The sequence below is a fragment of the Scylla paramamosain genome, chromosome 30 (genome assembly GCF_035594125.1).
Source record: "Scylla paramamosain isolate STU-SP2022 chromosome 30, ASM3559412v1, whole genome shotgun sequence".
NCBI classification, from domain to species: domain Eukaryota; kingdom Metazoa; phylum Arthropoda; class Malacostraca; order Decapoda; family Portunidae; genus Scylla; species Scylla paramamosain.
Window position 1 is genome coordinate 2,517,327 of NC_087180.1, and position 72,089 is coordinate 2,589,415.

The window sequence follows — 72,089 nt, forward strand, 5'->3', positions numbered from 1 at the left end:
TGAAATGATACTACCTTGTGGCACTCCGCTCATTAAATTAATTTCACTGCTGAACTTGTTACCTATTGAGATTTTGGCTTTTCTGTTATCAAGGAATGTACATAAGGTTTTTTCAATCAATGGTGGCAGTCCTAGTCTAAGTAACTTGTATTTTAACCCATTGTGCCATACTTTGTCGAACGCTTTCGCTACATCCCGGAGTACTACTATTGCTTGGTGTTTGTCAGATAGAGCATTTGCAATTATCTCATAGGATGTAGTGATGGCGGTGGAGGTGCCTTTTTTGGGTCTAAATCCATGTTGTCTTTCCTTGATGACATTGTTGTCTATTAGAAATGCATTCAGTCGTCCTAGGATTATTTTTTCATAAATTTTGCCTGGTACCTCTAGAAGCGAAATTGGCCGGTAATTTATTGGATTTTTTTGGTGCTTTATTTTCTTTTGGGATGAGCTTAATTATTGCTGTTTTAAAGGCATTAGGAAAAAACCTGATGAAAATGCTGCGTTGAATATATTGCAAAGTTGTTCTATGCTCTTTTCTGGGCATTTCTCTAGGACTTTTTTATTGATTTTGGTGGTACTGGGGGCTTTGTGTTTCATTCTTTTTGTGTTTTTGTATTTCTTCACTTTGTATTGGTCTGGTGTAGAAGGAATCTGTGGTCAGTCTTGCTGCGTCTGAGGTGTTGTGTGGTGTTGTCCTGTGTATCTGTGTGCCAATGTATGTGTCTATGTGTTGTGAGTGTATGGCGTCAAAGTTTGCTTCTTCTTCATCTGTAATTCTAAATATGTCAGTCCAGGTGTTTTTCATGATTGTACATTTATCCTCGTCAGTGTAATATTTGTGTCCGTTAGTGTCTTCTAGATAATTAGTGTGTTTAGTATTGCTACCCTGTAGTTGCTTTATTCTACTCCAAAATGCTTTTGTGTCCTTGCTTAACTGTATTGTATTACCTATGCTGTCCTCCCATCTTTTGTTGTACTCCCTCTTACATTCGTCCCTAAGTTCTTGTCTGATTCTTACATATTCTCTGTAATTATTGATGTTCCAGCCATTTGTATGTGCATTACTGTTTAGTTGGTTAAAGGCTGTCTCAAGGGCTCTTATTTGAGGTGTAATTCTTGTCTGGTATATCTTTTTAAAACTGCTCTTGGGTATTGCATCCTTTACATTATCTAGCCACTTATTAATTTCTTCTTCTATTTGTTCTGGTGTGGAATTATTCAGTGTGTTTCCTTGAGTGTTTATGTCCAGCGTATCTCTGAAATATTGCCAATCTGCTTTATTGTATTGATAAGTCTCGTGCTGTCTGGTGTAAAATGGTCTGGAAGATATTTTCAGTATTATAGGGATGTGGTCAGATGAAGTTACGTTACCGGGTTCTATTAAAGTGTTATGATAGCAGTGTTTATTTGTAAAAAACTTTGTCAGGGTTAGTGGCAGATCCATGGCGAATAAAAGTTGGGAAGTGTGGGCCTAGATGTATTAGTTTGCCTTGATTCATAAGACCTGATATGCTTATGCCTACGGTGTTAGTATTTCTGTTGCCAAAATGGGTATGTGAGCAGTTAAAATCTCCGAGGATATAGACAGGAATATTATTGTTTATTAATTTAAAGATATCTGGATAAGGGAGATATGGTCTTCTAGGTGGGAGGTACGTTGTGGCGATTATTATTGGTCCTTGTGAAGTGTTGATCTCTATTGCAATAAAATCAGTAATGAAATCATCTTTAAGTTTGTGAAAAAGTCCATACTTCACAGCCACTGCTGAATCATCACTGAAGGCTTCTGTTGAGTTAATCTTACGGCATATGTAGCCGGGGATTTTTATTGATTCGTTATTTTTAAGCCCGTGGCTGTTTATGAGTATGACGTCAGGATTGATATCTAAGTAGTGAGTGATTATTGAGTGTTTGTTGGTGTTCCAATTTAGTACGTTGTGTTGTATAACTGTTATTATATTATTAAATGTTGCGTTTTTTTGTACGTGGGTCTCGGTTTGTTAAAGGCGATCTTTCTTCCAACAATCCCGATCTTATTTTACGGAAGTTATCGTTTTCAGTGATGGTCCAGCAGTGTTTCAGCATGATTCTGTCGTGCTTAATCATATTTAGTACCTCCTCTTCCGTGTACCTGGAGTCAGTGTATATGTACTTATATTTATTGCTATTAATTCCGTTTATCAGTTCTTCAAAAGTGAATCTTTCTTGAGGCCATCCTCTTTCTTTGGGTGTATATATTGTTAGTCCTATGTCACTAGCTTCTTTTGGGAGTATTTCCTCCTCCATACTCTGTATTTCTTTATCTTTAGCAGTTGCCCCTTCTGTTATTGGTTCTTCACGTGTGGCTATGGTCTGTTCTGTCTCTGATTCCTTTATTCCTCTTATTTTCCCGGGTTTTACTCCTGGTGTACGTGTCTGGGTCTTGGGTGCTTGTGTCTGTTCATGTGTGTGTATTTCTGTTTCTGTTTGTGGTGGTGGGATCTTAATATTAGGTAAGTTATTTAGTGTTAATGCTCTGTTTAATTCAAGCTCATAAATTCCAGGTCTCTGTGTGTCAGCCTGTTGGGCATGTGCAATGCAGGTATGTATTTTCAAAAGATCCTCTCTAGTGATCATGGGTGTGCTGTGAAATGTTGGCAGTGTCTGTGGGTGTTGCTGCTGTATGTGTGTGGTGTTGTTTCTTCCTGCTGCCCCTACATAAGTCATTTTGTTTCTCTCTTCTTCGAGTTTCCTTTTTTTCTTTGATTATTTGTTTTCTTTTGTTGCACTTCATAGCCATAGTGCTGTGGTTCTCTCCGCAATTAAGACAACATTGATTTTTGCTTTACAGTCAAACCATTTATGGCCCTCTTCACTGCAGTTTGAGCAGATCTTAAAATCTTTTGCTTTATTGCATTCCCTGATGGTGTGGTCCTCTAGCTTATAGCACCTCATGCAACACTTAATGGGTATGAAGGTCTCTTGTTTAATGTTGTAAGCTGGTATACTCAGGCTAAAGGCAAGTAACCCCTTTTCGGTACATTTTTCTGCAAGAATTGTCTAAGAGAAAGTGATCTTAATAGTGAATGAATTGGGGAATTTAAAGACTGAGTCAATATCCTCTCCTATCCAGGAGTTGCATTTTATGAGTTCTGTTTTGATTTCATCCTCATTCCTTTCATATATTAAGTCATTAAGTCTGGAGGCGATTACGCTCCTTTTAACTCTTAGTTCCGGTGGGAGAACAGGGGTGAATTCATTATTGGCCAAAATGTCTATGATGTTTTTTGTGAAGACTTTATTAGCCTGCTTATCATTCTCGAATAATAAGACAAATCCATCTGGTGTTTCGAATACGTCTACTATTCTGATCTCATTAGAGCAGAGAAGCTCAAGAAGTTTTACCTTTTTCTCTCTGTCCTGTTTGCCTCTGCACTTAAACTTTACCCGAGCCATGTTGATGACATGCCTCCAACCACAGTCCAAACACAACACAAAACCCCAAACAACAAAACCCAGACAACACAGAACTCAAAAATCCCACTTCCACAGTCACACACCCTGTGTAAGAGGCAGGGTCAAACAAAACAAAAACAGTTTAGTCACCGTCCCCACCCGAGGGGGAGAAGGCAGAGCGATCAGTGCGCCCCCCACACGGGTATCGCCGGCTGTCCCCGAAGGACTAAAGGAAGTATGTAGAGGTAAGCAAAGTAGGGGGCCTATTGCCGCTCGTCAGCCCGCGGATCCAACCGCACTCCGCAGGAATGGGGGGTCACTCCCCACTCCCGTTGGGCGTACGGCTGGCACTACACACTAATCAGGAGGCAAGGCAAGGTGGGATGTTTTTAGTCTAGGCGACTGTTTAGAGTCCAACGACTGTCCAAAAAATACATAAATACATAAAAAAAAAAGAAAAGAAAAAAAAAGAAAACCTACAAGGGGGCAAAAGCCCGACACACTGCCACAGCTAAAAGAAGGTAAAAAGAAGGAGCCTACCTAGGCAAGGCAGTACAGACACCCAATTGCTAACAATCGTCGCAGTGTCCCTACCCCGCGCCTAACACTAGCCAAGTTGTTGGCCGACCTACCCAGTGGGCTTTAGGCAGCCCTCTAAGGGCCCCCCTTGAGCAAGCCGCGGGATTCACCTTCACCCACTGGGGGACGCTATGGCCGAAAAGGAAATATAGTTGGAAGTGAAAAGGCACTGCACTAGGGCGGGCTCTCTACCCAGTGGGAGAGCCCCGGTACACAGGTGCAGGCAACCAACGGTGATTGAAAGCTTGGGAGCTCTGGAGGTGGAGATACAGCTGAGTGACCGGAAGGCAGTGGTCTTTTTGACACTCTCCTGACTCGACTCTGACTGTGTCCTCTGTCTCTGACACCGAAATCTCGTGCCCAGGCTTATATAGGCCGTTGTACATCCCAAAAACTAGTCCTCCGCCTAACTAGAAGACATAATTTTGTAATATCACATATTATTCTTGAACATTTCTGCCAATGAACCATTTTTACCTCGTGACACAATCTGTTGACATGGTCTGATTGACTGGCACAGTATCATTCAAGGAGAGTGCAGTGTCAAACAGATACCACTTAGTCCCGAGTTTTTGAACGTGGTGTTAGTAGTAGTTAGCTGATCCTTGTTTTTTTTTTTTTTTTTTTTAATTAATTAATTTATTTTATTTATTTATTCATTTTATTTATTTATTTTTTTGTTTTTCCTTACCGTGGTGTTGCTGTCAATTCCTTGGAGACACCACAGGTTCCTACAATAATTGTTGGTGTGTCCAACTGCTCCCCAACAAGGAATTGAAAGTTATGTTGAAAATATGATATTATATCAATATACTTCCGTGCTAAAGGACAATAGTATCCACTATCGTAAGGAAAAGATTAAGGTGTTTATGAATGTTCGCGTTCGGGCGCCTTTACCATGGGAGTTATGATTCGCTTATATTGTGCGGCTGTCGATTTTCATCACCTCCCCAAGGTTTGCAGCATCTTCACATGAAAATTGCAACTTTTTTTTTTTTTAATGCATAAAACATTACATTTTAGTTATTTTGGTCAGAAACATATTATATATACTGTAACTGGGCTTTATCAAGCTTGGGCTAGCAAACAGCATTACCTGGTACATAGAAAAATCGCATTTATTGAAATAAATATAGGACATCATATTGAAAATGTGAAATGCTGAACTGGATCGGCAAATAAAAGGAAAAAAAAAAAGCTATAATGATACAGGCGTAGGAGATTGTAGGCTGTGCGGTGGCTGGCGAGTTAGTTATTATCTGGTACGTACATACTTCTCACCAATTTCAATATGGAGCCACTGGTAATATCCTAGAGTCTAGACACCTTTCCCGCCGTTATTACTGGTTGTTTTAGTTACATTCTTTCAGAGACATATTTGAATAATGTTTGGGGGGTGACAGGGAAGGTGGCATTTCCCCGCCACTCTGTTACGTTTTACGTCTATTCAAATGTGTCAGCGAAAGAACGGAACTAAAAAAAAAAAAAATTAATAACAGTGGTTGGAAAATACTCTAGAATATTACCACCACTTTTTTCCAAACTGATTTTTATACTCTTGTAATCCCGTAATCACAAGCACAAGACTCCATGACATGACTCCCAACTAACTATAGTAGTTGGCAACTAAGGAACATGTCGGGTATCGTTTTGAAAACGCTTGAAAACAATTATTTCATTGCATACATTTGCTGCATATCTAGAACTTCTTCATCTTCTGAATAAAGCTGAGGAAGTGAGGCTTCCCTGAGTTCTTCCCAAAAACCGGTAAAATCCGTTCACATGCCTCCCTGAGGAGCTCTTACCTACCTGTATACTCCTGTACCTGTATCTGTACCTACCTGTACACTAGAGATTAGGGAATCTACAGCCCCAACTACAAAAAAAAATAAATAAATAAAAATTAAAAAATAAAAATAATTATATATATATATATATATATATATATATATATATATATATATATATATATATATATATATATATATATATATATATATATATATATATATATGCGAATGCAATGTTCAGTGTAGACTGTTTAAACAGGAGTACTGTAAAGCATTGATCGGCTGATCACTTTGATGGGCACATGAGATACTTTGGTGTTGGGTTCTCCTAACACCATGTCGTGTCTCCTTCCCCGAGTTAAAAAAAAAAAAAAAAAAAAAAAAAGTTGCAGAGTTAGTCAGAGAAAATAAGACGTGAAGCTTGATGTTAGGATTTACTAACACCAACGTCTAAGAAATCTGGCCTTATAATGTGGTGTGCCTGGTGACCCACTTGGTGCCTTCTAAATCTGCTCCAATTGTTGGAGAAAGTATGGCCCGATTTTTTAAACGTGGTGTTAGGTAGATAGCTGATTCTTATGACCTATTTCACTGTCGCTTCCTGTAGTTGTGATCGTTACCAATGAGTGGTAATGTGTGCCACCAACAACAAATCCGATTTCACAGACCTTTTTCGCGGCGTTGTTTGTTTTGATCCTTACCAAAAACAGAAACTGTTGGTAAGGCTGGCTTGGGAGCTACTGGGACTCCCAAATGGAGCTTACCAATGCATTTATTTCCTGCAATTATCATAAGTTCTTATCCTTTGGTACTTGTTTTATTTCATAAATTGTATATCAAAATTATTTAACAATACAACATTTTGTAGGCTATAATAGTAATATAATAAAATTTAAGAAGAATTTGGATAGCGGTGTGAATTCAATTTACCAGCTGATGAAAACTTCACTACCTGTCATCCTTATTTCATCTACTATGCCTCCTTGATTAAAAACTGTAATTATCTTCATATACGCATAAGAGTCCAGTATGGAATTTGTCGCCTAAGAAAAATATCAGATAATACTGAAATAGCACTACCTTTTTCATCAGAGGGCTAGGCTTGCTTGAGTTAGGCTGGGTTTAGATTAATTCAATTCATTAATTTAATTCTTAATCCTATCAATAGATAGACCATGATTAAAAAAAACACATTTTTGTTAAGAAATGAATAATCACGGTCTTAAAATTAGTAGGCTAGGGCTATTTCCATAAAGCCCGAAATATTTCAATCTAATAATATATGTGTACAGCATTGAGGAAGAGAGAAAGAGATGATTTATTATGTCATTGGCTGGCATACACAGAGTTTAGAGAATGTTAGATATTCAAAGGAAAGAATTTAAATAAAAATGTAACCATGTTTGCAGTAGATGAATAAGGCACGTTGAAGGCACCAGTTATGTATTTCAATCTCTCTCTCTCTCTCTCTCTCTCTCTCTCTCTCTCTCTCTCTCTCTTAGTGCTGGTGTGGTCAGTTCTTTTGTCATGAATTGACTCATTTTGTCTAATGTAACGGTGTCACATAATTAATAATAATGTGTATTGTATTTATAATGCCTTGCTTGATTAGCAATATAAGTGTATGTATACATATATGCATAAGTGCAAATAGTGGGTGTTGGCGCATAAGGGTGGGGCGGATATGATCACGCCACCCTACGTCACACACACACCATGGAACTTTCCATACTCCTTTTATTGCCATCGATAAGTAATCGATAGCACCTACATTACAGTATCTAAGTATTCTCCATAGTTAATCTCTCCCTAATGTATTTTGGCATGTATTACTCTTAGCTATAAGTAGCTTTTCCCTTGCCTTATTTATGTAATTAGAGAGTAATAATTATGAATATATTCATGTACTGTGAGTGCGGTCAACCCGCCCCTATTTCTAATGTCAGCACTTTTTGAAGGCGCTAAGCGTCCCTTGTGCCGGCTCCGGCAGTCTCTTGCCAGGGTGTAACGCTGTACCACGCAGAGGACATCCGTTGTCCCGTACGCGCCACACCCTTCTCCAGAACTCTGTACATATATCTAAATATACCTATTTTTATACGTTCACTTTTGACATTCACCTGAAAACCACAGAAACTCATCAAGAGTGACTTTACCTATTATATAAAGGTAAGAAACTAATGAACAGTGTCCAGTGGTAATTGATAATTCAAAACCACACCGGAACATTTGGTGGCAGCTTAATGAGATACGAATAACTAACTCCAGTGCCAAGTGCAACAACAATAAACAGTGGTTGAAAGTGAAGTGGTGAACGGACACAGTGAACGGAGAAAACGGCAACCAGTGGCAGGGTAGTGAGGAGAGCAGAGGAGCGAGCCGGCGTTGTTTACAAAACTTACGCTGACACACCAAAACACTCGCACCAAGCCAAGAGCGACGCACCTAACGGTCTCGCCTTACTCACCCAGCCTGCCACTCCCAAGACTCACTTCTCCTTGTTATTAAAGGAGGAGACTTAAAAGACTCGAGGAGAAACCTAACAATTCTTTGGTTTCCCCTCGGTCTAATTATTCGTCGTAGATTCTCGGCGAAGACATCATCGGCGCAGACATTCTCGGCGCAGACCAACACATCTTTCACCTGCAGGAATCCTGCAGGATTCTACAAGAACACTACTATCCTAAGAGGAGCTTCCCAAGACGGAAGGAGTCTTCCTAAGAATATATATATATATATATATATATATATATATATATATATATATATATATATATATATATATATATATATATTTTTTTTTTTTTTTTTTTTTTTTTTTTTTTTAAGTGTGAATTTCTCCGGCTACAGTCGTGAGTACAGACACTTAGTGGTACACCACACCAATATTAAATAAAACACTTGTGGTAACGCAAACACTGTTAGGGTTCATGTATAACTCACCTATTTCAGTGATGTTACTTATGTGGAAATTAAAATAATTTAGTTTGCCTCTTAAACACCGTTTTCTTTTTCTGCTGGACGGAGCGCTCGCTCTCGTTTTCTTTTAAGTGTTCAGGGATAACTAGGATAATTCCATTTCTGTCCCTAACCCTTCAATTCTGTTAAAATTTTCACACTTCTCAAAATACTAACCATTCATCCTTTAAGAGTGGAAACGCCTTTGGACGATGGAAACGTAATTTAAGTGTGTAATTAATACCTAATTAAGATAGTAATAATACTACATTTATGGATAAAGCTGATAAGTTAGCTGAAATCTATGAACTGGAGTGTCAGTTCCAAGCGGATAATAGTGACACTAGATCATCAGAAGCACTATCAACGGAACCAAAAGCCACTACAGTGGAAAATACCGTGCCTCATGAGGACGGAAACGTGTTGATTACAAGATCAGGGAATAAATACCCATCATTATCAGCAGCAACCATGGCTAATCCTAATGCTTCTGCTTCAGCCTCTACTGGCTCTCCTTATGCCTTGCATGCATCTACTACACTTAAGGTACTTCCTATTCCTGAAACAATATCAGCATTTCGCGGAGAAAACCCGCAAGATAGGGCTCATGATTTCATCCGTTTGTGTGAGGATGTTATGACAAGAGCAAATACTATCACCGATGAAGACAAGATCTCTTTCGTCAGATCTAAATTGGCTGGAGAAGCAGCACACATGATGAATACCAGCGCTTTTAGTCCGCTTGAAATAGGGACTAGTTATGCAAATTTCAAGAAAAATTTCTTGAACATTTTTGGGGGTAAGAGTCAAACTGACCTAATGGTACTAGCCTCCAAGGTGGGTCTTAGATTTGCAGCTGAAATTAACTCTCTTCACGAAATGAAAGCCTTAATCCCTACACACCAGTTCGTAACGGACTTCATGGATGTCTTACGACTTAACAACTGGTTCCAAGGAAACAGTATGACAGAAACAGATTTCAGAAGACTTCTGGAATTCATCTTTTACATATCATTGGTGAATGGGGAAGTGAAGAAAACCGCAAGTCATTTTCGCTTTAAACCGGGAGACACAGTAGCTGACCTTGCAGTCCTGATTCGGGAGAAAAGAGGGCTATCTGGTGCCTCTCCGGAAACTCAAACCTCATTGGTTGCTCCACTCATGGATGATGACCAATCTCAACCTTGTGCGGCAGCCATGGCGAGGCCTGGAAATGTCTGTTCGTACTGCCATAAAATAGGTCATGTTGAAAAAAGATGTTATAAGAAACAAAAGGACCAGAAATTGGCAGCAAATAAATCCGACTTGGAGAACAAAACAAAAGGGGGTAATCTCTCTGTTAGACCAAAACCAGGTGCATCGCCCCAAGTGAAAACTGGTAGGACAAGATCCTACAGGGACGTCGCTACCCAATACTGCCTCATACATGGCCAGTGTAAACACTCATCAGAGCAATGTAAAGATATAATCAATATGAGAATTGAAAAACAGGCCAGAGCTAACCTGAACAGTACAAGGCAGTCGGGGGAAGACCAGCGCACAGTAGTAAACAAACCCGACTAAAACATCTAAATGCGCAAGACGCTGAGGCAGCAGATTCTTCTGACATGTCAGTGTATTCAACCATAAATGCTGCCAACAACCAAACAGACATAATGGCATTACCAACTAGGGTAGGTAAGCATCGCTTATCTTTGGCTGTAGACACTGGAGCCACAGTAAACGTGATCTCTGAAGAATCTTACAAGATTCTGAAACGGAATTCACGCGGTGGTAAATGGATACTCCGTCCAAGTGACTTGAATCTTTCTGGTGTCACAGGGTCAACCCTGAAAATCTTAGGAAAAATTTCCTTACCAATAAGTCTATCTAAGCATACTCAGCTTATTCAAACTGATTTCTATGTAGTCAGTAACTTTAAACTTCCTTCTGACGGCTTATTAGGGCTAAGAGCCATGAAGTCTCACCAGATAGTAATCTATCCAAAGCAAAATACAGTCATGTACTGCGGACGACATCTGGAAGGGATGAAACATCCTGCACCTTTGGTTTCCAGGCAACCCAGAAACGGTTCTTTATCACGGAAGGGACAAAGATCCAATGGGGAGCCTCAATCGATTCCATCTGTCCGGTCTCCTACGAGAGATTAGGATATAACAGAAGCATGGAGGGAAGCAAAAGCAATTGTCAATGCCAGTTATGACATTCCTGCTCGTGTGGCAAAACGGATTACAATTCGTGTTCCAGAAGCTCCTGTAGGCAGTGACATCTGTCTTGAAGGTATAGGTAATGTTAGGCGATTGGCTGTTGAATCGACTCTTTCCACAATTAGAAAGGGTCATGTCACTGATGCTTTGGTGGTGAACACTACTGGAAGTTCTGTAAGGATCAAACAAGGTCTTTTCCTTGGAAAGTGCCTGGTTTATGACAAGAAAGTGGTACCAGAACCCAGTATTCTGCCTGGAGCCTGTGTCTCTTCGGTGAGTCAGTCTGCTGTTGACACCGAGCTGGGGCAGGCGCCAACCCTATGTTCGTTTGTCAATGTTGTGGACTACCCCGAAATGAGGCCCGCGCTCTTGGACTTATTGGGGAAGTATCGCAATGTCCTGGCACTACCTGGAGAATCATTAGGTGTGACCGATCGAGCGGAACACCACATTAGGTTAAAACCAAACACTAAGCCAGTATATATACCAGCTTATCGTCTTCCTCATAGTCAGAGGGCGACTGTAGATGACATGATTCATGACATGATTGACAAGGGAGTGATTCAAGAATCGTGCTCTCCTTGGAATTCACCAATCTTTTTGGTTCCCAAGAAAGATAAATCTTTCAGGCCGGTAATCGACTTCCGGCGGGTTAATGATGTCACAGTGGATGATCATTATCCTTTACCTGTCCTGAGCGACCTTCTAATGTCCTTAGGTCGTGGAAATAAAATTTTCTCTAGTTTAGACCTGTTGTCAGGATACTGGCAGGTTCCCTTAGCCCCCACTTCACGGGAAATAACGGCGTTCAGTACGCCTAGTGGCCATTACGAATGGTTACGCATGCCTTTTGGATTAAAATCCGCTCCTTTAACATTCCAGAGAATGATTAACAGTATTTTCACGGGTTTACTTGGCAAAACCGTGTTTGCATATCTGGATGATATAATCATCGCTAGTAAGGATCAAGAATCCCATCTGGAGAGTTTAAAATTAGTCCTCCAGAAGCTTGAAGAAGCTGGACTTAAAGCCAAGCTTTCTAAATGTGAATTTCTAAAAGCCAAAATAAAATTCCTTGGCCATGTAGTCGATGGTGAAGGAATCCACACGGTGGATGAAAAGGTCATAGCTGTACAGAAGTTTGCTTAACCTAAATCGGTGGAGAATGTCAGATCTTTCCTAGGTCTTGCGGGATATTACCGTCCTTTCATCAAGAATTTTGCAGCAATTGCATCCCCACTTAATAAACTCCTTAAAAAGGATGTTGCTTTCCATTGGGAGGCTGCTCATGAACAAAGTTTCAATGAATTAAAATCACTATTAACAAATGCACCTGTACTTGCTTTCCCAGAGCATTCAGAGCCGTTCATTATTTGCACGGATGCTTCTTCTCTAGGACTGGGAGCAGTACTGATGCAGACAGATGCCAGAGGCAAAAACTATGTAATAGCATATGCAAGTCGTGTGCTTAATCCAGCAGAGTCTAATTACTCTGTCACTCATCAAGAAACACTTGCTGTAGTTTGGGCTTTAAAACATTTTAAGGACATTATCCTTGGATATCCAATTACAGTCTACACGGATCATGCACCCGTAATTGAACTTTTCAAAGGAAAAAATTTAACTGGACGAGTGGCAAGATGGTACTGTACCATGCAGGAATTTGCTCCAGTAGTCAAGTACTTGCCAGGTCGTGCTAATGTAGTAGCCGACGCACTTTCACGAAATGTGCCTGTGGGAGCTGTCGGTGACTCGATCCCTGTAAATAACTTCACCTTGAAGGAATTAAGTAGAGCACAGCGAGAGCATGAAATATGGTCTAAGGTCATACATGCTCTGGAGTCAGGCGAAGAAGATAATCTTCCACGTCTACATATACCATTCTCTCAATTTTTCATGTCACCAGACAATGTTCTGTGTCGACATAATCCCCAAATGGGAGAGTCTAGTAAACAACACATCATTCCTGAGAGTTTAGTCCATGTCATACTTATCTTAGTGCACGACATGCCAAGTGCGGTACATCCGGGAAGAGAGCGAACTCTACAAGCAGCGCGTAAAAGCTATTATTGGCCTACCATGCGCACTGACATAGAAGATTATGTTGCCAGGTGTATATCATGTGCAAAGCACAAGGGTGCGGTAAAAGGACCAGCCCCAATACTGGAATATCCACTACCTGAGCGACCTTGGGACATTGTCTCCATTGATCTTCTTCAATTACCCAAGAGTCAAAATGGCTCGCAGTATCTACTTGTGTGTGTAGACCATTTTTCAAGGTTCGTGGTTCTCTCACCTTTAAAGGAAAAATCTGCTAAATATGTAGCGCATGCGCTAGTAACTAAGTTGTTTTGTCCATACTCAGCACCACGAGTGTTGTTAAGTGATAATGGATCTGAATTTCGCAATGAAATCCTACAAGGAATATGTACACAGTACAACATTAAACACACATACACTGTGGCTTACCATCCTTCTTCAAACGGACTAGTAGAAAGAGCAAACAGGAAAATCCTGGAGGTTCTTCGTCCAGTTGTAAACAGTCTCCATGATGACTGGGAGGACTGGTTACCACACGTTGGTGCCTGCATTAACAGTTCAATGTGTGAAAGTACTGGGAAATCCCCACATTATATATTGTATGGTGAAGATAAAAATCTTCCTTATGATTTGTTGGCAAGTCCACAAACTCCAGTATACAACGTAGATGACTATGTTAAACAACATATGCATCTTTTCAAGGACATTCATGCTAAAGTTCGAAGTAGGCTACAAGCTTCTAGGGCAGAAATGATGGCTAGACAACACAAGCGTGCGACCCCTGTCACGATACAGGTTGGAGACACAGTTAAAGTTCGTTATCCGGACAGGACCTCCAAACTCTCCCCTAAATTTAGTGGTCCATGCTCGGTTGTCCGCCAGTTACATGGTAACAAATTTGAGGTGCATGACCCTCTTCTTAACACTGCTGAGATAGTACATAGTGATCGGCTTGTGAAGACTAACGCTCAGCTCCAGTCATCAACAGAGAGTACTACTGATCAGGTTACAAACCTTAATTCTACTAATACTATAAAGACGCATAGGTATAACCTTCGCTCACGCAGCTAATTGCCTGCATTACTTACAGATGGCACTGGGCCTCCTGGTTACCTTCTTGAGCATGCTGCAAGTGCTACAAGCGTCCACTGCGTTGCATGTCAAACCGGGGGCTCTCACCACACATCTTGGGGAAGTAACCTTAATAGAAGATGTTCTTCTGGTTCGATATCCTTTTTCTACCTTATTTTCCGTAACTTCGGACCTCGACGCTGGCTCAGAAACTTTGGATAACTCCTTACAGGAACTGGAATCCTTACTTGCTGATGAAACGCATAGCCAGACACAAGTTTTCTCACAAACCATAATCAAAGCTTTAAAAGCAAGGGTAGAATTCTTACACGGGAAATTGAACCAATCTCAGCATGACTACAACCTTCATCCAGTGCACGCTCGTACCAAAAGAGGACTCATAAATGGGTTGGGACAACTGTCTCAATATCTTTTTGGCACCGCCTTGGACGAGGATGTACAGGATTTAAGGAAACATTATGATCAACTAATAACGGTTGCAGCTACTAATAAGAAGGTCCTGAACCTACATCACAATAAAATAGTTAAATTAGAAACTAATCTCAATGAGTTATTACAGTATTCAAATGATTTAACAACTGTGCTTGATAATGCCTTACATAGTTTAGATGTGATAAATCACGTTGTGGTTATAGACCAAGCTTTGCATGTAGTTGAAGCTTCCTTGGGTTCAGTTCTCTCCATTAATGAAGCGATAATTCGCAACATGATGGATGCTGTCAATGGCAGGGTAACAACTTCACTATTTCCTGTAGAGGATTTGCTTCACACAATAGAAATTGGTCAGTCAAATTGACACCAGTGTATGCAGCGGACATGATCCAGTATTACTACCCATTGCTGGAAGCTACCTTGACCACAGATGCGATAATTGTAAACATACCTTTTAAATCTCAGGATCATTTTGAGGCTTATGAGATTAAACCTTTTCCATTTTCCGTTAATAATTCTGTGATGACACTGGACATGAATCCTTCCTTAGTGCTAATAGCCAAGGATTTTTCATTATATACAATTGGAGATTTAACTGAATTAAAACGTTGTAAATCTTCATACTTGCATTTGTACCATTGTTCAAGTATCCAATTTGCTTTCTTAGCTGTAGTAAAAGGTATTTGTGAAGTCGTCTTGACACGTTCAGAGGCGTCTGCAGCTCTAACACTCTGTCCATACAAGCATGTGGTTTCAAAACCTATTTTCCATTGCAATTTTCATGGATATCATTACTTTTATTTCACAGAAAACTTTTACGTCTCAGTGACTTGCCCAGAAGGGACCACCTATGAGGAGGTTATAGGACATTATGCGGTACAAGATGCTTGTCATGTACGTTCTAGTAAACTAACCACTTACCCTTCTAGGATTAATTTAGCTTTTACGACAGACCTTTCATATAGAGTTTTCCCTGTTACTTCCCTGGAGAATTTGACAAAGTCAAGGATTTCTTTTATAACAAACTCCTTATCCACTCTTTCCTTCTCAAACACAGAAGAGTTTTCCCATTATCACTTAACAACACTCGTGGTGCTGAGTATGGAGAACAAAAAAATGTTCCGGTGTGGTTTTGAATTATCAATTACCACTGGACACTGTTCATTAGTTTCTTACCTTTATATAATAGGTAAAGTCACTCTTGATGAGTTTCTGTGGTTTTCAGGTGAATGTCAAAGGTGAACGTATAAAAATAGGTATATTTAGATATATGTACAGAGTTCTGGAGAAGGGTGTGGCGCGTACGGGACAACGGATGTCCTCTGCGTGGTACAGCGTTACACCCTGGCAAGAGACTGCCGGAGCCGGCACAAGGGACGCTTAGCGCCTTCAAAAAGTGCTGACATTAGAAATAGGGGCGGGTTGACCGCACTCACAGTACATGAATATATTCATAATTATTACTCTCTAATTACATAAATAAGGCAAGGGAAAAGCTACTTATAGCTAAGAGTAATACATGCCAAAATACATTAGGGAGAGATTAACTATGGAGAATACTTAGATACTGTAATGTAGGTGCTATCGATTACTTATCGATGGCAATAAAAGGAGTATGGAAAGTTCCATGGTGTGTGTGTGACGTAGGGTGGCGTGATCATATCCGCCCCACCCTTATGCGCCAACACCCACTATTTGCACTTATGCATATATGTATACATACACTTATATTGCTAATCAAGCAAGGCATTATAAATACAATACACATTATTATTAATTATGTGACACCGTTACACTAACAAGGGGCCTCCAGCATACAACATTACTAAAGCAGAGGTATTCGTTTTGTTATGATCGTTACCAGGTTGGAGATTACCGTAAAAGCGAAAACAACTACTGTGAAATCGGATCGAGGTGTTAGCAATGCCTGTTACCAAATTGGTAAGGCTCTTGCTTGGGAACGTTACTAAGCGACTGTAAAATCAGTCCTTAGTACGTCTCGTTTTTTAAACCGTGGTGTTAATGTCAAATCGTTGTAGACACCAAAGGTTCCTATAATAATTGTTAGTGTGTCCTATCCCTCCCCAAGAAGAAACACCAGTGATATTCACGATTCATATGTGACTGAAAGTTATGTTAAAAATATGATGATATATCAATATACTTGTGTGCTAAAGGAAAATAGTTTCCATCATCGTAAGGAAGAAATTGAGGTGTTTATAAATGCGCGCGTTCGGGAGTCTTTACCTATGTGAGTTATGGTTCAGTTACATTGTGCGGATAACCCGCCAGATTGAAAGAGCTGTCGATTTTCATCACCTCATCAAGGTTTACAACATCTTCATATGATAATTGCATTATTTTTAATGTATAAAACATAAATTTTTATCTATTCTTGATCAGAAACATGTTATATGCTTTAACTGGGCTTTTATCAAGCTTGGGGCAAATAGCATTACGCAGTAGATGGGAAAAAAAAAAAAATCGTATTTATTTAACCGTATATGGCACATCATATTGTGAATGTGAAATTTTTAACTGGATGGGCAAATAAAAACAAGATAAGCTATCTATGCAGGAGACTATAGGCTATGCGGGGGCTGGTTAGTTGGTTATTATTAGTTGTTACGTACGTACATCTCACTAATTTCAATATGAAACCACTATGGTAATATTTTAGAGACATTTTCCCCCGTTATTATTTATTGTTTTAGTTCCATTCTTTCGCAAATACAGTTGAATAGTGTTTTGGGGTTATATGGGAGGTGGCATTTCACCCACTCTATTACGTTTTACGTCTATTCAAATGTGCCTATGAAAGAATGGAACTAAAACAACCAATAATAATGGATGGAAAGGACTCTAGAATATTACCACCACTTTTTTCCAGATTGATTTTGATACTCTTGTCAGTCTCGTAATCACAAGTACAAGACACCATAAGCTGATTCCAAACTTACTATAGCCGTTGGCATCTAAGAAACATTTTTAGTATAGTTTTTAAAACTCTTGAAAACAATTATTTCGTTGCATACATTTGAATCTTCCCAGAGACACGCTAACTCTGTTCACATGCCTCTATGAGGAGAGGCTCTCACCTGCCTGTACATTCCAACTATTGGAGATAAAAGAATGTACAGCCCTAATTGCAAATAGAAAAATTATATATATATATATATATATATATATATATATATATATATATATATATATATATATATATATATATATATATATATATAAAAGAGAAGATACGACGTGAGGCTTGGTGTTAGGATCGACTAACACCAACGTTTAAAAAAATCAGGCCTTGGATTACATCTTCACTTGTGTGATACAAGTGAAGATTTCCACAAACATATTATACGGTAAGAACCCAATCATAGATACTAATCTTCCATTTGCATCGTCACTGCGAAACTAGCTACAGTATGTGTATATCAGTTCCTATTCCTTAGAAAGGGTGGCTCCACGCCTGGAACAGATTTTGTTACAGGTGGTCAGTGTGATTGTTTAATTTAGAAGAATTATACAAATTACGTTAGTACAGTGTTGTAGTAATAATATGTTCAGTGTAATCCATTTTTAAATCACATTTCAGAACATGTCCATCTCCGATTCAAGAGCATAAAGACATAATTTCTCCAACAGTTGGAGAAGATTTGGAAGGCACCAAGTGGGTTACCAGGCACGCTACATTCCATTGTTTTCAAGAGTTTTAAAAACTATACTAAAAATGTTTCTTAGATTAACCCGCTCAACATCAGTGCGTTATCGATTTGTGTTGTGAATTGTATATAAATTGTAAAGTTATATTGAAGGGTAATTAAGGTTAATCTAGTAAAAACTAATTATTAGTTATCAAATTAAATAATATGGGAGATAGAAGTGTGAGAAATGAGTATAGGTAGCTTTTGTTTCTGATGTGGTAAGCTGGGAAGCAAGTTCACCTCGTCGGTAGTAGTAGTCGCCACCAAGACGTCACCAGATATACGATACTATTAAGATGCATTTTTTCGCCACTCCACTGATTGCTTGTAGTTAAATTCGCATAGTTAATAAGAACTTTGAAGCTCGAAACAACTGGTTAATCTCAAGGAAGCTGTCTTAGCTACGAAACACGGCCAGCAGCTGGCTTGAAAATTCAGTTATTACAACTCACCCATGGCCGTCACCGTCTTTCCAGCCACGTGAACCACTGCTAAATTATCGGTTATTTATAATTATACTTAGCGATGCTTTCAGTGATTATGTGTTACGTGGGAAACAATTGGGTGAGTGAACGGGTCAAATAGTTCCCACATCCATAAAAGTTCGGTGCCCCAAGTAAGGAAGACAGGGTTCTCTTGAGATTACCGAAGATTCCAGAAGCTTCCTATCAGATGTTTCGTGTAACACTAGTAGGTCACAGCAATATTCCCACGGCAATCCCGCCAATTATCAGATGTGAGATTAAGACTTTTCGATGTCCTGGGGCCAGAGCTGAGACTTCTGACCATGATAGAAGGTTAAAGCAGGCCTCACGACCTAACCATCTTGTTGCTAGTGAGTAATGACATAAACCGGAAAACGGATCCTAGGGACATAACGAAACTCATTAAAAGCATAACTTGGAAAATAGGAAGTTGTTGTTCCTCTCAGGTTATTATTATACAGATAGAACCGAGAATTATAACTGAACTGTGGTCAGGAGGGAGTGAATCAAAGGGTATATGATCTCTAAATCAGCTGTTACTAAAAAAAAAAAAAAAAATGTGACATTGCTATCAAGCTGCTCAGAATGAATTAAGATGATAAGAAGCATATAACCACCAAACTGGTCTATAAACCCCTAGATTTAACCTACCCTAATCATAATTACAAGGATTTACAAATTTTCAGGATTAATGTCGATACCATATTACACTGGTATTCATTGAGCGGCTCGCGAACAGCATGCGGCTCATGATAGCTTGACTGGCGGCTCTCCATCCAGGAAATATTTAAAATCAATTACTACCAAAATCTAAATCTCGAAAATTATATATATATATATATATATATATATATATATATATATATATATATATATATATATATATATATATATAATATATAATATAATTTTTTTTATTTTTTTTATTGTAGGAGGGACACTGGCCAAGGGCAGTATTATATATATATATATATATATATATATATATATATATATATATATATATATATATATATATATATATATATATATATATATATATATATATATATATATATATTTTTTTTTTTTTTTTTTTTTTTTTTTTCTCTCTCTCTTTTTCTTTTTCTTTTTAATGTAGAAGGGACACTGGCCAAGGGCAACAAAGTTAATGTAGTCTACTAAAGTGGCTCTCTTGGAAAAAAAAATTAGTGAATACCACTGCCATATTAGAATCCCGAAAATCAAATAATAACATTGAGGAGGCAATCTGGCTCATAAACATCATAATACAAAGAAAACTAAATAAGCAAACACTAGAAATGCTATCCTTAAAATAACGAAAGAGCCATTTCACATTTAATTAAATAGATGAGTCATTATTGAAAGATTGTAAGAACATGAAAAATTATGAGGCATCTAAACCAATTAAACTGATTCTAATAACAAAACTTATCATGAACGGTTCAGTAAGACCCTACCCTATAAAAAAAAATTTAAAAAAAAGTGAATCCAGAAACATCTCATGCCCAGTCAATAAAACCAAGCCAAATTATGGAGCCATTGAAACAAACAGGTACCTCTTCTACCACTGAATACCGAGTTGGCACAGAGGTACCAACCCATACTAACTATAATAACAGGACAGGAGCAAGACCTAAACCCCTAACAATTAAGAAATGTGCATTTTGCTCCAAACAGCATAACCCAGTACACTGAGAATTACCAAGGTTAGAAAGGACCAGTTTTCTTGTCATCTTTGCCTTTGGGACAGCAGGAACACCGTAGCACACTACCACAGGAGGAACTGGCCACAGCGGACACAGTTTCGTGTCGGAAAGAACAATGTCAAATGGGAGCCATTGCTGGACCACAAAAAAGTACTGTTTAGGGGATTACAACTCACCCCTGGCCAGGGTTGGCATTTCAGAAGAATCCACCCCAGAAAAAAAAAAAAAAAAAAAACAGCCTAAGTGGGATTTTTCGTTTTATATATATATATATATATATATATATATATATATATATATATATATATATATATATATATATATATATATATATATATATATATATATTACATATAAAAATTTTGTTCTATACCATAATAATAAATAAAGTATATATATATATATATATATATATATATATATATATATATATATATATATATATATATATATATATATATACTCGTATATGAGCCCGACCTATTCATTTCCTGTACAAGTTAACATAGGCTTTGTCCAACCGGACCAATCTGTATCAGCATGACCTAAACAAGTGTCTTCATTAATAGAACGTGTCATAATCTTTCAAAATCTAACTCAACTCATGACTTTTGTCACCTAGTTAAATACATCTCTAATAACTTTGCTTCTTCATCTTTCCCTCCTTTATTTCAACCTGATGGCACCACTGCCATCTCATCTATTTCTAAAGCTGAACTCTGCTTGGACCTTTGCTGAAAACTCTACCTTGGATGATTTAAGGCTTGCTCCTCCCTCTCCTTCACCCTCCAACTACTTCATACTACCCATTAAAATCCTTCGCAGTGATGTCTTCCATGCCTTCGCTGGCCTAAACCCTCGAAAGGTTTATGAACCTGATGGTGTCCCTCCTATTGTTCTCCGAAACTGTACCTCCGTGTTTGCACCTTGCCTCTTTCAACTCTAACAATCAACATCTACTTTTCCTTCTTGCTTGAAGTTTGCCTACATTCAAGCTGTTTCTAAAAAGAGTAAGCGTTCTAATCTTTCAAGCTATTGTCCTATTGCTTTGATATCCTACCTATTTAAAGTTTTGAATCTATTCTCAACAGGAAGATTCTTAAACATCAGCAAAAACCATCACCAGCAACCTTCTATTTGATCGCCTGCATGAGTTTTAAGGCCGCTCTACTGGTGATCTGGCTTTCTTTACTGAGTCTTGGTCATCTTTTAGGGATTTTGGTGAAACTTTTGCTGTTGGCTTAGGCATATCAAAAGTTTTAGTGGATTCTGGCAAAGAGCTTTGATTTCTAAACTACTCTCCTACAGCTATTCTTCTCAATAACTACATCTCAAGTTTCCTTTCTGACCATTCTATTGCTGCTGTGGTAGATGGTCACTGTTCTTCTTCTAAATCTATTAACAGTCGTCAGGATTCTGTACTGTCACCCACTCTCTTCCTATTATTCATCAATGATCTTCTAAGCCAAACTTCTTGTATTATCCACTCCTACGCTGATGATACCACCCTGCACTTTTCCGTCTTTTCGTAGACGTCCAACTCTTCATTAAATAAACAGTTCTCGTAAGGAAACCACAGAACGCCTGACTTCTGATCTCTCTAAAATTTCTGATTGGGGCAGAATAAACTTAGTATTGTTCAATGCCTCAATAACTTAATTCCTCCATATATTAACTCGACACAACCTTCCAGACAACTATCTCTTCTTCATTGATACTCAACTGTTCCCCTCTTATACACTGAACATCCTCGGTCTGTCCTTTAATGGAAACTTCACATGTCATCTCTAACTAAAACAGTTTTTATGAAGTTAGGTCTTCTGAGTCGTCTCTGCCAATTTTTCTCATCACCCAGGTTGCTAACTCTGTACATGTACTCTGTCTATGTATGGAGTATGCTTCACAAGTATGGGGGGTTATACTCATACCGCTCTTTTAGACATGATGGAATCAAAAGTATTTCATCTCATCAGCTCATCTCCTCTAAGTAACTGATTGTCTTTAACCTCTCTCTCATCGCTGCAATGTTGCATCTCTTACTATTTTCTACCGCTATTCTCATGCTAACTGCTCTTCTGAACTTGCTAACTGCATGCCTCCCCTCTTCCCGCGGCCTCGCTGTACAACACTCTTCTTTCTCTCATCCCTATTTTGTCCACCTCTTTAATGCAAGAGTTAACCATTATCCTCACTCATTCATTTCTTTCTCTGGTGAGCTCTGGAACTCCCTTCCTGCTTTTGTAATTCTTCCTTCCTATGACTTGAACTCTTTTAAGAGAGGTTTCAAGACACTTATCCTTTAATTTTTGACGACTCCTTTTGACACTGTTCGGGGATCGGCTTCTCAGTGGGGCTTTTTATTATTATTATTATTATTATTATTATTATTATTATTATTATTATTATTATTATTATTATTATTATATTTGTGTTGCTCTTGGCCAGTGCCCCTCGTACATGAAAAAATATATAAATAAACACTTCAGACATTTTGTTTCACTCTAATTTTTAATTGCTTATTTGAATTGATTTACATATAAATATGGAGAATAAACAAAAATAATAAATAAAGCCCAAGAAATCCAATAAACCCACCTTGTTTCCGAGTTTTTTTTTTTTTTTTTTTTCTTTTCCAATCCTGCCCCTGGCTGTCAACATCTTCCCAGTAACGTGAACCACAGCTAAATCATCAGTTATTTATAATTATATTTAGCGATGCTTTCTGTGATTATATGTTAGCTGGGAAACATTTGGGTGAGTGAGGGGGTCAAATAGTTCCCACAATGTCTGTGTAAAATTTAATCTTTGCTCTGCTTTACGAAGCCCACTGGAAGTCAATACAAGTCAAGGTGCCTCCAAGAACCAAACTCCATAAGCAATGTGTTTACTTCCATTGCCTTCGCCCACTGAGCCTTAAAACACTCAATACACCTTACAATGTACCACACATCATGTACCATACAATTTTTATCATAGTGGTTACAGTGAAGAAGTGCCATTTACAGGTTAGGTTCAGTTAAGATAGGTTAGCTCAGGTTGGCTTAGTTGGTTAAGGTTATAGGGTAGTGTTGGATAGGCTAGGAAAGGTTAAGTGTAAATTATGTTATGTTCGGTTAGGTTTACGTTAGATTTAGTTAGGCTAGGTTAGGACTTTCTTAACCTTGGAGCTATTGCTCATAAGGGGGCCATGGCAAGAATTTAAGGGGGCTGTGGCTGGCTGTTACAAATTATACATTTCTAAATAATGTTAGGAATTGAATAAAACAAATGTATATCAGTACAAATCTATCAAATACAAGATAATTATGATCGTCAAATTTGTAAGAAGGCAAAAATGTTCTCTTCATCAACTTTTTTTTATTTATTTGTTTATTTATCTATTTATTTTATTTATTTATTTTTTTTTTTTTTTTTTTTTTTTGGCGGGGAGGGATTTAGGAGAAAAGTAAAGGGGAACCACACTAATGTTGAGAATTCATGACAGGGGTAATGGAGTGAAATAGATTGTATACCACTGTGTTATGAGGACGTATTTGAATCCATAGTTTAACCATGAAATCTATGGCATTCTTAAAAAATACACACTAAACAATTAAGAATCCTTACCTCCATTGATAGCATGCATGTGAGGATATTCTGCTCGGAGACTAGCAGCTATATTTCCAGATGCTGTTTTGCGCTGACTGGTATTCACGGGTTCTTTGGGAACCCATAGATACCTCTTCTCCTTCATATATTCCAAAAGGGATATTTCGGCAGCACGGATCCACAGTTTCCATATTACTCATAATGATGATGCGCTATGGTAGAGTACACGAAGGCTATACGCGTGCTGGCTTTCTCTGCAGATGATGTAAACTTTCCAAAATTTTAATAAATAAATTTAAATATTTTCTTTAGTCATCGCATATCGCATATCATACAGTTTATGGTTATCATTAAACACTTTCCAACACTATTCCTTCTCTATTAGATTTTATGTCAATACGAGTATGTAGCTTTTCTCTTTGGAGCCTGAAAAACCACCGCCAATTGCGGGAAGGTGGCTGAATCTAGACCGACAGAGCGGTTTCTTGACTCAGGCGGCACTCTCCCGGCTTTTCTCTTTGGAGCCTGAAAAACCACCGCCAATTGCAGGAAGGTGGCTGAATCTAGACCGACAGAGCGGTTTCTCGACTCAGGTGGCATGCTCCCGGCGGCACATTTCCAGGCAGAATCAGCCGTGAACCCGCCTTAATATTTTGCCGAGAATCAATATGAGCGGCAACTAGATGAGCTCACTGCGTGCAGGGACGGCACGGCACGCTCACTCTGTCTTACGATGTTCAGCATTCCTGTTACTCCTTCCTCCGCCGGGGAAAGAAACACTGATTTGAAAGCTGGAGTAAAGGAGTAGAAACACAGGAAGAGAAGGGTGGAGGAGGAGCAGAAAAATGTAGGAAATATAAGGTGTAGAGGAAAGTAGGTGAAGGAGATTTTGTGACATGAGATTGGGAATGAAAGGATGAGAAAATAAATGTAAATAAAATAGAGGATATATGCGCTAATGAGCAGAGGCGAAAACTTTACCAAAGGAGAGTATAATGCAAGATTATCTCCTTTTTTATTCATATCAAGCTCAGATGATGTTAATACAAAGTGTGTGTGTGTGTGTGTGTGTGTGTGTGTGTGTGTGTGTGTGTGTGTGTGTGAACATAACTTCGTACTTAATTTCTCACTCTTGTACATGATCGTTCACGTCTTACTCTCCATAATTATATAACAAGACCTTGTCTTTACTGAACTCACTTCATCATGTGAGCCTCTCTCTCTCTCTCTCTCTCTCTCTCTCTCTCTCTCTCTCTCTCTCTCTCTCTCTCTCTCTCTCTCTCTCTCTCTCTCTCTCTCTCTCTCTCTCTCTCTCTCTCTCTCTCTCTCTCTCTCTCTCTCTCTCTCTCTCTCTCAATAGGAAATAATGAGGCCCAGTTGGTGTGACGCCGATATTATCAGTTCGCTTTAATACCAATGAACCAATTACTAAATGACACGTAACCGTTGCATAATTCAACTGTAAACTTTTTTTTTTTTTTTTGCCTTCTTCCAGAGGCATAGAAATTAATCTTTTATCCTCAAGATATGAATTTGAAATGGTTATACTTTCAGAAGCGTAAATAAATAAATAAATAAATAAATAAATAAAAATGCAGTCATATCTTAGTAATGATGCAACTCTTCGGTCTTCGTGTATTATCACAGACCTTATGTGACCATCCTTTGATAAGCTTACCGAGATGATAAGCCACACACGAATGATAACAGTAGCAAATACTTTGGACTTTGGAGGTAAAGCGGAGCGTCAGACGTGGCCACAGCCAAAGGCTAAGAAAACTGGCAACGAAATATCTTGGAGTAATACTTGAAATGGCGGTTCATGATACTAATATTGATTCGAAAAAGTAAGGCGCCGTAACATTGCGGTCACATGACGCCAGTGCAGAATGTTAAAAGCAACTAAAATAATTGTGGTAATGTAGAATAATAGTAATTACAATGAACAAATCACCAAAAATGGTAATATGTACTCCTAAAAGGAAGATGAATTAAAACTAAGCAAAGAGAATAGAGACTGTGGAGGAGACCAGCCTTCCCCACAAAGAGGCGCACGTCATACCCTTGGGTGAGACGCATCTCTCCTAGCTCTGAGGGTTGATGAAACATTACAATATTTATTTACATACTTGAAAATTACTCGCTCTAAGCCAACATACCAAACAGTAAAATAGTAGTAATTTATATTATAAAGGAAAAAATCCTCAGTTACTATTTAGGATATCAGCTGAGAAACTGGCATTGTGTGACATCAGTTACTGTGACGGCTTATCCCGCAGCCGGGTGGGGTCCCGACCTTGAAGACGATGCCCGCCTGACAACGCAGCTATCCCTCAGTCCTCAATACTCGTGGTGGTGTTTAGAGGAGAGGGAGGTTGTCCCGCTACGACGCTACTGTTCTCCTCTTGTCGATACCATAAGGTAACATTCAATACATATCAATGTAAAAATGACTACGAAGTTAAGTGAAGTTCATACATTTATTGTCATACATATATATATATATATATATATATATATATATATATATATATATATATATATATATATATATATATATATATATATATATATATATATATATATATATATATATATATATATATATATATATATACACACACACACACACACACACACACACACACACACACGAAATTAAGTGGTTCATATATTTACTGCCATATATATGGCAGTAAATAAAATGGACTTCACTTAATTTCGTATATTTATCTATCTATCAATCTATCTATCTATATCTATCTATCTATCTATCTATCTATATCTATCTTTCTATCTATCTATCTATCTATCTATCTATCTATCTATCTATCTATCTATCTATCTATCTATCTATATATATATATATATATATATATATATATATATATATATATATATATATATATATATATATATATATATATATATATATATATATAAACAGGGATACACCAGCAGGGATACACCAGACTTTCTTCTTCATTTCTTGCAACGCTTCACCTTCACAGAAAGCATCATCAGGCTAAAAAGATTGATAAAAATAAGCACAAAGACAAAATCATTATTATCAAATTAATTATTTGTCTTTGTGGAAAATATCACATACATATACATAAAAAAGAAAAATGAATAATAATAATAATAAAAATAAAAATAAGCACAAAGACAAATCATAAAATATAACATTAATGTGATATTTAATGATTTGTCTTTGTGCAAAATATCACACACACACACACACACACACACACACACACACACACACACAAGTAACAAACATACATATAGGGAAAGGTCACGAGCCGAGATTCCTTGACAGTGTGTGTGTGTGTGTGTGTGTGTGTGTGTGTGTGTGTGTGTGTGTGTGCAAAGTAAATTAATTATCATTGCCTTCAGCCCATTTTACGACCAAAACTTAACAAATATTTAACATAGAAGTGCTGGCACAGTCTGTCGAGCTAAATGCTCCCTAACAATAATTTACAAATAATAAATAACATTTAACTACATTTTTTCACACACATAACGAAGAAGGATGGACTCTGAAAACTAAGTACGTGAAATTATACCTTATTCTTGAGCAAAAGTATATAATTTGCTACAAACAGGTTCTTAAGCATCGGGCCTTTATACATAATGGTATTTTTAAAGAAAGTTGCGATATTCGTGGACTCATTAAGTTGATGCCTCTATCTCCTGTGCTGTGCTAACTATTCAGGAGTTAAAGGGTTGTGAATCGGAAAATTCGAGGGCTCCAGATATTTAAAAAAAACTGAAAGTACTTATGAATTAATTGAACGTTCAACAAGATACGAGTTGCAAATACATCTGCTGAGGAATATGATTTTCTAATGAAACATACACTACACCTAAAACATTTTCTTTTGTGATACTAATAACGTGTGTGTGTGTGTGTGTGTCATTGTAGACATGTCAGTACTGTGGTGATAATAGTACAGTAGGTTCTTATTTGTCCCAATAAGCGATATGTTGAACGATAACAAAAATTGAACGAAGAAAGTATGCATTCCAGTTCTCGTAAACTGTGTTCATTGGTTATTGGGTCTTTTTTTTTCATCTATTTTCTAATTGCAAAAATTCATCTTAACTTCAAATATTCATAACTGGATATTCTTAGGCTCTCTCTCTCTCTCTCTCTCTCTCTCTCTCTCTCTCTCTCTCTCTCTCTCTCTCTCTCTCTCTCTCTCTCTCTCTCTCTCTCTCTCTCTCTCTCTCTCTCTCTCTCTCTCTCTCTCTCTCTCTCTCTCTCTCTCTCTCTCTCTAAACCTTCCAAACTTTGGTTTAACTCACCCTGTTATCGTGCTATACATGACAGAGTGGTGGCCCCCAAAAAACATACTTGAATCCTTAAGCTTGAATTCTTGAATACTTGAATCTTCCATCACCTGAATCTCATACATTTAATATTTCTGGTCGGGATCATGCAAGTCTGTAACCCAATTAGCCAAAAACTCTATGAATAGAAAATGTCAAAATCATTCTAGATCTAACCCTCCTCGTGACTTTTGGCACCTAACCAAAAATATCTCTAGTAACTTTACTTCATCTTTCTCTCCTTCATTTCAACCTGATGGCACCACTGCCATCTCATCTATCTCTAAAGCTTAATTCTTCGCTCAAACCTATGATAAAAAAAAAACTCTACCTTGGATGATTCAGAGTTTGTTCCTCCCTCTCCTCCACCGACCAACTTTTTCATGCCTCCCATGATGATCCTTCGCAATGATGTTTTGCATACCCCTGTTGGCCTCTCGTAAGATTTATGGACCTTTCCTAGTTAAACTTATCCATCTCTCTCTATTAACATCTACCTTTCCTTCTTGATAGAAGTTTACCTACATTTAGCCTGTTCTTAAAAAGGGGTGACCGTTCTAATACCTAAAACTACCGTCCTAATGCGTAAATTTCCTGCCTCTCTAAAGATCTTGAATCTATCTTCAGTAGGAAGATTCTTAGATATCTATCATTTCACAGTCTTATATCTGACCGCTCTACTGGTGATCTGGCTTTTCTTGAGTTTTGGTCATCCTATTTCAGGGATTTTGGTGAAACTTTCGTTGTTGCCTTTGACATATCAAAAGCTTTTTATACAGTCTGGCACAAAACTTTGATTTCCAAAATACCCTCCTACGGCTTCTATCCTTCTCTTTATAATTTCACCTCAAGTTCCCTTTCTGACCGCTCTGTTGCTGCTGTGGTGGACGATCACTGTTTTTCTTCTAAGTCTTTCAACAGTGGTGTTCCTCAGGAATCTGTCCTGTCACCCATTCTCTTCCTATAAATTATCTATGCAAAACTTGTCCTATCCACTCCTACGCTGATGATACCACCCTGCACTTTTCCACGTCTGTTCATAGACGTCCATCTCTTCCGGAATTAAACAGCTTAGGCAGGGAAGCTACAGATGCCTGCCTTCTGATCTCTCTAAAATTTCTGATTGGAGGTGAGCAAACTTAACATTTTTTCATTACTTAAAAAAAATAAATTTTTCCATCTATCAACTCGTCACAACCTTATAGATAACTATACCTTCTTCAGTGACATTCAACTGCCCTCCTCTTCTACGCTGAACATCCTTGGTCTGTCCTTTACTTACAGTCTAAACTGGTAACTTCACATCTCATTTCTAGCTAAAATGGATTCAATGAAATTAAGCTTTCTGAGTCGTCGCCGCCAGATTTTCTTATCCTCCCCCAGCTGCTAACTCTGTACGGGGCCTGATCCGTCCAAGTACTGGGTATGTGTCACATGTAAACGGGGAGGTTTCACTTAAACCGCTCCTCTAGACAGTGTGGAACCAAAAGCTTTTCGTCTTATCAACTTCTCTCCTCTAATTGACTGTATTCTGCTTCTCACTCACCGCCGCAATGTTACATCACGTAATATGTTTTACCTCTATTTTCACGCCAACTGTTCTGATTTTGCTGACTGGATGCCTACCATCCTCCCGTGGTCTCTGCACCATACTTTGTTCTTTTTTTCTCGCCCCTATTTTGTCCACCTCTCTAATACAAGAGTTAACCAGTATTCTCAATCATTCTTCCCCTACTCTGGCAAACTCGAACTCCTTGCCTGTTTCTGCATTTCTTCCTTGCTATGACTTGAACTCTTTCAAGAGGGAGGTTTCGAGACACATCCTTTTTATTATTATTATTAGTATTATTATTATTATTATAATTATTATTATCATTATTATTATTATTATTATTATTATTATTATTATTATTATTATTATTATTATTATTATTATTATTATTATTATTTGGCATCTCTACGAGAACTGGTATTTAATTGGATCTTTTTTATTAGAATATTTTGTTGGTTTTGGTTAGTGGTCCTTAAAAAAATAAATAATCACGGAAGCCTAAAATACCGCTGTCATGTCTTTCTGCAGATTGGCAGTCTGCCTGGAGTTGTTTTGTTTTCCGAGTCGAGCTGACTGTAGTTTGAGTTAAATGCTACTGGCTTTTTGTTGTTGTCATTGTGTGCGTCTTGCTGGCCTGATAACATTTATGTGTGTGCGCTTTGTAGTGTTTGGTAATGCTATTTTTCTCCTCATCCGCCAACTTTGTAGGAGGTGAGATCAGTCTTATGGGAGATCTGAGACGAGCTGAACATGGACCGAGGCACGGTAATAATCAGAGCAAAGTGAAAGCACCTGACATTTGGGTGTAATTTTGTCCTCAGGATATTGCATATTGTGTGTCATCCGTCGCTACCTATCTCCTAGAACGTGACTGTCGAGTCCTTTTTCAGCTTTGAGGAGTGAGTTTTTTTTAGTTAATTTTCCTCTGCAACAGAGGCAGGGGTGGCGAACGTGAGGCTTCAGCTGTTTACTGCCTGCAAGTGGCTTGGACTCGTCTGTATTTGCTCCGCACTAGGCTACATGGTGTGCTTAGGGAAGCTGATCCGAGAGTAGTGGCAGCTATTGGTGGTGTCGGTAGTGACCTGCGGAGAGAGGCTTTGTGGGATCGTAACCCTCTCTCTCTCTCTCTCTCTCTCTCTCTCTCTCTCTCTCTCTCTCTCTCTCTCTCTCTCTCTCTCTCTCTCTCTCTCTCTCTCTCTCTCTCTCTCAAGACTTGGTCACATTATCAGTGGGCAAGTGTGGTGGCCCAGTACGATTCTCAGTAGTTATGAATCATGGTGACGAAGCAAAGTAGAAATCATGGTGCAGAACATGACTGTTCACATATATACTGACTCTCTGCGCTCAGCGCTCTGTTCAGTGTGTGGGGAGGTGTTTGAAGCTGTGTTAGTGCAGTATATAAACATCGCTGTGTCGGGGAATCCAAGGTAGATATGTTCTCACTGAAATTCACAGGAATCCCAGACCCCCAAAGCACCATAATTTTGGGACATATTTCATCAGTAACTCTTCCAGACTTTATTGAAGCCTCTAGTGACTTCAGTTCCTTCCTATACTGAGTACGAAGGGTGTTTATTATTTTTTTCTTTCTATTATGTCAAGAGTGCACTTCATATACTTTTCATATAATCTAGTAGCTTTATTTAAGCGTCCCGTTTCTCATTTCTGTTCTTAAATTATTTGCTTTTCACCTGGTACAACCAGAGAAACACCGTATATTTCACAATTAACTGTAGTATTGCTTCCTTCGTCCATTCGAATGAAGGATCTGTTTTGCATCTAAATGTTTGTAGCTCCAGGGTGGGTATGTCAGAGGTTGCAACAAACTCCATCCTATGATGTTTAGTGGGTGCCGGTACGAGGAAACGAGGGCTATAAATACGTACTGGGTCGTCACACGATCAGTGGGCAAGCGTGGTAGCCGAGCAGAGCAGTGAAGAGCCAGGTTCAGCCAGAGTTTAGTGTCACTGACGAAACTGCTCTGGCAAGGATGGTTGTTCAGTTCCGCACAAGGAAGCCGCAAGTCTACATGGTCGTTTTCCAGGCATTCTCTACTCTTACACTGAATCACCACACTTGCTCACCGATCGTGTGACCAGGCCTTTACACGCACACGCAGTATAGTAATTTCAGTGTGTGTGTGTGTGTGTGTGTGTGTGTGTTTTTTTTTTTTTTTAGAAAGGACACTGGCCAAGGGCAACAAAAATCCAATAAAAAAAATGCCCACTGAAATGCCACTCCCATAAAAGGGTCAAAGCAGTGGTCAAAAATTGATGAATAAGTGTCTTGAAACCTCCCTCTTGAAGGAATTCAAGTCATAGGAAGGTGGAAATACAGAAGCAGGCAGCGAGTTCCAGAGTTTACCAAAAAAAACGATGAATGATTAAGAGTAATGGTTAACTCTTGCGTTAGAGAGGTGGACAGAATAGAGGTGAGAGAAAGAAGAGTCTTGTGCAGCGAGGCCACGGGAGAAGGGGAGGCATGCAGTTAGCAAGATTAGAAGAGCAGTTAGCATGAAAATAGCAGTAGAAGACAGCTAGAGATGCAACATTGCGGCGGTGAGAGAGAGGCTGATGACAGTCAGTTAGAGGAGAGGAGTTGATAAGACGAAAAGTTTTTGATTCCACCCTGTCTAGAAGAGCAGTATGAGTGGAACCCCTCCCAGACATGTGAAGCATACTCCATACATGGACGGATAAGGCCCTTGTACAGAGTTAGCAGCTGGGGGGGGGTGAGAAAAACTGGCGGAGACGTCTCAGAACACCTAACTTCATAGAAGCTGTTTTAGCTAGAGATGAGATGTGAAGTTTCCAGTTCAGATTATAAGTAAAGGAAAGACCAAGGATGTTCAGTGTAGAAGAGGGGGACAGTTGAGTGTCATTGAAGAAGAGGGGATAGTTGTCTGGAAGGTTGTGTCGAGTTGATAGATGGAGGAATTAAGTTTTTGAGGCATTGAACAATACCAAGTTTGCTCTGCCCCAATCAGAAATTTTAGAAAGACCAGAAGTCAAGCGTTCTGTGGCTTACCTGCGTGAAATGTTTACCTCCTGAAGGGTTGGACGTCTATGAAAAAACGTGGAAAAGTGTAGGGTGGTATCATCAGCGTAGGAGTGGATAGGACAAGAAGTTTGGTTTAGAAGATCATTAATGAATAATAAAAAGAGAGTGGGTGACAGGACAGAACCCTGAGGAACACCACTGTTAATAGATTTAGGAGAAGAACAGTGACCGTCTACCACAGCAGCAATAGAACGGTCAGAAAGGAAACTTGAGATGAAGTTACAGAGAGAAGGATAGAAGTCGTAGGAGGGTAGTTTGGAAATCAAAGCTTTGTGCCAGACTCTATCAAAAGCTTTTGATATGTCCAAGTCAACAGCAAAAGTTTCACCAAAATCTCTAAAAGAGGATGATCAAGACTCAGTAAGGAAAGCCAGAAGATCACCAGTAGAGCGGCCTTGACGGAACCCATACTGGCGATCAGATAGAAGGTTGTGAAGTGATAGATGTTTAAGAATCTTGCTGTTGAGGATAGATTAAAAAACTTTAGATAGGCAGGAAATTAAAGCAATAGGACGGTAGTTTGAGGGATTAGAACGGTCATCCTTTTTAGGACACAACAGTGTCCAGTGTGTACTAACACTATATAACAGGGGCAGGTGAAGTCCCATCACCATTGTATCCATCGAGATGAAAGTTTTAGGTTTCCTTTGTTATTTGCTTTACGAGTATCTTCAGTTTCGATTCTCTTTTCTCACTTACTAAACTCTTACTCACTTACTAAACTCCAGCCAAGCACCAGCTGTACCTGGATCCCCCACAGCCTGCGCGTGTCTTCTGAGGGCGTTGCGACGCGGAGAGAATAACTGGTATTCCACCAGCGGGAGTAGCACGCCATCGAATTCTTGTTAAAGTTTTCAAGAACTGTTCTCAGTCATGGCTATTACTGCAGAGCATCTAGAAAAGGTAAGCAGTGAAATAATGAAAACTTTCAATTGTGTGGCATGACAAGTTTTGTTATTTACTGCAACAAATGTAAATGTCAGTGTGATTAAATTATTATATAACTATCTGATTACGCCCATGGCCGTACATTGTAGCACTTCTATTGTAAACAGCATTTGTGCTCCAAATTCAAGAGAAGCATGATAAAAATTATAACAGTTAATAATAATAATAATAATTATAATAATAATAATAATAATAATAATAATAATAATAATAATAATAATAACAACAACATTAATAATAATAATAATATCACCTCTCAGCAGTAAAAGATTTAAAGAAAAAAAAAATCCATTGAATGACTTATTTAATAATTTTCATTCTTTTATTTAATTAAAATTTGGCTCCGATTTCGGGGGAGTAATAGTGAATGAATAATTTCTTCTTCACATCTTGCCAAGATCAGCAAACAGACACTATTTGAATTTTCACGAAAGCATCTCAACATACTGATTTTTTTTAGGGGGGCAAGTGTTTTTTGCAGATGATGTAAACTGTTTAACCCTTTTATTGCTAACGTCATCTTTCTAATAATGTTCAGGACATTGCAAAATGATAATTTGCATAGAACCAGAGAAAAATCTATTCTTACTATTTTGTTTCTATATTACATAACTAATTAAGAAACTGTAGCACAAAAATAGGCCTAAAAAATTGTAAGTGTATATGTGGGAAAAAAATTGTCCAATAGTGAAGGGGTTAAGAAAGATTCGTGTATTATGCAAGTCAAAATGAAAAAAAAGAACTATTAGTGAGCAGAAGCGTAATACTGTTCGCTTTTTAAGTTGATAAAAAGTCAGTGTGTATTTTTAACTAACAGTCTACCAACCGCAGTTCCATCGCGAAGGGTGTGTGGCCGTGCCTGGCTTCCTCACTGAAGAAGAAGCAGACTCTCTCCGCTCAGCTTGCCGCCGTCTCGTGGACCAGATGGACCCCGCGCAGCATACCCCGACCATTTTCTCTACCACTAACCACCAGCAGGTATGCACATTGTTACCCAGGATAAGAAGTCGATTGCCATCAGTTACTAAACTAGACAGAGTCAATAGACCAGGGAACTTCAAGGAACACGCAAAACATTGAAGTGAAGTAGGCCATACAACTCTTCACCCGTGACTCCACAATGCTTTCGTTACTGCATTCATTATTAGCTGTTAGGGATCAGTCCAAAAAGGGATTTACTTGGAATGTCACTAAGATTATTGCTGATCAATAACATTTTAGTGCAAGGGGAAATTTAAGTGAAATAAGATGAAAAATTCAGAATGTGATATTGTGTTCCCTTGTGTTACGCTATCGTAATTTTACAGGAACTTAAAGCTATTTCAGTACTATCTACATACGTGGTTGTAATGGAGCTGATGACAATGAGTTAAAAAGATGTTGCAAAATTCACTACATCACTGAAATCCGAGTCTCTTCACTCTCCGCCACTTATGACTGCCATAGTACGACGTAATTTCTGCAACGAAGGGACCAAAGCTGCTTTTATATCTGCATAAATGACGGTGCTATAGTCTGAAAGAGTGTTGTCATAATAAATGACAGTGACAGACGACATTTTTTATTTATTTATTATTGTTATTTTTTTTTTACTTTCAAAGGAGGTTGGACAAGAACTGAAAAAAAAAAACGTTTGTAGCTAAAAAAAAAAAAAAAAAAAAAAAAAGAAAGAAAATAGAAAAGGGTCTCAGTCAGGTTGGCCAATATAGTGCTGGTGTTGCTTTGATACTCGAAACAGTAAAGTGAAGATATAAATAACACACGTAATCAACAAAAGACCTCAGACTGGAATTTTTTATCATAAAAAGGAGTGCATGTCTAAACGCCTCAGAAAATGAAGTACCTTCCTCTCTATTCTCTTCCTATATTCTTGTAGGGATCAGCTTTATGGACAGGCTTTTTCTTTTTTTTTTATTCATTTTTACCTTTGTCCGAAATTTAAAAAAAATAAAACATCAGTGGTTGTGATGAAGGCTTGGAGTACCTGCTACCTGCTAACTTTTTGTATTTGTAAGATGGCCAAAATACAGATGAGTTAGTACAAAGTTTTGATAATGTACGTCATTACAGGCAAAAACACTTATTTCATTCATAGCTGATTTATGTGACATAATAAGTATACTTTTGCATGTTGTAACCAAACTAGAAAAGTATGATTTTGAATACATTTTGAAAATATTTTCTCATGATACATCACTGGTTAAGCAATAAGTGAGGGAACTGTTACTGGACTATCTTCCATTTCTTCGCCCACCACCAAAATTCCTCCTCCAACTTGCCTGTCACCTGTGCGCTGGATGGACCAGTCTCGCAACAAGTATTTCCTCAACAGCGGAGACAAAGTTTGCTTCTTCTTTGAGGAGGAAGCCCTCGACAAGGACGGCAGCCTTAAGGTGAGGTGTGGTAGGATTTTAGTTGTTACATCACACACACACACACACACGTATTAGGTCACATAATATTATATACTACATCTCAGTTTCACCCAAAGTGACATACAAGACTTAACACCGTGATAACGGCTTGGCAGGACCTTCAGTCACTTTCTCTTCTCTCCTGCAGGTGGACAAACATGTTTCCCTCAACAAGGTGGGCCACGCACTGCATTGGTTGGTGCCGGAGTTCCGCAGCGTTTCATTCTCGGAGAAAGTGAAGACCACGGCCCGGCAACTGGGGTTCATTTCCCCAGCTGTGGTCCAGTCCATGTACATCTTTAAGCAGCCAGGCATAGGAGGAGAAGGTGAGGAAACCATAATATACAATGATGAAACATCTACCCATCTATGAGTTAGGTTTAGATTCTTCTTAAAAGTTGGTGTTCTCTTCAGACTGCAGGGATAAAGATAGAGGTGACAGTATCGAGTTCCTCGCTCCCTGCCTTTTGCTGTTTTTTTTTTTTTTTTCACACAGTGCATACGGTGACAGCATTCTTCCAACCTTGTCCCCGGGGAGTGCCGTAAGGCAGTGCCCCTTTCCCTCCCCTTTACCACAATCCTAATCAATGAGCCTAGAAGAGAGAGAGAGAGAGAGAGAGAGAGAGAGAGAGAGAGAGAGAGAGAGAGAGAGAGAGAGAGAGAGAGAGAGAGAGAGAAAATAAGCTATTCCTAATACGCAATAATCACAATCCAATCCACACGGCACAGTCACTCCGCACAAGGACTGTACATTCCTGTCCACGGAGCCTCAGAGCTGCATAGGATTCTGGTTTGCCCTGGAAGATGTAACCCTCGAGAATGGCTGCCTGTGGTACGTTCCAGGATCGCAGCACAGACCGACCAGCCGCAGGTAGGTGTGACATGAGTTACTTTAACACACTGCCTATCAATGAATACTACCTATTAAAGACTATCTACAAGGACGGGAAAAATCAACGAACCGATATGATCGCTTGCTTCTTGAATTGCTGAGCTGTACCAACAGATGACGGATTTAGCGCTATGTGTCTACATGTTTACATTAGGATAGCGCCAGACCGCGACCATGGCTGAGAGGAGTCACTGCTGTGCTGTGTAAAGTACGGGAAGGAAATTATCCAAATATAATGCTCCAGATTTTTCTCAAAGCAAATTTTTGCCCTCTCTTTACAATGGCAGTAAAGCAAAGACATTATGGTGGAAGTGTTAGAAGCTCAAAAAAATGTGAAAAATCGTGTTACCGTAATGAAGAAATGAGCTCTCGTTCAAATGGTCTCAAGCTGGATAAACGAACAAATGAAAAGGAGACAGCAAAGATTAGCTTAGGAATCAGGCTGTGGATGAGCGGAACAAAACTAGTAACACCGCAGTAGATACACATGTGAACCATTTTATCTACAAGGTTTAGGTGTAGTTCATCCCAGGCTCCCAATCATTCATATTCAGCCCTATCTTTGATCTAAACAATTTACTGTTTATTATTTATTATTGTCTTATTATATCTGGTACGTTTTGTGTACCTCCGAGCGGCTTGAGGCTGTTGTAATGTATATGTATACCAAGGTTACACAAACATCCGTTTACTTTCATTAACAGTTATATTCATATTTACAAGACACTCACCAGTTCGTGACGGGGTGATTAGGGTAACGTTTCTCACACTCCCTCACCCTACGTTTCCAATCGTTACGAGGACATTGAGGCCCATATTCTGAAACACTTTGCCTTCTCACCATCTCTATTTTTAAAGGCCACAGAGATGAACAGGCGGGTTCTGAACACTTTTCTTCTTTTAATAATGTAGAAATCGTGTTAATCTGTCACTAGAACGGCAAAAAAATAAATAAAATAAATAAATAAAATAAAGCATTCTTAGCTAGAGCGTTTTGAAAGTTATACAGGTGCGGTGCAAATGTCTTTTTTGAACATAGATAGTCCTTAAAGCAACAAGTGATACTGGATAAATGTCTCACTTCAACACATGCGACAATCACTTAGCGTAGTGCGAATATTTCGAGACACACAGCGCACCACAACATGGGTCTGTCACATTCGTTTGGACTGGCTTCTGACTTGTGGTTTCCTTCAGGCGCTCATGAAACGCCTTAAATCAGCAGATTCAGCGGTGCGGCGTGACGTCACAATACGTGCGATGGTTGTCTAGAATAAACTATGATCCTACCTAAATGCGTGTTATGTTTGGTTAGAAATATTGTTGCAGATATTATAAGAATCTGATAATTGTTGAACTGATAGATATATAAGGATAAAAGGAAATTATAGTAGATGGGGCAGTTGCACTCACACTGCTTTTTCTGAACAGGATAGAATCAAAATCATTTCATCTTATCAACTCCTCTCCTTTAAATATTCTCTCTCTCTCTCTCTCTCTCTCTCTCTCTCTCTCTCTCTCTCTCTCTCTCTCTCTCTCTCTCTCTCTCTCTCTCTCTCTCTCTCTCTCTCTCTCTCTCTCTCTCTCTCTCTCTCTCTCTCTCTCTCTCTCTCTCCGCCGCAATGTTGCATCTCTTGCTGTCTTCTATAGCTATTTTCACACTACAATAGCTGCTATTCTCATCTTTATAAGTGCATGCCTCCCCTCCTCCCGTGGCCTCGTTGTGCAAGACCTATTATTTTTTCTCATCCCTATTCTGTTCACCTCTCTAATGCAATTGTTAACCAGCATTCTCTATCTTTCTTTCATTTTCTGTTAAAATTCTAAGACCCCGTGCCTATTTCTGTATTTCCACCTTCTTATAACTTGAACTCTCTCAATGGAAAAGGGAGGTTTCAAGATGCTTATCCTCCAACTTTGGACAGTCCATTTCGCTATACTCTTTGTGAGACTTGTTTTTTTCCATTTTCCTAGATCATAACCACCATTACATAATAAAAAACTGAAATGGCAAGATAGTTTTAGCGCCTATGACATAAGAAAGAATGGAACAAAAATCTATAGTAACCTGATATAATCCTGTTGCATCAGACATAACATAAGACAAATTTATGGATGAGGATGATGGGCAGACAGGTCACCCATGATGAATAAAGGGACTGCCATGTGTAAGCCTCACGGCTTCTTGCAGTTTCTCTTATTTTCTTATGTTCTTATTGCCTATTGTCAACCCATCAATGAAAAAGTTACTAACACATTGTTGCACGCAGATTTAATATTTACAATAGAATATTAGGAGATAGATATATGGCTAAGGATGGGAGATAAGTGAATAATATGTTTTCTAATTTTTGTGTGTGTGTGTGTTTTTTAAGATTCGTACGCAACGATGAAGAGAGTGATGACCTGACCTTCTTCACGGCACCACCTGACCCCGATGATCCCTCCAAATACGTTCCTGTCCCTGTCAAGAAAGGTTTCTCTTTAATTTTTGTATGAATAATTTTTATTGTTATCATTGTTGTCATTATTACTAATAATGCTGTCAATGCTGTTGTTGTTGTAGATTCTGCTCAACCAATCAGTCGTGTTGAACAGATTCGCAGTAAAGTTTAACTACATGAAACTTTTAGGCCTATTAAGATTTGAAAGCTCATTTGTATATTTCAATATTGTTTTATTTTCAGGGATATAGTTCTGACTGGATACAATTATTCTATAGTAACCTAAGCAGAACAAACATATTCTAGCCGTTATCAGTAATAGCCATAACTCGGAAGTGTAATATATATATATATATATATATATATATATATATATATATATATATATATATATATATATATATATATATATATATATATATATATATATATATATATATATATATATATATATATATATATATATATATATATATATATATATATATATATATATATATATATATATATGACAAACGAGAGTCACAGGTAGAATATTGGCTACCAACAGAGGTCCTTGTAATGCATTACTGTACAGTACAAACTTTACTCCACTTTGTACAATACGGGTTAAACCTTAATCAGCCCGTTACTTGCTTGTAGTAACAACTACTTCCTCAGTGAAACATAACTCTGCAGAAACAGTGATTTGTGAGCAAATAACTTTTTTTTTTTTTTTTTTTTTTTTTTTTTTTTTTTTTTTTTGCCAACAAGTTTGGCTGCATTACCAAATGCATTACGAGATGTCACCACTATCACCCTTTCCTCTCGTCTACACACAGGCACTTTAGTGTTGATTGACGGCCAAGTGGACCACAAGAGTGAGAAGAACACCTCCCCACATTCGCGTCACATATATACTTTCCACGTCATCGAGCGCCACAACACATTGTGGGACGCCCGCAACTGGCTACAACCAACGCCGGAGATGCCTTTCACGGGGCTCTTCGAAAATAAGGCTTCAGACGCTTGATCTCCAAGTCCAATCACATCCTGTATTGGCATCCTCTTTTTTTTTTTTTTTTTTTTCACAGCTTGCACAATTTGTTGTCAGAACTATGGCAACTGATGATTCGGGCAATATCTTTTAGAAATGGTCATTTAGCTAATGAAGCATATATATATATATATATATATATATATATATATATATATATATATATATATATATATATATATATATATATATATATATATATATATATATATATATATATATATATATATATATATATATATATATATATATATATATATATATATATATATATATATATATATATATATATATATATATATATATGTATATATGAATTTTGCTGTAAAAATATTACAATTATAATTACAGTGCAAAGTTACTTTTAATTGATGTTCATTGGAACTGTGCGATAGATAAGAAGATCCACCACAAACGTCACAGTAGGTCTACCACAAATACCACAGAAGGTCCACCACAAACTTTATAGAAGGTCCACCATAAACACCACAGAAGGTCCACCACTAATACCACAGAAGGTCCACCACAAACACCACAGAAGGACTCGTCAGTCATGAGAGATCGTAGCGAGTGTTTGCTCTAGTGAGGTCACCCATGATCGAGAAAGGGTAGTTGTGGAGCTTCGATGCCTTTGGGAGAAGCTGCACGCCCTCATAAATTATAATAAAGAGTCGATAGAGCTGTTTAAGAGTCAAGGAATCTTATACAATGGCTCCAACCGTTCAAACTACCGACCCATAGCTTCGAATTCCTCTTTTTTTTTTTTTTTTTTTAAGTTTTTAGGGTCTGTCCTTCTATTTGATCGCCGATATGAATTCCAGAAGACGATTCACCAGCAATTTTGGACTTTGCCTTCCTGAATCTTCGTCATGCTCTCTTTGGGACTGCTATTGTCTCACGCATATCAAAGACATTTTATAGGCGATCATTGGTGAGAGTGATATAAGTTTTCTTTTAATCTATCTGGTGAGCTAATGTATAAATATTTCAAAAATAGTATATTTCCAAAAGAAATGATTTCATTGACATCTATATTTTATGTGTCTCGAAGATATATATTGAAGATAACTTTCATAAAATTATACCTAACATTGACCCATATCTTACCACACCATTCTGCTAAATGTCAAACGAGAGATTAGACTATTAGGGCCTTGGTAACAAACTTTAGAAAATTAGTTTCATCAATTCCATATGTTTTGTTTATAATGATTTTTTTTCCTTTCAAATATTGATAGAATAATGTAAAATTGTTAAGAAAATAATTAAAATAATCAGTAACATATTCCTTTATTTTTTTTTTCCAAACAAAAGAAAAACACATTTATAGCTACAGAATGCAAAAAGAATTATTGAAATAGCAACTGAAATATGATTAATGAAAGTAGAGAAACCCTAACTTTTTCAAGAGAGGCCATTTAAGTTTTAAAAGGATGAGTGCGCCAACACTTAAAAGGCCCCGGCTGCGTAGCCCGCAACATCCTTAGTTTGCTTCCGTTTCTTCTTACTCCTTTCCTGTTGAAGTTTTTTATATGTTCATTGGAGGAATAACTGTTGCAGGAATGTGTAGGTTTTAAGCAAAGGAAGAACAAATCCTCTCTCGTACCCAGCGTTTAATCAAGGACAGCTTGTGCGACGCTGTAGTCCTGGATATTCTTGTTTGCTTTTTTGTACTTTCTCTGTATTTATTCTTCCGCCTATTTATTTATTTATTTTTTTTTTACCCCATCCATAGTTACAGCAGGAGTAAAAGGAATACAAGGAAAATAAGCGAGGTGTGTCGAGGCAAGGGGGAGCCAAAAAGCAACGTCCTCTCTCTCCCTCTCTGAATTAGGGACCCTCTGAGCCGGCGCCGCTGAAAGTTGATTAGTTGTCCGCAGTGTTTCCACCCTAAGATTTCATAATTTCCAAGACCACCCCTCGAAAAATCCCAAGATTGGCCAAAATATCCCAAGATTTACAATAAATGTAAATTAATACTAAAAATTCGAAATAAAGCGTAAAACTGATTTTACCTAGTCTTTTATTAATTCAAGGTCTTCCAGCCACTCACTGCTAAAAGATTAGTGATACCAACCTTTGCTTTTCTTCCGATGTGAAGAATTGCTACCACTTCAGGTTCATCGTTGAGTTTAACTGGACATGAGTCGCACGACACAAATGCGGCTTTAACGGAATTGGGACTGGGCTGAATGGGCACGGCCGCTGTCCGTGTACGCTGTCACAATCTTCTGTCTTGTTAGACGTCCTTGTTAGACGTCTAGTTATGTAGACTGTAGTTCAGTCTACAACCTTCCGCCAACCATCCTGTCCTCTAAAACCTGAGTGCAACCGGTACACTCAGCTCACAATATCACGTATTTTTTTTCCCCACTTCAATTGTGATATTCAAAAAGTAGTAAAAAATAGTCAAATTGAACGAAAAGTAACTATACAGATGGATGGAATACCTAAAATTCCAAAAATCTTGGAGAAAATCAAATCCCAAGGAGTGGAAACACTGGTTGTCCGTACCTGATTCCTCTGCTGAAAGCAGCTGCTAAGAACATCTAGGAAGGTAATCTATGGGGAAAAAAATAAATAAATAAATAATTTTTTTATTTTTTTTTCAAAATGTAGGAGGTTATGTATACATATGAGGGGTGCCAGAGGTTGCCAGTATTTTATGTATTTTGTTAAAAATAAACATTCAGAAAATAGATACAGGCATAAGACTTTGTGGGTATGTTACCACCACCATACTCATTGTAAATTGTAATGTTTACTTATTTTTACCCATGCGTCAGAAATTTCGGTATTTTGTTGTCTGGCACTCCCTTAATCCATATATGCCCAAAGTGGGAATACTAACTTTTTGATGTACTAATGTACACATAAGGATAATTAAACACATTTAATATACACATGTTGTTATTTAACTGAAAACCATAATCATATGGAAAATAAATGGTGTCCTATGTATAGGTCGCCTGAAAAATTACATAAAAAAAGTTTCACATCTAGTTGTCGTCTTCATATGACAGTGAGCACATCGTGTTTGCTTCCTCTGTGGGATAAAACCCAGTGTGCATGCATATCGAATCGGGCTTCATCACATTTACTTTGTAGTCTCCCTCGTTTGCTTTGGCATGGAAGATTTGCAAAGTACTCCAGATAAAACCATGCAATGCTGCGTCGAAACGCAGGATGATCCATTGCATCTCCACGCTCACATACGAGTATGTGCAGTTGCCATGCATTGTTGATTGCCACATCTGTGCAGTAAGTTACAATGCATGCACACCACTTCTTTCCCCTTATTGCAGTTCTGTACTTTGCAATAAGAACATAAAAACATAAGAAATGACGGAAGCTGCAAGAAGCCACCATGCTTACACGTGGCAGTCCCTGTATGAAATATACCTACCTATTTTCACCTATCATCCGCATCCATAAACCCGTCTAATCTTCTCTTAAAGCTCCCTAATGTCCTAGCACTAACAACATGATTACTGAATCCGTTCCACTCATCTACCACTCTATTTGAGAACCAATTTCTTCTTATCTCTCTCCTAAACCTAAATTTTTCAACCTTGAAAAACCTTGTTCTACCCTGGTTGCTGATCCTAAGAATTTTGCTTACATCCTCCCTGTTATAACCTTTATACCAATTAAAGACTTCTATCAGGTCCCCTCAGGTCTCTCTAAAGAATGTAAATTTAACAGTTTCAATCTCGCCTCGTAAAGAATACTCCTCATCCCCTGTATCCTTTTAGTCATTCTCCTCTGTACTGATTCCAATAGACCTACATCCTTCCCGTAATGTGGGGACCAGAACTGCACAGCGTAGTCTAGATGAGGTTTGACCAGCGCCAAGTATAACTTTAATATTACCTCCGGCCTTCTACTTTTAACACTCCTAAAAATTAATCGTAATACTCGTAATAATAGTAATATTTGCCATGTTTCTGGCCTCTATGCATTGTTTTCCTAGACGGAGTTCAGAGCTAACTATAACTCCTAAATCTTTCTCGTACCCTGTACCTATCAGAGTATGGTTGTTTAATGTGTACCTACTGTGTGGGTTTCCTCTAACTACGCTAAGTACTTTGCATTTGTTGATATTAAACTGCATTTGCCATCTGTCTGTCAATTCATTCATCCTATCTAAATCTGCCTGCAAGGCGATGGCATCCTATTCTGACCTAATTAATCTGCCTATCTTTGTGTCATCCGTAAATTTACTAACCACTACTAATTTTACTATCGAAGTCAGATATATATTAAAAACAACAATGGCCCTAATACTGATCCCTGTGGCACCCCACTAATTACATGACCCCACTCGGATTTAGAGCCGTTTATTACAACTCTATGCCGCCTGTTGCTAAGCCATGACCAGAACAATGTTCTGGTCCATTCTGTCAACCCCACCCATGTGTTCATTATAGACCTTTATCATATGGGGCTGTTTGATTTCAATTAGCTTTTTTTCTTTAGCAGAGTAGCGCGTTGCCATGGAAACTGGCTCTACGCCTACTGCTTTTGAGCACACATATGCCACACTGTTGTCATTCCAGCGACACACAATGGTCTCATTGTAGGTGTCTACTCTGAAATCATACGTGCCTTTTTCCCTTTTCTTCAGTACTTCCTTTTTCTCAAGCGGGCACCTATCGATTTTGTTGTCCCGCACAGTGCCAGTTGCTTTTACTGACTTTTTTTTTCTAGTGTGATCATGGTCTTTACACTTGTAAAGAATTTGTCAAAGCACAAATGATATGCCTGTTGGTTGTAATGTTGAAGTTTTCAGCAAACCTTTTGACAACACCTCCTAACCCTGAGTGGCCTTCTTTAAAGTGGCCTTGGTAAAAGTAAAACCATACCAAGTATCCTAATGTTGCTACTCGACACCAAATTTTAAGCCCAAATCAAATTGGTTTACCCTGAATGAATTGCTTCCAACCATGTTTGCCAAAATGTTCACACATGGATTCATCAACACAAAAGAATTCTTCCAGTGGGGCATACTGCAAAAACTTTTTCCCTAGGTACTCCAAGTGGTCTTACTTTAGTGAATTTGTCATCTTTGTCTAACTGGGTATTGTCAGCTGAATGAAGGTGTGTAAATATTTCTTCAAATCTATCTCTTCGCTTGGCGTTGGTTACCAGGCTATGATGTGTATCTGCTGAGTTTTCCCAAAACATTCTTCTCCTAGGAAGAGACAAATAGTCACTCAGAATCAGTACTCCTAGGACACATTTCATTTCCTCATCTGTAACGTGCAAATCTAGGTTATTTTGGAATGCATATCTATTACTTTCTCTCATAATGTTGTTGATTGGTGTCTCATCAAAAAAATAATTCAAAATATTGAGATTGGCTGAGCTTCTTTGATTTCAGGTCATCACTATCATGATAATATCCAGAAAACTGTGGTATTTTGCTAACTATGTCTGTTTTTCCACTTTCTTTCAGTCATATCTCTTGCTTTTTTTCTCTTTTCTCTTCTAATTGTTCATCATCCCTACTATTTTTATCATCCAAAACAGCAGGAGCGCGAAGCATACTTGCAGGCAAATTGTTTATGGTTCCTCCCGCATCTTCCTCACCAGAATCCTCATCAGTAGTAATACAGTCAGTAGCATTTTCAGAAGGCAAAATTGGAATAATCACATCTTCAGAGGTATTTTCTTCTGCCAAACTTATTAGGTCAGTTAGCCTGGTTGATTTAATTGACCTGTTGTGGAACATCCTTGCTCTGATTCCACAAAAAATATAAATATAGATAGTCTTAGTTTACGTGAATTTTATATGTATAGCCAAATATAGGCTAAATGTTTCCATAAACATAAAGCATGTAATTTGTTTCATATTATTCATAAACATAACAACAACCACGAAAACAAACTATTTGGATATTTCCTAATATAGTGTTTTATCTGCCTGGTGACCTACATGTAGGACACCATATATATATATATATATATATATATATATATATATATATATATATATATATATATATATATATATATATATATATATATATATATATATATATATATATATATATATATATATATATATATATATATATATATATATATATATATATATATATATATATATATATACTTTTTTTTTACTAATAAAATTCAAACAAACATATGCAAGATGCATCTTTTTGCAGTAACATGACGTAAAAAAATATAGATACATGTAATTGAAGAGCACTGCAAATTTTTCCCTGCATGAGGCTGCCTTGATGGAAACATGAAATCTGAAAATTCCTTAACTTTGAAAGCGAGTATGGTACACTCTCACACAATGGGATCTCGGGGAATACTGGTAGTTCTAATGCTGCAGGATCAGGGACTGCCATAATATCAACAATATTTGTTTCCTATTAAAAGAAAATTTTCTATAAATATTCCCATGAGTAGACTATAATGTAGGACAATATAGGACATAATTATATGAGTTAAGCGTGACATTCCACAGGAGCCACCTAATTCCTAAAATTCATAAATTACATCAGTCAGACATTTTGTGCTATTCATCTTCAAGCTAATGACTCGACCTTAAATTTCTCAGCGTCATTTGGCAGACGCCCAAATCAGAAGGAACTAAACAGTTCACGCAGAGAAGCCACAGAACGCCTAACTTCTGTTCCTTTTGTAATATTCGAATTGGGCAAGGCAAACTTTGTGTTGTTAAGTCCCTTAAAAACGCAAACTATTTAACCTATCCACTCTACACAACCCTCAAGACAAGTATCCCCTCTTATTCAGCTCCACAGTCACCATTTTTCGTATGTTAGCTATCCAAACGTAGTCGTAATCCGGTTCCACAGTCACATTTGTCCGCTGGTTTTTGTTTAGGCAGGTGCGACAAATTTTAGTATTGGTGAGGAGTTTTCAGGAAGCGGAAGGCCTGCCCATTCCGTAAAAAAAAAAAAAAAAAAAAAAAAAAAAAAAAAAAACTGCATTAAATTAATCTTATTTCCTACAGTATGATCTGAAAAGCATATGCATTTTTCTTTTAATAAGAGAAATGACCACTACGAATGTAATAACGACGGTCATACTTTTTATGAAGTATTAAAGTTTGCATCAAGATCAAACACGGGCGCCGACGACAAACATTACGACCTCGCCCATCTCTTGCAGGTTCCTTCACTTTTTTTTTTTTAGCAACTTTCGGTTGATATATAATTACTCACGCTGTTTCAATATTTTGAGGGTGCAACACTTCTCAGCTAACGTGCTTCAAATGATAGGGCGGCGAATACCATGTTATTGCTGCTATGTAACCCTGTGGGGTTCCTGCAATTTCATACAATATTTATCGTAGTGGGAATTTTCTAGATAGCCATCCTATATATTTCAAACACTGCAATTACTAAAGGCATTAGAGAAATTCAAAGGGGATGCTCCAACTTCTTCACACAAAAACCATATGGACCTAATTACACACACACACACACACACACACACACACACACACACACACACACACACACACACACACACACACAAATAAACCGTTTATTATTATTATTATTATTATTATTATTATTATTATTATTATTATTATTATTATTATTATTATTATTATTACACACACCCTTCACTTAAATTCTAAATTAAATTTGGCGACTCCTACACCAGCCTCGAAGTCCGCATCTGGGGAGAAGACCATAAATATCCCCAGGTCGGACCGCTTTTCTGGTATTTACCTTAAGTGTGTTGACACCCTCCTCAACTTTTCTTCATTAACTTCTGCAACATTCGCGGGCTTAGATTTAATTTCAATCTGTAGAACAGCACCTCTCCCCTATCATACCTCATCTCCACTTCTTCACTGAAACACGTGTCTGAAGCAACTAACAGTAGCCCTTTCTCTGTTCCCTCCTATGTTCTCTATCTTCAGTTTCAATCAAAAGCTAGGTGTTGCATTTATGTGCGCAATGACTTAAGCTTTCGTGCCTACCCTCTTGAATCTTTCGAATTTTCCACCATCTGGCTACGACTACAGAGTCACTCTCAAACTAAATTTATGTGTAATGTATACCTTTCACCAAACTCTGACTAAAAAAAAAAATGTTTCACTGCTTAACTTCCAAAGTGGAGCATATTCTGACTTTCTTCCCTTTTGCGGATATCTCCATTCTTAGAGACTTCAGTGTTCATCACCAGCTTTGCTTTTCCTTTCTCTTCACTGACCATCCTGATTAAATAGCCTTTAACTTTGCTTCATGACCTAGAGCAACTGGTGCAACACCCTACTCGTATTCCGAACGGTCTTGGAAATAACCCAACATTCTTGATACTTTCCTGACGTCTAATCCCTCCGCTTATGCTATCACCCTATATTTTCTGTTAGGTTCTTCCGATCATAACTATATCTTTCCATATCACAATGATATCTATCTATACTTTGTCCTGTCGCTCTAATCCCTCCTCAACATCTCTTAAAGCGGAGGTGCCTCTGGTTTTTGCCTCTGCCAGCTGGAGAGAGCTGAGGAGGTATTATTCTGATTTTCCTTGGAATAACTACTGCTTCCGTATCAGAGACCCGTCTCTGTGTGCTGAGTGCATGACAGAGATGAAACTGTCTGGCACTGAGGCGTAAATTTCTCACTCTCTCTAGACCTAAACCTTCCAAACTTTTGTTTAACACAGCCTGTTACTGTGCTATACACAATAGAGAGGTGGCCCACAAAAGGTATTTAAACCTTCCATCACCAGAATCTCATGAACTTTATATTTCTGCCCGGAATTATACCAAGTATGTTCTCCAACTAGCCAAAAACTTCATTAATAGAAAATGTCAGAATCTCTCAAGATGTAACTCCCTTTGTGATTTCTGGAACTTAACCAAAAACATATTCAATTACTTTACTTATTCATTTTTCTTGATTTCAATCTCATGGCACCACTGCCACTTCATCTATCTCTAAAGATGAACTCCTCGCTCAGTCCTTCGCTAAAAACTCTGCCTTGGATAATTCAGGGCTTGTTCCTCCCTCTCCTCCATCTTCCAACTACTTCATGCTATCCATTAAGATCCTTTGCAACTATGTTTTCTATGCCCGCTCTGCCCTTAATTAACCCTCGGATGACTTATGGACCTGATGGGGTCTCTCCTTTTGTTCTCCGTAACTGTGCCCCCGTGTTTGCACCTTGACTAGTCAAACTCTTCCAACTCTGTCTATCAACCTTTCTCTTGTGCTGGAAGTTTGCCTACATTCAGCCTGTTCCTAAAAAAGGGTGATTGTTCTAATCCCTCAAACTACCGACCTATTGCTTTAATTTCCTGCCACTATAATTTTTTTTTTTTTTATCTATTCTCAACAGAAACATCCTTAAACATCCATCACTTCAAAATCTTCTATCTCATCATCAGTATGAGATACGTCGATATCGCTCTACTGGTTATCTTCTGGCTTTCCTTATTGTGTCATGGTCATCTTCTTTTAGGGATTTTGGTAAAACTTTCGCTTTTGCCATGCAAACATCAAAAACTTTTGATAAAGTCTGATACAATACTTTGATTTCCAAACTACCCTCCTACGGTTTCTATCCATTTCTATAATTTCATCTGACCGCTGTATTGCTGCTGTTTTTTTTTTTTTTTTTTTTTTGTGTGTGTGTGTATAGCCAAAAATTACAGGATAAGTGTCTTGAAATAACCCTACCTATTGAAAGAGTTCAAGTCTTAGGAAGGTGGAAATATAGAAGCAGGCAGGGAGTTCCAGAATTTACCAGAGAAAGGGATGAATGACAGAATACTGGTTAACTCTTGCATTAGAGAATAGTTAGAATGTGTAGGCAGGTGAAAGCCTCTCCTCAGAGAGGCATGCGAATAGAGTTTGCGTGTCTTTGATAACAATTCTTGGAAGCCTCACCTCCTCAGCTTGACGCACAAGATCAAAGAGTTCTAGATATGCTGCAAATGTATGCAGAGATAATTGTTTTCAAGAGATTTCAAAGCTATACTACAAATGTCTTTTAGTTGCCAACTACTATAGTTAGTTTGGAATCAGCTTGTGATTACGAGACGGACAAGATTATCAAAATCAATCTGGAAAAAGTGGTGGTAATATTCTAGAGTCCTTTCCATCCATTATTATTCATTGTTTTAGTTCCATTTTTTTCCCAAACACATTTCAATAGACGTAGAATGTAATAGAGTGGGGTGAAATACCACTGTAATTTCCAAACACTATTCAAATGTGTCTGCGAAAGACTGGAACTAAAACAATTAGCAATAACAAGGAAAAAGATCTCTAGAATATTACCATAGTGGTTTCATATTAAAATTGGGGAGATGTACGTACCAGCTAATAATAACCAACTCGCCAGGCACAGCGTAGCCTAGTCTCCTGTGTCTGTAGCATATATAGCCTATCTTGTTTTTATTTGCTGATCCATTTCCGGATTTCACATTCTCGATATGATGTGCTATAAAAAGTTAAATAAATGTGTTTTTTTTTTTTTAATCTACTACATAATGCTATTTACTACCCCAAGCTTGATAAAAAAAAAAATAAAAAAATAAATAAAAAATAAAAAAAAATAAAATCGAACATATAACATGTTTCTGACCAAGATTAACTAAAATTTAATGTTTTATGCTTGAAGTATCAAGAAATACTTCATTGTTGCAATTATCATATGAAGATACTGTAGACCTTGGAGAGATGATAGAAATCGACACCTTTCAATCTGGCTTTTGATGCGCACAATGTAAACGAACCATAAATCCCACAGGTAAAGGCGCCTGAACGCGTGCATTTATAAATACCTTAATTTCTTCCTTACGACGATGAATACTATTTTCCTTCAGCACAGAAGTATATTGATATATTATCATATTTTCAACATAACTTTCAATCGCATATAAATCGTGAATATCATTGGTGTTTCTTGTTGGGGAGGGGTAGGACACACCAACAATTATAGGGACCTGTGGTGTCTCCAACGAGTTGACACTAACACCACTATTAAAAAATCGAGACGTACTAAGAGCCAGTTACCTTGGTGATAGTAACTACTACACCATGTTTAAAAAATCGGCCCTTAGTATTGTTCAGTGCCTCAAAATTCAATTTCTTTATCCATTAACTCGACACAACCTTCCAGATAACTATCCCCTCTTCTTCGATAACACTCATCTGTCCCCTTTCTATACTGAGCATCCTTGCTCTGTCCTTTACTTATAATTTTAACTGGAAACTTCACATTTCATGTCTAGCTAAAACAGCTTCTATGAAGTTAGGTGTTCTGAGTCGTCTCCGCCAGTTTTTCTCACACATCCAGCTGCTAAATCTTTACATGGGTCTTATGCGTCCATGTATGGAGTATGCTTCACATGTATGGTGGTGGGGAGGGGTCGATTTCACTCACCGCTCTTCTAGACAGGATGGAATCAAAAGCTTTTCGTCTTATTAATTCCTCTCCCCTAACTGTCTTCAGCCTCTAATCGCCGCAGTGGTGCATCTCTTGCTATCTTTTATCGCTATTTCCATGCTAAATGCTCTTCTGATTCTGCTAACTACATGCCTCCCCTCCTCCAGTGGCCTTTATGCACAAGACTTTCTTCTTTCTCTCATCCCTAAAAAATAATAATAATAATAATGATAATCCTGAAACTGAAATTGATATTACAAACATATTATGAAAAGTACTAATAACCATTGCATTCTGAAATTTACAAGCGAATTATCAAACAAGCGAATTAGACAAACTAAAACTAACCTAAACTACCCAAACCCATTCTTGGCTAGCTTACGGCATTCTGAAGAGTCTTGAATTCCTAGTTAAAGGAGAGTTGCCTCGAGGCTGCACCACTGCCAATTAACCCTACCATCTACGATGGCTCTCTAGCATGTTCCCTATATTATAAATATTACAATAACATAGTATTCGCTCTCTGTCATTTGAAGCGCGTAAGTTGATAAACACTGCATCTTTAAAATATTGAAACAGAGAGAAATTAGATATTTTCTAAAAACAGCCAGAAGAGCCAAGGAACTTGCAAGAGATGACTGATGCCTTGAAGAAGCAGTTCTGCATACCATGAAATAAACACTATATTAGAAATACCTTTTATCATAAACAATATACCATTCACGTAATCTAGTGTTTGCTACTGATTTTTTTTTTTCTCTCGCATATTCACTTGCCAGACATAAAAAGAAAATGCTGACGGTGTCATACGGTTTTAAAGTTAAGTCTTTGCTTATCATTGGGTTTGCCTTATTTTGAATTCTGCCAAAAACTTAAGGTCAGTTGTCATTCAGCATATGTACATATGCATTGTTTTTGGGGATTATTCTATCCAGATTTTTTTTTTTTTCTTTTTTACCCTGGCTTTTGTTTCAGGGGAGGCTAATCAGGTGAACCAGGGACTGCAAACCCCTGGCACGCTTCTCCTCCGTTAATTCAAGGATTCTTTTATTGTTCATTTCTCTTATATAAGGTTCCTCTCTCTCCTGCACCCTATTCCTCTTTCTCCTTGGTTCCAAAGAAAGGAAGTTATGATATTTATCTCCTACTTCAATAAAACTTTTTACAGATCCTAAAAGATTTGCAAAGAGGCCTAGAAAAAGAAGAAAAAAAAAAGATTCGGCAAGGAGTGAAAATAATTACCTTTTTTAACCGGTTCAGTTAAAAAAAAAAATCACCTTCATATTACGATTAACAGACATATATTGACCCCTTTGGATAATAATATGAAATGTAATTCATATTTTCTGTGGAGCTGAGCTATTACTGGATCAAGGAAACACTTGCTCTGAGTTAAAATCTATTACTGTATTGTATTTTGTAAATAACTATTAGTGTGTTTCCCAGGTAGTGCCAAGCTCTCATCAGCTGGTGCAGTGTCTTGGCCTCAATTTGGTGGTAAGCAGCATTAAACCAGCAATTATCCTCTGCCATGTCGGCTTTCTTCTTGCCGATGGGGCCGCAGTTGCCAGTCTTATCAGCACTACTGTGACTAGTGATCAGATTCACGAACATCCACTTTTGCTTGTGAGTCGTGGTCGCAGATGTCTCTTTCTTGTGCTATGTTGACATCGCTCCATGCGGTTTGTTTACGTTTCTCGAAATTCAGGCTTAGGACACTCTGATGTTTGAGTGATACACGCTTGCCAACATCCTGTTTTGGTTTGCAAGCTTACGAAAAGACTGTAGAACTGACCCTTACTCTCAAGAATCTTGTTTTTTTTTACAATGAAGAAAGTTGGACTGTTCTTTACTAAAAATCTCAACTGGAAATTTAAAATATATTGTCTTATTAAAACAGCTTAATGAGGTTGGATGTTCTGTATTGCCTCAGGACGCTGCCTTAGGACAAGCTCTTCACTATAGTGATTGCAAGCTATGTTAGGTCTGGTTTTTACCAACATCAATACCTATGACGAAAGTGATGACCTAGAGCGATGCGTGAAGTAAAAAGGCACGATCTCAAGCTGAGATAATGCTAGTGAGTTTGGTGTAACAGAAGTCAAAGTTTGTAAATCTTTCTAAATTCGCGGGTGTGAAAAATTCTTTCCACCATTACCCATATTTTGGGAAGATTATTTTGTCCCCCGTGTAACAAGTCCTTGCTTATCTGATCAGTCATGTTACTGATCGACAGATTCATTTATCTTTCTGTCATCATTTACTATCGTACAATATTTACGAGCAATGAATCAAAATAAAATTTATTGTCAATGTTTGTCATGGGGTATAATGGAAATTTCTGTAGAGGCAACACTTGAATTACAGCAACATAGTGAATGGATTTATGGACTAAAAAATATCACTAGGTGTAATTATCTTTTATCATATAAACAAATATTTCCTTACTTACTGATTCCTATTTCATATTTTCTATCGTCGTAGAAAGCAGTGATGTTTGTACAATCAACAATTCTTCAAGCATTAAAACACTGATATAGGAATGTGTGTATTGCATTATGACGGACATCATAAGCGATACGTGGCTGCTCTAGTCCATAAATGCTTTCTTTATCTCATGTTATATTACATTAGGTAGATAAGAGTTCGACATGGATATTCATTTCAATAGTGGCGACTGGTGGTCAATAGACAATGAGATTACAAGGACGAAGCCAAGTGAGACAGCCCGCGCTCCTCAGGCCTGTATTTTCAAACACTAGTTTCTCACCACGACTATTTTTGAAAGGCCTCAGAGATAATTAGCCGGGTTCTCAATAATATTTTTTTCCGCTCGTAATGTAGAAACCTTGTCAACCTGTCTATGAACTATGAAAACACCCTTATAAACTTCATGTAGAGTCTTGAGAGTAGTGGAGGTACGGCGCAGAGGTGTTTCAGAATATGGACCTCAGCGATGCAAAGACGTGGCCGACTTGAAGCACCTTGCCACGTGGTCTTAGTGGGAGCCGTATAGTACGTAGATGTTCAGAGTACACATCTGTCAGAGGTCGCTTACCGTTTCGTGCACACCTTGTAGAGGCCTTAGTTTATGAGTTCAGATGTATCATGAACTCCGCCGCATCACGCACACCAGCAGCACCTGGAGGAAAGCCACGCCATATTACCCGTATTACTATTCATGATCACAAGTTCGCCGTTTCATCCCATCTGATACACTTCAAGTGGGTGGGCAGCAGGGACGCAAGCATAGAGCATGAAGAAGACAAGAGCCCGTTCTGAATGTTGCATCTATCCATATGTGCATGTTCATATACAGTAAGGAAAATCATGATAATAATGAAAATGAAAAGAATGTGAATAAGATAAAAATAAGAAATGTATCGGATATAAACAAATAAAACAAATAGATACGGAGAGAGAGAGAGAGAGAGAGAGAGAGAGAGAGAGAGAGAGAGAGAGAGATATATATATATATATATATATATATATATATATATATATATATATATATATATATATATATATATATATATATATATATATATATATATATATATATATATATATATATATAACGTCTATCTTAAATTGTTCCCTGCTCAAGACGCGTGGTTCTTTACTCACAAACTACATTCACACATCCTTCGTTCGATATCCACTTCTGAGCAGTACACTAAGTGCGGAAAACTTATTATTCTCACCCATTTCCTTCCTTGTTGGTGCTTGTTTGTGATTTCTGCAGTGTTGTAAGTGCTGTGAAGTCTGGCATATATATATATATATATATATATATATATATATATATATATATATATATATATATATATATATATATATATATATATATATATATATATATATGTATGTATGTATGTATATGAGCAGGGAACAATTTAAGAAACGTTATATTTTTTTTATCGTGTATAGCAAATTAAATTTATTTATTCACGTTCGATTTAGATTACACGTGTGTGTGTGTGTGTGTATGTGTGTGTGTGTGTGTGTGTGTGTGTGTGTGTGTGTGTGTGTGTTATTGTGATAAGGGTATAACAAATTCAGCGGAAATTCCAATCAAAACAAAAAAAAAGATACATTATTATTGTACGTACCATAGGGAACAAGTGCTGCCGTGGCAGAGCTGTCAGCCATATAATTTAAGAACGAGGGACGAACTCCTCACTCCTCTCGACATACGCAGCACTGCCTCGTGCGGCGCTCACTCAGGCGGTAGCTACACCGGCAGGGAGAAAGGGAGAGTTCCTCAAGAAAGGCTAACTGACAGACTTCTAATATGACTGTTGGGAGCAGTTTCGTGATGCTCCTGGCGGCGGTGGCGCTACCCTGTGGCTTGGCAGAAAGTGAACACGTAAGTCTCGAAAGAGCAACGCAGATTCGCTCCCTCTAGTTCCGAAAGACATTTGTTTTTCAGTGAAGTGGTGCAGAGCATGGAACGATGTTTTTTTTCTTTTTATGTAGGAAGGACACTGGCCAAGGGCAACAAAAATCCAATAAAAAGAAAAAAATGCCCACTGAAATACCAGTCCCATAAAAGGGTCAAAGCAGTGGTCAAAAATTGATGAATGTGTCTTGAAACCTCCCTCTTGAAGGAATTCAAGTCATAGGAAGGTGGAAATACAGAAGCAGGCAAGGAGTTCCAGAGTTTACCAGAGAAAGGGATGAATGATTGAGAGTACTGGTTAACTCTTGTGTTAGAGAGGTGGACAGAATAGGGGTGAGAGAAAGAAGAAAGTCTTGTGCAGCGAGGCCGCGAGAGGAGGGGAGGCATGCAGTTAGCAAGATCAGAAGAGCAGTTAGCATGAAAATAGCAGTAGAAGACCGCTAGAGATGCAACATTGCGGCGGTGAGAGAGAGGCTGAAGACAGTCAGTTAGAGGAGAGGAGTTGATGAGACGAAAAGCTTTTGATTCTACCCTGTCTAGAAGAGCAGTATGAGTGGAAGCCCCCCAGAAATGTAAAGCATACTCCATTCATGGATGGATAAGGCTCTTGTACAGAGTTAGCAGCTAGGGGGTGAGAAAAACTGGCGGAGACGTCTCAGAACACCTAACTTCTTGGAAGCTGTTTTAGCTAGAGATGAGATGTGAAGCTTCCAGTTCAGATTATAAGTAAAGGACAGACCAAGGATGTTCAGTGTAGAAGAGGGGGACAGTTGAGTGTCATTGAAGAAGAGGGGATAGTTGTCTGGAAGGTTGTGTCGAGTTGATAGATGGAGGAATTGAGTTTTTGAGGCATTGAACAATATCAAGTTTGCTCTGCCCCAATCAGAAATTTTTGAAAGATCAGAAGTCAAGTCAAGTCTGTGGCCTCCCTGCGTGAAATGTTTACCTCCTGAAGGGTTGGACGTCTATGAAATGACGTGGAAAAGTGCAGGGTGGTATCATCAGCGTAGGAGTGGATAGGACAAGAAGTTTGGTTTAGAAGATTATTAATGAATAATAAGAAGAGAGTGGGTGACAGGACAAAACCCGGAGGAAAACCACTGTTAAGACGGGAGTGTGGCGCCTTCTGATCCAGGCAGAGCCATTAGTCACACCTGCAAGGCGAGAAGTCCACCACAAGCTTTAGGCAGTCTGTGTGTGTGTGTGTGTGTGTGTGTGTGTGTGTGTGTGTGTGTGTGTAAGGGATAACTAAAAATATATCATTAATATGCTAAGAAACAAAGTACATGAATGAAATTATGATACAACTTCAATTACCTCTCTCTCTCTCTCTCTCTCTCTCTCTCTCTCTCTCTCTCTCTCTCTCTCTCTCTCTCTCTCTCTCTCTCTCTCTCTCTCTCTCTCTCTCTCTCTCTCTCTCTCTCTCTCTCTCTCTCTCTCTCTCTCTCTCTCAGTACGTGCCTGTTACATTTTATTTATACACATTGACATCCACATGCAAGGATGCCAATGCGGATGTGGCTTTATTTTTGTTTTCTAGGCCCGTAGGCTATGCTGTTGTGACTCCTTTTTTTGGAGGGCTGGCATCGCCTGTACCGGCGCTGGCAGGTTTCGAATACTACATATGACTATACACTGCTCATGTCGCACGTCCTGCCCGCAAAGCTCCCCGATGCAATTGCTGTGGAAGGCAGGGTTGATGGAAAGCATGTGGGCATTTCTCGGCCACTTGGCGATAGCTTCAAAAATAATAATCTTCCAGTAGGACTCGAATTCGGGTCCCCGAAGTCCCTATTAACCACTCGGCCGCTGCTTCCACTTTGATGCTAAAAATTACAACGGTTTGCCATATCAAGTCCGGTTTTTATGTACATCTGGGATTCTCAAACTGTGCGTAGCGGCGCACAAGTGCTCCACGACAATCTCCCAAGTGGGCTGCCTAATTTTCATGGATAGGTATACACTACACGTGACTAGAGTTGGTGCGCCGTCAAAGTTCAAGATATATCATTAGCACGCCACTGAGCAATAAAGTTTGAGAACCTCTGATATACATACATACATAAAGTAATGAATATAATTTCTCAGTATTTAGACTCATACGTTGAATTTTTTTAGAAATTCAATTTACCTATATTCATTACAAGCCAGGGCTATTGCGTTCAGCTGCACGCATCTGTGCGGTCTCCTCGCCACCTACAGCTGTAAAAAGAAATGGAAGACGCTCAGAGTTAAACACATTCCTTTGTTAACTTTTAAAAATAGGTGCGCACTACAAGACCCCGACAAGTGTCACGCAGCCCGAGAACCTTTCTGTAATGGCATTATTTCTTTTAGTCTTTTTCCATCTGAAGAGCCAAAACGCACAAGTTTATTGGAATGACAATATCATCTCAAGTTCCACACAGACTCGCCTCTCCAATCCGCCGCGCCCACTGCTCTCTGAAGTTGATCGCAAGCTACAGTAACACTAGGTGGTTGAAGAGTTGATTATGCGCTTACAGTTGTATGGAAACAATAAGCAACTTACTCTAGGCGATCATTCTAAGCACTATTCCTTATAAGAAGGAATAACTCAACGTTAACTAGCCTCCCTCTTCGTCTCCTGACACAAGCAGATATATATATTTATGACGGATGCCCGCCACTCAACTCCCCTTTTGGCTTGAAGAAAGGATCGAGGAGGAACAAGAGGAAGATATTAATAGCAATAAATAATACAATTCACGCAAGAAGTTTTTTGAATGGAAAATAATCAGTGAATCATTTATTACTGAAGTGAAAGATCCAGAAGCAATTCAGAAAGAGTTTGGGATTTTTAATTCATTGAAAATTCTTTAACTGTTTTAAAGAGCTACCTTTCCAGAAATTTATGGCAAAACACTTGGATACTCAAAACTCGGGCATCTTACATTAGTAAGAGTTATTTGGCCTTTTCTTCCACGTACGTTTGTAAAACATCCCTCTTACATCACCTTACTGTATTGCTAATCAAAAGGAACAATGGTGATAATGACAAGCAACTTACTCTTTTCTTAATCAAACTCCATCATGAATTCAAATCTTCTTGATGAAGAAAACAGCACAAAATTTGACACCAATCGTTTTTTTATGGCAATGGATGAGATGGATGAATGGATGGAGATGAAATGGATGGATGTTTGAAATATCCACTGTGTGAGATACTATCCGCTGCTATGGCGAATTGCAACTGAAATTCATTCGGGTTTATCTATTATGAGATGTCGATTTACTAAGGTGTTGCTGGTTGTCGATCCATAGATAGAAGCAGCAGTAATGCTGTTTCTCCTCTCTTTCTCTCGTCTCTTTCCTATAAAATTTTCACGCTGCGTGCTATTTTTTTTTTTTTTTTTTTTTTTTTTTTTTTGCAACTGGTTGGAGTTCGCTGCAGCTGAAGGTCGCGACTCATTTTCTCTTATTGGTTGCTGTATATCATAATTACGATATTTTTCTTTTATGTACGAGGGACACCGGCCAAGGGCTACAAAAATCCGATAATAAAAAAAAAGGGCCCACTGAGATCCCGATCCCCGAAAAGGGCCCAAAGCGGTAGTCAAAAACTGAAACATTCCTCTTGAAGGAGATCAAGTTATAAAAAGGTGGAAATACAGAAGCAGACAGGGAGTTCCAGAGTTTACCAGAGAAAGGGATGAATGATCGAGAATACTGGTTAACTCTTACATTAGAGAGGTGGACAGAATAGAGGTGAGAGAAAAGAAAAGAAAAGAAAGCCTTGTGCAACGAGGCCGAGGGAGGAGGGGAGGCATGCAATTAGCAAGATCAGAAGAGCAGTTAGCATGAAAATAGCGTTAGAAGATAGTAAGAAATGCAACATTAGGCGATGAGAAAGAGGCTGAAAACAGTCAGTTAGAGGAGAGGAGTTGATGAAACGAAAAGCTTTTCATTCCATCCTGTTTAGAAGAGCGATATGAGTGAACCCTCACAGACATGTGAAGCATAATCCATAGTTAGTTAGTTAGTTATTTTTATTGACCAAAAAAAAAAATATTCATACAGTAAAGTGAAAGGTACAAAATTTCCAATGGTCTAAATAAAGAATCATACATTTACAAACATAGATAAAAACACTTTCCCCTAAGTATTGTTTAAGATTAGGCGATGCAAAGTAACCATCATTAGCAAACAGTTACTAGCAGTATTACTCTAACTAACATAGATACACAACTCAACATAACGTCTAACACAATTTGACCAATATTAATGCAATAGCTAGTTCTGTTTAAGTATCGTTTTCTTTTTAGGTCCTATAACTATTCAAAACTTCATACACGTACCTACACAAAACACTTTAATGAAACTTCTTTTTCATCAAATAACTCATCTAAATTTTGTTTGCTTATCATATATTTTTTCCTGATCTGTCTCGTCAGTACGCACTCCAGCAATACATGTTGCTCAGTCTGTGTTCCCTGCCCGTTACATGGACACACGCGCAAGTCACGCGGGATGCGACTCCAACGGCCGGTCTCGATCTTTAAGTCATGAGACATCAGTCGAATTCTAGTTGACGCCATACGTGTAAAATCAGGGATATATATGTCATCTGAATAAATATTATGGACACCATGACTAGAATTCAATATTGATTTATATGTGTGATACTTTGTTGCGTCTTTTGGTTTATTGGTAATTAAATTAATTTTTCTGTCAAGAGGATTTATATGATTATCATACTGTATGGCACACTGGATAAACTTATAACCAGGGGTGTTAGCTTCTCTGCATAGACTAAATACAACATGAAATGGTTCATTTCTGTCGAGTAAAGTCAGTTTTCTCTCCAAGAAACGTTTCCGTCGGACATAGACAATATGATAAACTGGCTTAATTCCCGATTCAACATGAAATAAGTTTGAACTTGTGTTATTTCTCACGCCCAAGAGACATTTCATAAGTTTATTGTACTGACTGGTGAGTGACACACAGCTTTTTGTCAGCCACGACTCCCAGCTGCATTTCTGTTCAACTAACACAGCCGCGTTAAACACACGCTTATAACAATAAGGCATATCTGGGTTCGAGGCACAAAATATAGAAAATTTGTTGACGACTGACTGACACTTTACCTCGTGTAGTGACATCACGTCCTTCATACAACCGCTGTCGGTAAACCATGCTCCTAAATACTTGTATGTCACAGTACTTAATAACATGTCCCTCGATCTTTAACGAAACTTTATCACAATGAGTGTTATTTAAAACAAAAAATTAAGTTATGTCCTCGTTGAGAACTATTCCATAATCATTGCAATAATCGATGACAACTCTGAGTTTCTTGATACACATATCCCGAGATGTTGCGAGAACTACCGTATAGTCCATCAATAGGAGCGCGTGCAGTGCTCCCAAGAAGCCGTCAGTTGCTATTTGTTCCTTCAGCATACGAACCATCTGGTTAATGTAAATCACAAACAATAGACAGCTGTATGGCGAGCCTTGCCTTACTCCCACTGACGACTCTACAGTGGCACTCTTACATACATAGATGGATAAGGCCCCTGCACTGATTTAACAGCTGGGTGGGTGAGAAAAACTGGCGGAGACGTATCAGAACACCTAACTTCATAGAAGCTGTTTTAGCTAAAGATGAGATGTGAAGTTTCCAGTTTAGATTATAAGTAAAGGACAGACCGAGGATGTTCAATGAGGAAGAGGGGGACAGTTGAGTGCCACTAAAAAAAATGGGATAGTTGTCTGGAAGGCTGAGTCGAGTTGATAGATGGAGGAATTGAGTTATTGAAGCACTGAACAGAAGTTAGGAGTTCTGTGGCTTCCCTGCGTGAATTGTTTATTTCCAGAAGGGTTGGACGTCTACGAAAAGACGTGAAAAGTGCAGAGTGATATCTTCAGCAGAGGAGTGGATAGGACAAGAAGTTTGATTTAGATCATTGATGAATAATAGGGAGAGAGTGGGTGACAGGACAGAACCCTGAGGAACACCACTGTTAATAGATTTAGGAGAAGAACAGTGACCGTCTACCATAGCAGTAATAGAACGGTCAGAATGGAAACTTAAGATGAAGTTACAGAGACATGGATAGAAACCGTATGAGAGTAGTTTAGAAATCAAAGCTTTGTGCCTGACTGTATCAGAAGTGTTTCATATGTTTAAGGCAACAGCAAAAATTTCACCAAAATCTCTAAAAGAGGATGAACAAGACTCAGTAAGGAAAGCCGGAAGATCACCAGCAGAGCAGCCTTGATAGAACCCTTATTGGCGATTAGATAGAAGGTTGTGAAGTGATAGATGTTTAAGAATCTTCATGTTGAGGAAAGATTAAAAAACTTTAGATAGGCTGGAAATTAAAGCAATATGACAGTAGTTTGAGGGATTAGAACGGGCTGAATGTAGGCAATCTTCCAGCAAGAAGGAAAGGTAGATGTTGAAAAAGTTCGACTGGGCAAGGTGCAAGCATGGAGGCGCAGTTTCGGACAATAATACGAGGCACCCCATCATGTCCATAAGCCTTCCGGGGGTTTAGGCCAGCGAGGGTATGGAATACATCATTGCGAAGAATTTTTATAGGTGGTATGAAATAGTCAGAGGGTGGAGGACGGGAGGGAGGAACAAGCCCTTAATCGTCCAAGGTAGAGTTTTTAGCAAAGATTTGAGGGAAGAATTCAGCTTTAGAGATAGAAGCGATAGTAGTGGTGACATCTGGTTGAAATAAAGGAGGGAAAGAAGATACAAAGTTATTGAAGATGTTTATAGCTAGGTGCCAGAAGTCACGAGCGGAGTTAGATCCTGAAAGATTTTGACACTTTCTATTAATGAAGGAGTTTTTTGCTAGTTGTAGAACAGACTTGGCATGGTTCTGGTCAGAAATATAAAGCACATGAGATTTTGGTGATGGAAGGCTCACTTTTGTGGGCTGTGTTAAACCAAGGTTTGGATGGTTTAGGTCAAGAAAATGAGTGAGGAATGTACGCCTCCATGCCAGACACTATCACCTCTGTTATGCGCTCGGCACACAGAGATGGGTCTCTGACACGGAAGCAGTAGTCATTCCAAGGAAAATCAGCAAAATACCTCCTCAGGTTCCCCCAACTAGCAGAGGCAAAACCATAAAGGCACCTCCGCTTAGGAGAATCCTGAGGGATTGGAGCAATAGGACAAGATACAGATATGAGATTGTGATCAGAGGAGCCCAACGGAGAAGATAGGGTAACACTATAAGCAGGATTAGAGGTTAGGAAAAGGTCAAGTATGTTGGCCGTATCTACAAGATGGTCAGGAATACGAGTAGGGTGTTGCACCAATTGCTCTAGGTCGTGGAGGATAGCAGAATTAAAGGCTAGTTTACCAGGATGGTCAGTGAAGGGAGAGAAAAGCTGATGGTGAACATCGAAGTCTCCAAGGATGGAGATCTCCGCAAAAGGGAAGAAAATCAGAATGTGCTCCACTTTGGAAGTTAAGTATTCAAAAGAATTTCTTATAGTCAGAGGAGAGAGGTATACAGCACAAATAAATTCTGTACTCGTGGCTAGATGGTGGTAAACTTGGAAGATTCAAGAGCGTGGGCATGAGAGCAGGTTAAGACGTTGCATCCAGCTTTGGATTGTAAATGAGAATAGAGAAAGCAGGAAGGAACAGAAAAGGGACAACTGTCAGTTGCCTCAAACACCTATGTTTCAATGAGGAAAAGAAGATGAAGTTTAGTAGAGGATAGGTGGTGTTCTACAGATTGAAAATTAGATCTAAGTTCTCGAATGTTGCAGAAGTTAATGAAGAAAAATTGAGGGGGGTGTCAAGACACAGGGTCGTTACCAGAAGGGCAGTCCGACCTGGGGTTTTAGAGGGCAGGCTGTGACTCCCCCCTTGTGTTGTGAGACACAAATAGAAACGTTCAGTGACGTCACAACTGGGTTTAATGATAGGTTCACAGCACTCCATGACCCAGTGCTGTAGACCTCACTGGGAGTAATTATCTTTTCGGCTCTGTAAGAGCCAATAGGTCTGCTATTGTTTTTTCTTTTTTTTTTTTTTTTTCTTTTTTTTGAGGAAAGGGATGCGCCGAGCACACAGGGATGAACAATAACAGGCGTCATGCCAATAAGATAGGGAACCACTGCTCTAAGCCTAGGCTATCTTGATTAGAAGGATCCCATATAGCCAACACAGTGGGCACGAACTTGTACAGTAGACGAGGGGGCGGTGCTTCTGAAGTTGTAAGACACACGTAGATGCAAAAGAGGTGTAGGCTAAATAGGTAAAGTACTCCTAAGAATACGAATTAGAAACACAAAAATCAAGGAACAAAACGAAGCAGAATATTTATAAGGAAGTGAGGAAAAAGTCGGTTTACATAAAGAGATGTAAACTGGAAATCAAGTATGAGACCATGAATATTTTTGAAAGCAGTAAAGAAAGTACTCTGAGTAGATTACAAAATTGAACATCACTCAACCCTTCGTGTGTTGATGCGACCCGGGGACAATGCAACGTGTATTCTCTCGCCCCAAGACAAGGTTGCGTTGAACTTGTTTGTTTAGGTGTGTGTGTGTGTGTGTGTGTGTGTGTGTGTGTGTGTGTGTGTGTGTGTGTGTGTGTGTGTTGTTGTTGTTGTTGTTACCCCAGGTCGCGAACAACCTCATGGCACTGCTACAGATCCAACCAGAGTTCTCCATTTTAACTTTGAAGGGATTTCTTGTTTCCTGAATTGGTCATGGTTTTCATTTTTTTTTTTTTTTCTTAAACATGTCATTTAATCTCGTGTCATCAACTCTTGTGTCAACTGCTCGTCTCGTGGGATGACGTCACGCTGGTTGGTAGGCGGCACCTTCCTGCTCCGGGCTCGGTGGCAAGTGTGTGGCGATGACAGACCAGTGCTCCGTGCAGCTGAAATACGACGACGACTGTCCTGATGGCTGGTGCTGCCTCGAGAGTAAGTGATGCTGCACTGAGTTATTTGTCTCACAATTATGCACCATGCCTCCTTCCCTTTAAATGAGGCAGCTGACTGGTACACGAGTTATGCTCTACATTATCATTTTTAACCTTTTTTCCGACCTCAGGAACAACTGCAAGCAAGTCTAAGTAGTCCACCACCCTTAACATTTACCACAAACCTTAGTGACGCAGTCTTCCTACAAAAGTATGGAATGATTGTACATTTTAGTGCTTTCCATCACCATACACTTTTTAGACAGGAAGGAATCAAAAGCACCTCGTTTTATCAACACTCCTCTAATTGACTGTCTCTCTCATTGCCGCAATGTTGCATCTCTTGTTATCTTCTACGCTTCCTCGCTAACTGCTCTTTTTATTTGGCTAACGGTATCCCTTCCCTCCGCCCACGGCTTCGCTGCACAAAGCTTTCTTTCACCACTATTCTGTCCATCTCTTTAATGCAAGAGTTAACCAGTATTCTCAGTAATTCATTCTTCTTCTTTTTTTTTTTTTCTGGTGAACTCTAGAACATCCTACCTGCTTCTGTGTTCCGTCTTTCCTGACACATTCTTTCAAGAGTGAGGTTTCAAGACACTTATCCTTCAAATTTGGACGACTTTCTTTACCTTTTCTTTGGGACTGTCACCTCAGTGGGCCAGTTTTGCCTTTTTATAGTTTGCTACTGATTTTAAACATGACTTTTTACGCTCATTTGCAAGTCTTCTTTATGACAGATTTGACCAAAGGTTGTCGCTGGTAACGTGATCTCTTCGACACCCGCAACTTGTCTGATGTGATGACAGTGCAGGATAATCAATGTGGTGAATGTATTATGTCTTCCATAGGAATGGAAGGAACAAATGCAATGCTGAGGACCGCAAGGGACTCACCTGAAGAGCTGCTGAAGAGAGGCCAATGTAAGTAATAAATTTGCATCTTTTCTTTTTTGTCTCCTATTTGGTTATAATAACACTTTTTTTTTGTATCAGTCATATTTAGTATATCCATGACTTTAAGTATTACATAGACCTGATGTAAAAATTAGTCAGAACTTTTGTTATCACTCAAGTAAAAGGCAAAGTTTTCTCATAACTATGTAATACTAACTTTTATGTGACAGAAAAGAAAAACAAGGGTTGCTGTAGCAGACTGATAAAAGGAGTGGAATATTTATTGTTCCTTTTTCTTTCTTTCTTTCATTGCCCTAACCTTTCTCAGGAGCCTCTGATGGGGTACCTTGTCAGACGCTTTACTAAAGTCCAGATATAAGGTGTCATAACTATCACCATTATCTGCTGCCTCGTACACTTTACTGTTAAAACTTAACAAATTAGTCAAGCAAGACTTCTCCTTCGTGAAGCCATGCTGTGACTGATTTATCAAGTTAGGTTTGTCTAAATGTTTCCTAATGCTCTTCGCTATTATTGATTCCATTATTTTACCTGTAACAGAAGTTAAGCTGACAGGTCTATAATTAGACGTTAAAGTTTTATCTCCTTTCTTAAAGATGGGTACTACATTAGCCTCCACAGGCTAATGTAGTACCCATCATTTTTAGGAGTGTTAAAAAATAGAAGGCCCGAAGTAATACTAAAGTTATACTTGGCGTTGGTCAGACCTTATCTAGACTACGCTGTGCAGTTCTGTTCCCCACATTACAGGAAGGATAGAGGTCTATTAGAATCAGTACAAAGAGAATGACTAAAAGGATGCTGGGGATGAGGAGCATTCCTTACGAGGCGAGATTGAAACTGTTACAGTTACATTCTTTAGAGACGTAGGTTAAGAGGGGACCTGATAGAAGTCTTTAAGTGGTATAAGGGTTATAACAAGGGGAACGTAAGCAAAATTCTTAGGTTCACCAAACAGGGTAGAACAAGAAATAACGGGTTCAAGCTTGAAAAATTTAGGTTTAAGAAAGAGATAGGAAGATATTGTTTATCAAATAGTGGTAGATGAGTGGAACGAATTCAGTAATCAAGTTGTTAGTGCTAAGATATTAGGGACCTTTAAGAGAAGATTAGACAGATTTATGGATGGGGATGGTAAGTGGAAATAGGTAGGTATATTTCATACAGGGACTGCCACGCGTAAGCCTGGTAGCTTCTTGCAGCTTCCCTTAATTCTTATTTTCTTACGTTCTTATGTTTCTTTTTTTTTTTTTTTTTTTATGAACTGCTACATTATAGTGTTTTCTTTTGTCTGCTCGTAGGACATCATACAGAAAAGAGGGATGCACTACTGGACTGTACCTATCCACCGGATGTTGACGGAGCTGAGTGTGAATGATGTGTGTATGCGTGGTGCCTTTCTCATCGCCACAATTTTTCATCCCTTGATATCTTCCACTGCTATTTTCACGCTAATTGCTCTTCTGATCTTGCTTAATTCATGCGTCCTCTCCTCCCGCGATCTCGCTGGAAAAGAATTTCTACTTTCTCTCATCTCTGTTCTGTCCACCTCTTTAATGCAAGAGTTAACCAGTATTCTCAATCATTATTTTTTTTTTCTGGTAAACTCTGGAACTCCCTGCTTGCTTGTGTATTTCCTCCTTCCTATGACTTAAACTCTTTCAGGAGTGAGGTTTCAAGACACATACTCCATTTCTGGATGACGCTTTTGACCTTTCTTTTGGGACTGGCATCTCAGTGGGCTTTTTATTTCGTTTTTGTTTTTCTTGTTGCCCTTGGTCAGTGCTCCTCTGATATGCATTACTAGTTTATATATATATATATATATATATATATATATATATATATATATATATATATATATATATATATATATATATATATATATATATATATATATATATATATATATATATATATATATATATATATATATATATATATATATATATATATATATATATATATATATATATATAAACTAGTAATGCATATCAGAGGAGCACTGACCAAGGGCAACAAGAAAAACAAAAACCGTGTGTGTGTGTGTGTGTGTGTGTGTGTGTGTCAGTCACTGTACAAGTCTTACGGATGTCTTCTTCCTCAGTGAATTGTCCTCAGAAGGACAAGTGCAAAAATAAGAAGGGGAAATGTAAGAAGAAGTGTTCCAAGAAGGAAGACAGCGTTCCGAAACTTTGTGGCAAAAAATGTTATTGCTGTGTCTCAAAAAAGTCGACAGGTACGTGCTAAGCAACGACGTGTGGTCCTCCGTAATTCCTAATGTCTGTATTCACATCTAAAGGCTGTCGTGTGAGACATGTCAAACTTGAGTCTGTACTCATAAGTAACCAATGAGTGATGTGCGAGACATCTGCTTACGAATATTCAACAACTCTTGAAACATTTACCTAAATGGACAAGCAATGAAAATGAATTACGATTAAGAATAAATACCGAGTATTAATCCGAGAAAAATGTTAGCGATGTGTTGACTGGTCAAGTGAAATGCAGTGATGTGACGCTGGATGGAATGTTGAGTTAAAAAAATTATATTAATTTATAAAATGGTAATAGACTTCTTTAAGACTTCGCACAAGTGACAAATATTTTGATGCAAGAAAAGCACAAGACTTTTCTTTATAAGATCGATTACTCTAACGTAATGAAGTGAAATATTTACCACTTCATTTTCTTTGAAATATATTTTTGATTGAAAAATTTTAAAATCGAGTTTACTTTTTGTAAACACACGACATTTAAATAAGTACTGCTGCTTTAAGAGAGTAAAACACTGGTTTGATAAAGCAACAGTTGAATGGCTAAATGCCAGTACCTCACATTTATAATAACAAATTATAAATATATAAATTTTGTTTATCGACTTTTATATTCAACATAACTGTCTCAAATATTTAGGGCAGTAAATGAAATGTAAGATGATAAAAAAATATATGTAAAAAAAAATAAAATAAACAAATAAACGCTGTACGTCAAAATTTGAGAGTCGAGTTTTGTGCTTTCGGTCCTGCCCTGATTCCTGTCTGATAAAGGAATGGGGAATTTTGGCACATAACATTTTCAGTGTATCTGAATTTGTCTGACAGAATTCTTTTTCTAATTTACAGGATGCAAAAGAAAAACAAAATGTGTTGAAGCACATGGCAAATGTAAGAAACAGTGTTCGTCTGGGGAGAATGAAGTGCCCAAAGGTTGTTCAGGCAAGAACTGCAAGTGTTGCACTGCTGGAGATGTCATAGAAGCAGGTAATTAAGTGGATCTCTATTCCTCCTACTTCTTTTAATTTTAGTATTTTTCTTCCAAAGAACAACACTATTTGTTTGGAGATACTTAACATGGCAGACAGCAGTATTTGTGATTATTATACTATTGGAAAAAAATGTTCACAATTTTTCAAGGGTTAATATTAGTTTAATATTTTAATAGATAGTAGTTTGTATTCCGGAACAACTATTCTTTACTAAATATCTGTCGTGTCTGAATCACTACTTCCTTCAAACGGCTCATGGAAATGTCCTCATACAGCTGCACTAAGCATTAGTTTGAAATCATGTTACTTTGAATATTTCAAAGACTGCTTAATTTTCCAAGTTTATTTATTTATTTATTTATTTTATTTATTTATTTGATTTTATTTATTTATTTTAATTATTTTAATTATTTTATTTATTTATTTATCTATTTATTTTATTCATTATTATTATTATTATTATTATTATTATTATTATTATTATCATTATTATTATTATTATTATTATTATTATTATTATTGTTATTATTATCATTTTATTTTTTTATTTTTTATTTTACTGTTTTAGGTTTACTGTTTTACTGTTTTAGGTTTAGGTTTTAGGTTTTTTATTGTTTTAGGTTTAGTCCCAAACACTAACGACCTTCAATCTGAGTATCTCAGTGGATATATTTTCATTTATGGTATAAAAACAAGATAAGATCCATAAACCTTTATTTATTTATTCATTGATTTATTTTATTTATTTATTCATTTATTTATTTATTTTATTTATTTATGATTGATTTTTTTTTTTTTTTTACGTGGGAGGGACACCGGCTAAGGGCAACAAAAGTCCAATAAAAAAAAAAAGTCACTGAGATACCGGTCCCCGAATAGAGTCCAAAACGGTAGTGAAAAACTGAAGATTAAGTTTCTAGAAACCTCCCTCTTGAAGAGGTTCCTCCATTAGGTTGTGACGATATGGATGAATGCATGAAGGCTGGAGGCTCGGTCAAGCTCAAGTGCAACCAGAAAGAGCAAGAAGTGGCTGGCGGATGCTCACACAACTTCTGCTGCTGTGCTCCAAAAGACGGTGCGCATTGTGATCGCTTTTGTTATACATATAAATTGGTGAATATATATGTAGGTACATTTTGTAGTTACATATTCCTTCGCAAAATTACAATGGCCTGTATGCAGGTCAACTGATCCATGGATCTGGCAAGAAAAGCGATCCACTCATAAATGATAGCACAGTGCGTGTGTGTGTGTGTGTGTGTGTGTGTGTGTGTGTGTGTGTGTGTGTGTGTGTGTCTAAAGAGCATCATATTACTAGTGTTTCCCTTTGTCTCTCCTCCCACAGCCTGCCAAGTCTTGCCGGGATGTCTGGCGGGTCGCGGACTCTGCAGAACGATATGTAACGTTTGGGAACAAGAAGTGGGAGCAGGAACTGGCTGTGGTTTGAGCTGCAAGTGTTGCGTCCCCGTGGAGCATGGTATGTATTGATATTATACTCGTGTATATATATATATATATATATATATATATATATATATATATATATATATATATATATATATATATATATATATATATATATATATATATATATTTATATATATTCATTTACTTATTTATTTATTCGTCGATAATTTTACATAAGAAATAATAGATTGATCAATTAAAACAATACATGTAAATAACATGTAAATGCATGGAATTGAACTATTAACACAGTCTTTTAAATGTCCATTTACTTGTTTCAGCTACTATAGAGATAAAGAAATGTCTTAACGAAGGAGGGTCGCTCAAAGAACGCTGTTCGGAGACGGATGAAGAGATGGGACTGGGCTGCACCGGCAGTTACTGTTGCTGCGTCCCAAAAGATGGTAAGCTTCATGCTGCTTCCCTCCATTGATGAGTATATCTTTAATCTAGCGCCGTCATGTATGGTACAGCCAATACGCTTGTCGTGATACAAGGAATTACTGACAAGGATTACCTCAATAATACTCACTAGCTTCCCTACTGGTAGTCGTCACCAGCACCAGGAAGAAGGGACGGAATGGAAACCGAGCAGTAACTTTCCGGCAGGAGTGGAAAACTGGAAATCCTCTCCTCGTGTGTGTGTGTGTGTGTGTGTGTGTGTGTGTGTGTGTGTGTGTCTCATTGTATTGTAGGTGCTTACCTACAATGAACATCAAGTACTTAGAATATGTTTTCTCTCTCTCTCTCTCTCTCTCTCTCTCTCTCTCTCTCTCTCTCTCTCTCTCTCTCTCTCTCTCTCTCTCTCTCTCTCTCTCTCTCTCTCTAAAAGTGTTAAATGGAAATTCCCAGAATCATCACCTTTAAATGGCTTGTGTTTTGTCTCGGGCAATTTCTCTCCTCGTAGATATTTGCTTTGTATAGGGCGCTAAACCGGCCTTCTATGGAGTGCGGCTGCCTTAAATGGGAAGATTTACCTTGTAAAACTTTCCCAAGTCTC

General features: G+C 38.1%; 2 protein-coding genes across 6 annotated transcripts in view; both read left to right on the forward strand.

Moving 5' to 3' along the window:
* The first annotated feature begins 8,633 nt into the window (after positions 1-8,633).
* LOC135116161 (phytanoyl-CoA dioxygenase domain-containing protein 1-like) lies at positions 8,634-40,818 on the forward strand. 5 transcript variants are annotated; one of them, XM_064033422.1, is made up of 9 exons: positions 8,634-8,659; positions 26,308-26,449; positions 33,707-33,881; positions 34,758-34,904; positions 36,233-36,319; positions 36,489-36,666; positions 37,070-37,211; positions 39,608-39,708; positions 40,498-40,818. In XM_064033422.1, exons 3-9 carry the CDS (start codon positions 33,852-33,854, stop codon positions 40,686-40,688), a joined length of 876 nt encoding a protein of 291 aa, XP_063889492.1. In that variant the 5' UTR covers positions 8,634-8,659; positions 26,308-26,449; positions 33,707-33,851; the 3' UTR covers positions 40,689-40,818. The 5 variants fall into 5 exon arrangements, with proteins under 5 accessions (XP_063889492.1, XP_063889491.1, XP_063889494.1 ...); XM_064033421.1 differs by lacking the exon at positions 8,634-8,659 and adding an exon at positions 14,780-15,430; XM_064033424.1 differs by lacking the exon at positions 8,634-8,659 and adding an exon at positions 14,780-15,430 and having other exon boundaries at positions 33,739-33,881.
* A 24,550-nt stretch (positions 40,819-65,368) lies between these two features.
* The window catches only part of LOC135116019 (keratin-associated protein 5-1-like), a 7,436-nt gene continuing 715 nt past the window's right edge, over positions 65,369-72,089 (forward strand). The window contains exons 1-7 of the mRNA XM_064033239.1: positions 65,369-65,438; positions 66,289-66,360; positions 68,657-68,698; positions 69,480-69,617; positions 70,575-70,697; positions 70,968-71,099; positions 71,371-71,493. Coding sequence (XP_063889309.1) covers positions 65,369-65,438; positions 66,289-66,360; positions 68,657-68,698; positions 69,480-69,617; positions 70,575-70,697; positions 70,968-71,099; positions 71,371-71,493 — 700 coding nt within the window. The remainder of the gene's footprint in view (positions 65,439-66,288; positions 66,361-68,656; positions 68,699-69,479; positions 69,618-70,574; positions 70,698-70,967; positions 71,100-71,370; positions 71,494-72,089) is intronic.

Excerpts from the sequence above, each read along its gene's own strand:
- LOC135116161 (XM_064033422.1), top strand. The coding sequence starts at position 33,852 with ATGGCTATTACTGCAGAGCATCTAGAAAAG. Across the intron at positions 33,882-34,757 it reads CTGCAGAGCATCTAGAAAAG|TTCCATCGCGAAGGGTGTGT; the intron begins GTAAGCAGTGAA and ends TACCAACCGCAG. Across the intron at positions 34,905-36,232 it reads CTACCACTAACCACCAGCAG|TCTCGCAACAAGTATTTCCT; the intron begins GTATGCACATTG and ends TGGATGGACCAG.